At 39.2% G+C, this 50,844-nt stretch overlaps 3 protein-coding genes and 1 pseudogene across 4 annotated transcripts; all 4 read right to left on the bottom strand.

Annotated features, from left to right (window-relative positions):
- Positions 1-387: 387 nt before the first annotated feature.
- Positions 388-12,671, bottom strand: LOC146677587 (junctional adhesion molecule A-like). Its single transcript, XM_085379763.1, has 5 exons — positions 12,657-12,671; positions 10,889-11,057; positions 2,348-2,662; positions 1,974-2,231; positions 388-569 (listed from the first exon to the last, which is right to left on the bottom strand). The coding sequence occupies exons 1-5, from the start codon at positions 12,669-12,671 to the stop codon at positions 388-390; spliced, it is 939 nt and encodes a 312-aa protein (XP_085235889.1).
- A 4,896-nt stretch (positions 12,672-17,567) lies between these two features.
- On the bottom strand, positions 17,568-21,958 carry LOC146677588 (uncharacterized). The gene is made up of 6 exons (XM_085424072.1): positions 21,848-21,958; positions 21,061-21,378; positions 20,618-20,875; positions 19,113-19,433; positions 18,330-18,587; positions 17,568-17,749 (listed from the first exon to the last, which is right to left on the bottom strand). The coding sequence occupies exons 1-6, from the start codon at positions 21,894-21,896 to the stop codon at positions 17,568-17,570; spliced, it is 1,386 nt and encodes a 461-aa protein (XP_085280198.1). The 5' UTR covers positions 21,897-21,958.
- A 2,449-nt stretch (positions 21,959-24,407) lies between these two features.
- On the bottom strand, positions 24,408-25,565 carry LOC146677589 (zinc finger BED domain-containing protein 4-like; annotated as a pseudogene). The gene is made up of 2 exons (XR_014913861.1): positions 25,102-25,565; positions 24,408-24,854 (listed from the first exon to the last, which is right to left on the bottom strand). The product of XR_014913861.1 is annotated as a zinc finger BED domain-containing protein 4-like (transcript).
- Positions 25,566-43,534: 17,969 nt separating this feature from the next.
- LOC146677590 (HEPACAM family member 2-like) lies at positions 43,535-46,596 on the bottom strand. The gene is made up of 5 exons (XM_085424175.1): positions 46,450-46,596; positions 45,062-45,382; positions 44,262-44,513; positions 44,053-44,172; positions 43,535-43,838 (listed from the first exon to the last, which is right to left on the bottom strand). The coding sequence occupies exons 1-5, from the start codon at positions 46,496-46,498 to the stop codon at positions 43,657-43,659; spliced, it is 924 nt and encodes a 307-aa protein (XP_085280301.1). The 5' UTR covers positions 46,499-46,596; the 3' UTR covers positions 43,535-43,656.
- Positions 46,597-50,844: the final 4,248 nt, after the last annotated feature.

Here is a 50,844-nt window from a genome sequence, read left to right on the forward strand (position 1 = left end):
ACATCGTATTTCGATATAGGATTTTCACTTCAGTAAGAGAAGAGTATTTACATCTTTATTTATTTGTCAATACACTGGCAAAAACATATTTAACTCTTCAAAATGCTGAATAAATTTTTTCAACAAATTCCCAAATAAAAGGCGGAAAGCATCATAAAAAAAAACAGGTTTAAGATTCCTGAAATAAAATTTCGTATAAACAGCAGTTACAAGTGGGCTGATTCTTTTTGTTTATAGCATTATCTAATTTCAGCTTTACCTAGAAAAAAAAGTGGCAAATGACTATAGACTACTTTTCTTACATATTTTTTTCTATTAGTTTCCACAGAATCCAAATCCAAAAATACTCATCGCTTCACCAGATGAAATTTGTAACTTAGTGTTGGCCTAAGTTGCAGAACTTCTCATTTCGACCATCAAAACAGAGTTTTCTGGGAATCCTGTTTGTGGGACAGCAGAGGCTTCAACTTTTTCATTTTTCTTTTTCTTCCAAGTAAAGTAAATGGAAATCCCAATTAATAAGACAATTACCACAACTGCTCTCAAACCACATATAGGCAAGGAAATATCTGTTCAGAGACACAAAAATCACAAGCAAAGTTAATGATGTGACAGAAGAGTTATCTGTTATATACTGTGGTTCATATCTACTTTTTGCTGACTCTTTATTTACAACGACTCATCACACCAGGTAGCGGCATGTTTGATTTGTAAGATTTTCTTTTTTACATATATCATTCCAGATACCATTTGTGAAGCAACCCAAGGGGATTTTTGTTTCCTCCAAAGAGCTTTTGGTCATTAGGCAAATGTGCAAACCACTACACTATTCAGCCACTACTATGGTTCACATTAGTTAAATTCTTTTCCAGTTGTCAAAGGCTAATCACATTCACAAATGAATGTGCTTAGTCAAGAATGGTGAAATAGATAACATAGATGTGTCTACTAGGAGGATGAGGGGTATCACTGGTGGATGCCACTATTTTTTGTTGATTGTGATCTTTAAGACTTGCAGGCACACAGTCTAGTGTTGGGGTCGTGAACGAAACGGCTCGTAGGGCTGACTCTTTGAAGTGAATGACACTGAGCAGAGGGAGAAAGGGCGGTAGTTACACTTGCAGCAGCAGTAGCACACGAACAGAGCAGGAGGGAGAAAGAGAAAGAGAGCCAGGGGCAACAACAAGAGACAACATCGACACATTAGAAAGTTATAGTGAAGAAAATGAGTGACACCAAGAAAAGATGCAAAATCTGGAACCATTTCAATTTTATTGACAATACAAAGGTAGAGTGTAGAGTCTGCAAGAAAAGAATATCATGTAGAGCCGGCTCCACAAACAACCTGCACAGGCACCTGAGAACTGTCCACCAATCAGTGCAATGAGAAGATAAAACACAGTTAGATAGATGAGTGTAATATTACTGAAGATGCTTTATTTTTCTTTTTGTTTTGCATATTTGAATCTATATTTTATTGTGTTGTGGTTTGCAGTGTTTTGTGTTGTTTCACTTTAAATTTGTTTAAAAGGAAAAAAACAGAAAATTTAAAGAGTTAAAAGTTCAATTGTAAATAGTCGTTTTTTGTATTTTATAATTTATTTGATATTTAACATTTATCATTTATAATTTATGTGGCATGAATAAATAAAAGCATATGTAAATAATAAACATACATAAATAATAAACACTTTTTTCCATTAGTAATTTATTTTGTGTATAATTTTATATTGTTGTTGATAATAAATTAATTAAAGCAACAAAACAAACCAAAGAGCTGCTTGGGAGCTGAAAGAGTCAGCTCTTTTTAGTGAGCCGAGCCAAAAGAGCCGGTTCTCTGAAAAGAGGAATTGCCATCAAAACCACTGTCTGTTGTTGGTTTAAGACAGACTGTTTATGGCTGCAAGTGCACAGACAATATATTACAGATAATATAATCATTCAGTTATTTTTTTCATCGTGTTCTCACTCACCACAAGTACATATGCTCTGTTCTTTGGAGACGTCACTGACATTGTTCCTGACTGAGCAGACCAGATCTCCTGAGATGTGCTGTTTCAGAGTGATGACGTTTGTCTTAATATTTCCAGAAAGGAGCTCAGCATCTGTCAGTGTGCGTCCATCCAGAGTCCAGCTGTACTGAGGACTGTCCCCTCCCTCAGAGGAGCAGGACACCCTCCTCTGTCCCAGGAATAGACACTCAGAAACCATCAGGACAGAGGTCACAGGAGCTGAGAGAAACACATACAGATGAGTTAAGTCTTTAAGTTGGCCTTTAATGAAAAACAGCAAAAGCAGAAAATTCTAAAGCTTACTAAAGCAATATTAATTAATTAAAAGGAATTACCTTGAATAAACAACTGTAAAGTCCACTCGCCTGATGCTCTTCCATCTGAATCAAAGGTTTGAAGGGTATAATTACCACTGTCATTCCTGCTCATGTTAGGAATCCTATATGTTCCATTACTGGGAGAAAAGACAAATCTTTGTCCTTCAGCATTAGGAAGAACTTTATTATTTCTGACATTTAGTATTTTTAATGAATTTTTCAGCAATTGGTATTTTGATGTCGTATTGTCCATCAGTTGAATGTCCACATTTCCACTTAAAGATCCATAACACTGAGCTCCATGCTGTTTAATGTCACAGCAAGTTTCCAAACCTGCAAATAAAAAAAGTAAACAAAAGCAAAACTGTAAACTTTTGGAGTATTCAGTCCCTACCAGAAGGATTGCAGCAGCTTTTGCAAATGTTTACCTAAAACAATCGTCGATGTTTTGTGCCTACTGTCTGTCTCACTTCACACTATGTGAAGAAATATTTAGTGCTCATGCCGATGAGTACATCTTTTTCAGTGAGATTTGCTTTTTAAAGGTTTCCAATTTATTATTGTTCTCATCTGTTATTCTTTCCAACCCTATTTTGTGAACCCAGTTATTGAGAACTTCAGCTTTGTTTCTTCTTTGCTTTTTAATGGTTTCTGATTTACTTGTGTTCTTATCATCTGCTACAGTGCTTCTTTTTCCAACCTTAATGTTTAAATTTAATGCAACTAATAATAATCAATGACCAAGTGGAAAGTTTCAGTGTGCCTTTTAAGTTTACGTGGTAGTTACTGGGAAATAAAAGATGATTAATTTATGAATATGAGTAGTGGTCCACATGTTGCAAAAGTAACTGGAAACATCAATAGATAGACAAATAATATATCAGCAAATGTTCTGTTCTATTCTGTTCACTGTACATTTGCTCTGTGCATATGCTTATTTTTTGTCATTTCATCTTCTATCATTTTGTTGCCCAAGTGATGGATACTGATTAACAGTTCTACTGCCACATAATGTTTACATGTCTGATTATCTTTATAATAACATCAAAACTATGCAATAAAGAATAAGTTATATAACTTGCCTTCAACTTTGCCATTTTCTTTAACATCCAGGGTGAAAACAATGTTTTTCTCTTGGACTCCATTTGAATTAAAGACCTCAATGCTGTATTAACCTGAATCATTCCTCTTCACGTTTGTGATCTTGAGTGTCCCGTTCATGAATTGTAGTCTGTTGTTAAATTCCTTGTCTATCATTATTTTTTCTTTCTTGAGATTAAACACAGTTATGTTCACCCTGGGAAGCACCTTCAAACACTTCACATTACGGCCACTAGCATTAGCCATCACATCACACTGGATATACACAGTTCCTTTAAGAAGAGGAGAGCATGGACATCTGTTTGCATTGAGATCACATGTAGTTTCATCAACTGGAAAGAAAGCTGAAAAAGATGCATTCAAAAGAACATGAGCTTATAAGAATCACACTACAAATGTGAATGTTTGGTGTTTTTTATGAAGACAATCTTACCATGAGTTCCTCCTGCTAATAACACAACAATAAGAAACTGTTCCATCCTCTTCATATATCAACACTGTGGATTTAATCTTAAAAGAATAAAGATAATAGAAAAATATTAACAAATGCTGAACCTCCTGTCAACCTCAGGCAAACTGACAACAAACAGTAGATGATACAGACAGGGTGTTTTCACAAGAGCAGGAAATAAAGTGACTCACTTCCACTTGCCCACACAAATAGAAGTGACATAGAGAGAAGTGAGGCAGGCTTTTGCTTGTGTGCTGTAATGAACTGATCTCAAGAAGTATCCTCAAATGTTAATGAATCTTTTTCCCTCAACTGGTGTAGTTTGGGGGAATTACCTATGCAATCTATAGACAATCTAGGCAATACTCTTTACTGGGGTAAAACTTTCAAGTGTCAATAAAGCCTTCGCATATGGTCTTAATATATAAATTTTAAGGAAAAAAACAGGAAGTAATTCAAAATAGACCAGAGGTTTCTGTGGGGAGAGCTTTGTTGTTTCATGGTCTTTACAATGTGTGCAGGAGAGACATCATTTTATGTTTGCAGGTTTGCGTAAGTTTGCTTTTTGAAAGAAAGAGAAATAAACAATAAAGAAAGAGTGTAAACTGTAAATACTAAATGGATGCAAATCACTGCCACAACATGAAACTGTGAAACAATGTCCTCTAGACAAAAACAAAAAAAAATATTTTTTTTTACCCATCGAATAAATTCTTTACAAATCCTACCATGTGAATTCATGGATTTTTTTTTCACATTCTGTCTCTCACAGTTGACGTGTACCTCTGGTGCAAATTACTGACCTCTGTCATCATTTTAAGTGGGGGAACTTGCACAATCGGTGGCTGACTAAATACTTTTTTGCCCCACTGTACTGTTGAAGGACAGGACACCTGCCAATAAAAGTTGGATTTTTTTCCACCTGCTTAGGGATCATCAGATCACAGGTCAGGTACAGGCTAAGCAGGCTCATGATTGAGAAACTGATCAGAGCTGTAATGCCATGGTTCCTGTGATGCTTTAAACCACTTAAACTTGCTTGTATTCAGCATACTGTCTCTAAATCAGTGTGCAGTGAGACTCAGAGTGGTAAATCCCCTCATAAGATGTTGCAAATGGCCCCTTGTGCACTTAATTGGCAGGTTAAGGAACCTAAAAAACTAAAAAAAAAGCTACACCTCCATCCTCGCTGAGGCTCCAAACTGCCTGCGTCATTTGTGCTGTTGTAGTGTAGATCAGATTTGTTTTAGCTTTAAACCTTGAATCTTTTGAATAATTCAAGGCCATTAAGGTCAAACATGGCTAGATGACAAAAAGCGAACAACAAAATGTCACAGTTTTGAGTGTTCAGTTCTTACCAGAATGACTGTGGTAACAGATGCAAATGTTGACCTAAAACAGAAATAGTGGTTTTGTGGCTCCCATCTGTCTCAGTTTAGACCATACAAACAAGTATTTATTGCCATACAGACACACACAGGTCTTGCTGTCTTATTTAATGAATCATTTCAATGTAAGCAGCTATCTCCTGGAAGTTTTCAGTCTTTTGAATATGTGGCTTTACAGCTGAAGGCCCTATCCAAAGTTGTGTTTCTTAATGTTTACAGGCCTCCCAAATACTGCACAGACTTTTTAATGACCTCAGTGAACTGCTGTCTGTGATCTGTGTTGATTTTGACTGTGTAATTAGTGTTGGGGATTTTAACATTCATGTGGACAACCCTCAGGACAAAGGGACTAAAGACCTGAGTAACACTCTGGGCAACTTTGGGCTGACTCAGCATGTAACAGAGGCCACACATAATAGAGGACACACTCTTGACCTACTGATCTCCAAAGGCCTGAGCATTTCAAAGGTTACTGTGTCTGATGTGGGCCTGTCTGATCATTACTGTGTTTTCTTTGAAAGTAAAATCTCAGCCCACACAAATATATCAACAACAGTGATCACAAAACGGTGTATAACTGAACACAGTAGTGCAATTTTTAACCAGGTCTTCCCATTAACACCTGACCTGTCCAGAGGGTCAGTCAATGAGCTCGTCAATAGCTTCAATGCTAACATGTTAAATGTAATGGACACTATTGCTCCCATTAAGGTGAAGGTTATCTCTGGAAGGAAAAAGTCTCCATGGAGAAACTCCACACTGGTGAAAAATGAAAAAAGAGAGTGTAGGAAAGCTGAGCGCAGATGGAGAAAAACAAACCTCCAGGTTCATTATGACATTTATAAAGAGAAACTTCACAATTATAATTTACAACTGAGGAGTGCAAGGAGGTCCTACTTCTCTGACATCATCACTAAAAACAGCCATAATGCTCGGGTCTTATTTTCTACAGTTGACAGGCTAACAAACCCTCCTGTGTCAGTGGCAGCTGAACTTCATTCGACCATGGCCTGCAATGACTTTGCCAAATTCTTCACAGAAAAAATCCAAAAAATTAGACAAGCAATTGGTACATCAACAGCAGATCCAGGATATGTACTGTGTCCACCAAAAAACTGTTTAAACACCATGAAACAGTTTCAACCTATTAACAGCAAAGACCTGGAGGACATCTTAGGTCAACTGAACAACTCCTCCTGCTGTTTAGATGTCCTGCCAACAAGTTTTTTCAAAAAGGTCTCAAAGACTTTAGAGTCAGACCTGTTACAGATCGTCAACTTTTCTTTATTATCAGGTGTGTTTCCAGAATCACTAAAAACTGCTGTAATCAAACCTATACTGAAAAAGGACAATCTTGACAAGACACAAATGAACAACTACAGGCCGATCTCAAATCTCCCATTTTTAAGTAAGATCATTGAAAAAGCAGTTTCTCAACAGCTCAGTTACTTCTTAAAACAGAATAATTGCTACGATGCCTTCCAGTCAGGTTTTAGACAGAACCACAGCACTGAAACCGCTCTGACCAAAGTGTTTAATGACATATGTCTGAATACAGACAGTGGAAAAATGTCAGTCTTAGTTTTACTGGATCTCAGTGCAGCATTTGATACAGTTGACCACAACATATTACTCAAACGACTGGAGAACTGGACAGGTCTTTCAGGAACTGTACTAAACTGGTTCAAAACATACTTAGAAAACAGGAAATACTTTGTATCAATAGGTAACTTCACATCTGAGCAGACAAGTATCACATGTGGAGTTCCCCAAGGTTCCATCTTGGGACCCCTTCTGTTTAACATTTACATGCTCCCACTGGCACAGATTATAAACAACAACAAAATAAACTATCACAGCTATGCAGATGACACACAAATATATATCACAATGTCACCAGGAGACCAAAGCCCTGTGCAGGCTCTTGGTAAATGCATTGAGGAAATCAATGACTGGTTGTGCCACAATTTTCTCCAGCTAAACAAAAACAAAACTGAGGTAATAGTCTTTGGCGCCAAAGAAAAACGATTACAGGTCACCAGAGAACTTCAATCTATACATCTAAAAACCACAAACCAGGCGAGAAATTTGGGTGTAGTGATGGATGCAGACCTAAACTTAGAAAAACACATTAAGACAATAACAAATTCAGCTTACTATCACCTCAAGAATATTTCAAGGATAAAAGATCTGATGTCTCAACAAGACCTGGAAAAACTAGTCCATGCATTCATCTTTAGTAGGCTTGATTACTGTAACAGCATCTTTACAGGTCTACCTAAAAAATCAGTCAGACAACTACAGCTCATTCAGAACTGCTGCTCGAGTCCTCACTAAGACCAAAAAAGTGGACCACATCAGTCCAGCTCTGAGGTCCTTACACTGGCTGCCTGTCCGTCAGAGGATAGACTTTAAAGTTCTGATGCTGGTCTATAAAGCTCTGAATGGTTTAGGACCAAAATACATCAATGACCTCCTGACCCAGTATGAACCTTCCAGATCCCTCAGGTCATCTGGATCCAGTCTTTTATCAGTTCCCAGAGTCAGAACCAGACACGGAGAAGCTGCATTCAGCTTTTATGCTCCTTATATCTGGAACAAACTCCCAGAAAGCCTCAGATCAGCTGAAACACTCAGTTTATTTAAATCCAGGTTGAAGACTCACCTGTTCTCAGCTGCATTTGAATAAAGCACCAAATCCACACTTTTAAGCTTAAATTTCAAAACTTACATTTAACTACTGATTTTATCTACTGTTCTGATTTTATCTGTTTTGATTTTATATACTGTTTTGTTTGTTTGTTTGCTTGTTTGTTTGTTAATTAGTTAGTTAGTTTATTTGTTTGTTTTAATCAATTTTAAATCATGCTTTTTATTTGTTTTTGTTTCTAATGTCTCTGTAAAGCACTTTGAATCACCTTGTTGTTGAATTGTGCTATACAAATAAACTTGCCTTGCCTTGCCTTGCCTTAAAAACTTTCTCTCTCCTTCTCGCCACCCATTTTGGTAATAAAGGCTTATAATCATCTAAAACACTCTTAGTTCAATCTAAGAAATGCAGTGAAGCTTGACTGAAATGTGTTACCATCACTTCCACACTCATCGCAATGTGAAGCCATGTCCTTATTTAAACATTGTTTTTGAGATGTTTTGTTTTTGGAGTTGTGGATTCCTTGGATCCCTCCCTGGAGCACTGTTTCACATGCTACTTTGTTAATGTTAAATATATATTTTTCCAGTGTAAATAAAATGCACTGAAGTGTGATCTCCTGAGTCCCTCTTCCCATTAGCCTTGACAGATTCAGATCATATGAGCAAAGTACATATACAAAATAAAAGTAAATACTGTGATGGCCCACCAGAGGGCTCCACTCACACCCAGGTCGGGAGGAGGGGTTTCAGTTCATGTTTGGTGGTGAATAAAGTCAGAGGAAAAAACTAGAGCACCCGTGTCGTCTGTGCCTTCACCCCACAATACAGCCAAACTGTGCTGCCATTTCACACTTGTCTAAATGTCATGCTTTGTCTCTGTAATGTTCCTGTTGTGAAGCTCCCCTCACTTGCTCTCCTCTGGTTAAATCATCCGATACTATTTATATGATTTAGAGAAACATGATGCTTTGCATGTAGGTTTTGTGAAGCTTTGCCCTGCAAGCACTGTTTTCATAATAATAAGTACACGTTTTTTTTTAATAAGAAAGAATAAAAGAAAGAAAAATAAGAGTTTCTCTGACTCACTCACTGAACTTATTTGTAAGCAAATGCAATACCTCTGTAAACCAGTAGAGGGAAACCTGACACCAAAAAGTCTTACAGTTCAACAGTTCAAATGACACATTAAATGACAATTTTCTGAACGGTTTCTAAATACAAAAACAACAGGAAACAACTATATTAAAGCTCCTGTTTTTAATACATCTCTTCTCACTGGTCGGTGTGTGCTGATGCAGTCAGCAGTGTCAGAGTGCTTCCTCACTGGTGACAGTTTAAGGAGAAAGAGTGATTATTCATAAACAGTTAAAATTACACCAAAAAAACATCCTCTTCCTTTGTACGTCAAACTAAAAATTATAATGAATTGTTAATGCAGGGAGTAATCAAGTAATGCAGCATTATTTTTAAGGAAAATAGCGAGTAAAGTGTAATATATTACTTTTTTGACTTATGACTCTAACAGTCTACATCAAAATCTATACAGGGGCTGTTTCTAATACCACTGGGGTAATTAAAGGACTCCTAATAGCATCAACTACAGTCCAAACACAGGTTCCTTCAGACAAACTCTCCTTTACACAGATGCAAACAGGCGCACCCTACACTGACCACGTTTCCTGTTCGTGACCAGTTTCACATCAAAACATGCAAATTTAGATCTGGTAGGATGTGACTACTTTCACAGTATTTCAGTACTAACTGAAAGCATTTGTCATTATTGCCATTTCTTGTTATTACTAATCATCTTCAGATAAGAATGTGTGAACTCAGACCAGGCAGGATGTGACTAGAATAGAAATGCAGAGAAAGAAGCAATAAATATTTAATTATTTTAAAACCTTTTTTTTTTTTATCAATTATGTTGATAAACAATTGAAGTGAAAAAGACTCCAAAGAGATGAGAAACAACTAATTAATGGCATCATTCAACCATAGCAAAGTCATCAGTATTTATAAATATATGTCTGTGCAAAAGCAAACTGTATTAATATATAGTAAATTAAAATTCAGCAAATATAAAACAGAAGCTTTATTTTTAATGTCATAAAGAGATTTTAACACCAAGAATAATGGCACTGTCACCAGATTTATGCTTAAATGTGTCTTTGGTTGTTTATCTAACATATGAACTGAACAAAGAAAAATCTGCAACATGATTACAGACACGGGACTGGGCTCCATAAATGTTGTTCTGCCTTTGAACATTTCTTTGATATTTGTACTGATGCTGATTTAAAAAACACTAGCACCTCTGAACAACAACAAAACTGTGTTAAACTTGCCCCAGGGGTATTGTAAGTCCAAATAAACTACAACAGTGTTGAACCTGTGCTGCCCCAGTGATCCCAGCCTGATGACCAAGTATCATAAATGCTGTTGGTATTATTATCTCTATAACAGATAGTTTGACAGTGCTCAAATTTAATATACTCTAATGTTGTACTGTGTGATATTACTTGAGATGCTATGATTTGGTGCTACATAGTGACATCTGATCTGAACTGTATTTAAATTATGAAGCAAAAAGTGTTATGCAGCAATGAAACTAAATAACATGAAACAAAATGTACTTTGTTACGTCAAGTTCAAATTAAAAGAGAATCTGCCATTACAATCATAAACTTTGTTCTAGCAGAGGTTCATAGCAGGAACATAAGACTGGATGCATTAAAGCAGAATTCAAAATGTGGAAGAACAGTGAAATGTATGAAATTTAATATTTATGAGCTTTGATGATTTGTCTGATAGGAAATCTCATTATTTAATAGACCTTTCAGTATCTCGACATCACCTCTGTGGACCTTCAGTGGTGTAGTCTGTGTAAAAATGCTGATCACTTTAATCACCTGATTTTATGCATGCTGACATACAAACAATCGTCTCCTGTTAGTTCCTACCTCCTACCACAGGTAGATATCCTCTGCTCTATGTAGACATTACTGACATTGTTCCTGACTGAGCAGACCAGATGAGATGAGACGTGCTGTTTCAGAGTGATGTTGTTAGTCTCATTATTTCCAGAAAGGAGCTGAGCCTCTGTCAGTGTGCAAAGTTCACCACAAAGAACTTCACACTATATGGCCCCACAATATAAGAAAAGACCCACCAGTAACAGCTCTCCTTACTAAATAGTGACTGAGAAAGAAGAGCATTTTTTATTACTTTAAATGAAAACAGCGCAAATCATGATGTATGTACAAAGGAAAGTATAGCATTAAATATTGTAATTATAATAAGCCCTAAGAGTATGTTTGGGGAGTGTGATTGTGTGTACATGTCCATTTATGTCAATCCTTACGTTGGGTGAGTGCTGAGTGTTTGTATATGTGTGCATGAGGGTAGGAATGCATGTTTGTGTCTGTGTGTGCCTGTTTGTCTGTGTCTATATGTCAGGTCGGGTCTTAGACTCCACCTCTCTGGGAACTCCCAGGCCCTCCAAGGCCTATCTCCCCTCACCACACTCCCTGCCGGTGACTGATGCCCTCAGGGGTCGGTGCATTGGTGGTTCTTGGTGTCCGGGGCTGGGCGCTCAGGTATGTACCAGCTCACTCCCGGTGGCTACTTGGCGGGGCCTGGTGCCTGTTGGTCGGTCAGGCCTCCTCCGGGGTGCGGGGGGCCCTCAGGCCTCTGGGCCTGTGGCTCGGTTCACTCTGGCACAGCTGGCTGCCGGCAGAGCCGGTGGGCACGCCGGTGCAACCCACTCTAGCTTCTGCTCCGTGGCTACTGGGTGACGCCTCGTCTGGGGATCCTCAGCCCTTCCCATGAGGGTGGCACGGATGCCCCTCCGGTGGACCTCCTTGGGCTCTCGCACTCTGGGGCCTCTGGATGTCTGGGGCCTGGATCTCCTCCATGCCTGCTTCATGCCCTGGGGGACGGGGCTATGGCTCGCTACATCCTCTTGCAGACCATTACATGTGGAAACCATTTGAATACAAGCGCGCTGATTCACACAGGTGTGCACACGCGTGTTCACTGTTCGTAGACTTAAATTACACCTTTCTTGGCTGCTACTTCAAAGCACATTGTGCGCTGTCTGTCCTGCGTGCTGCACAACAACATTGAATATTTAGTATTTACTGCTGTTTACACTTAGCTAGATTAATGCGATGGTGTTGTGTTTAGTATGTTGCTTTGGTTTTTTTTGCTTGTTTTCTATTCTTTCTCTCTCAACAGGTGATCCAGGAGATTTTATTTTAATTTCCCCCCCCCCCCCCTTCTCACTGTCCCTCTCCCCTTTTGTTTTTCTTTCCCTTCCTCTTTCTTTCTCCCTTTCCTATCCCTCACTCATGTCTGTCCCGTCTGTAACAACTGAAAATAAAATAAAATAAAATAAATAATAAAAACAAAGGTCAATCAAATGGACCAATACGGCAATGCCACAATGATCCATTTGGCAAAATAAATCCATTGGGTATTGGTCTTCAGACAACAGTTCTGACGGCTAAAGAACCAAATGGGACAGGCAAAAAAAGAAAATAAATAAATATATATATATATATATATATATATATATATATATATAAAATAAGCCCTAATTATGTAGATATGCGTGTTCGATTTTGTTTTTTTGTGAAATAGAAGCCCTTCAGAAAGGCAGGGAAAAGCCCTGTAACTTACTTTAAAGCCGTTCCCTAAAATGGTAGGCAGAGCTACAGACCTCTGAGAGCCTTACCCAGTTAGCTAGCATCCAATGACCAGCACTACTTCTGCACTTAATAGAAGGACAGATAATGTTTTTTGCGCTGTTTCATACACAGCACACTCATTTGTTTTCAATTCGTCAGTTGCCACAAGACAGCTTACCAACATGTAAATAATAACCTAATACTCCTGTGTGCTGTAGACTATAGTGCACACTAAAGACCCACGTGTACCCTAAACTCATCACATTAAAAAAGGAAGCAAAACTAACATTCATTACTTAGCAGAAATAAGAGGAACCTTATAGACCTTCCACAGACCATTTTATTATTAATCACAGTGTCACTTGATAATTTTTTTACATCTGTGACAAAATAACACTATCCTTCCCATGAAGGCAGTAGACCAATTTAGTGCAGTTTTATATTGTTTCAGTATCTAATACATCACATACAGCAGACACATTTGAACATACAAAAAGGACTTTGGTGTTTAGGATGATTGTTGATTTGACTGGTTGCTGTTACCAATATTATTTGCAATGAGAGAAACATCTAATCACTCATCCAAGTGACTTCTTCATTTTCAGCTGACAGAAGGTTTTCCCAGTCTTATAAATAGTACGGTTACATGATGACAGAAACTAGCAGCATTGCCTAAAGCCACAAGCTCAGTTTCATGATCATTAACATGCAGATTTTCATGAGCACTGATCAACAGCCATGAGATCTATTCACAGAAAGTCAGGAATCGTTGCAATCATCACAGCATTGTAAGATGATGAAAGATGTACTCTTAGAAATGCTGGTTTCGGGGGGGGGGGGAGTCAAAGAGGCCATTTAGGAACAACTGAGGGGAAATTAAGGCTACGTTCACACTGCAGGCGAAAGCACATCAAATCCGACTTTTTGACCCTATGCGACCCATATCCAATCATGGTTTGACAGTGTGAACACCACAAATCTGATATTTTCAAATCCAAATCCACTGAATCCAACACATATCTGATGTTTTAGAAAGCGACTGCTGTTTGAATGGTCATGTTGCATTAAATCCGTCTTTTACGTCACTGACACAAGACAGACGCCAATTTTCAGCGCCCGAGAAGACATCATGAATGCCTCCTGGCCATCCAGTACAACTGTTGGGAAGACAATGTTGGAGAAACGTGAACATTTTATTTCTACTGTATAATCTGCAGATTCTGACAGAAATCTGCAACTATGCTTTGAAGTACCGCTCTTTCTAAAACAGCAATAAGGATCATTATTAGGCCATGTGTAGATAACAAAATAACTTTGGGAAACGTAAAGTCTGAAACAAGTCTTTATATTAAGGGCCATCAGTCAAACACTGTTTGGTCTGGGTCTACACAGAGCACGTTGTGTGTGACGTCTTCTTTTGCACATGCGGGCCGCTTTGAGAGTTCATAGAACGCATTTGCTGTCACATTTTATTTGTAGTGTGAACAAGCAGACAAAAAAATCAGATTTGATCAAAAAATCTGAATTGAGCATTAAGACCTGCAGCGTAAACGTAGCCTAAGACTGTCTTTCATTGTCTTACAGTTCTGTGATTACAGCCATCCCCCAACACTCTGCAAATGTTCCTTCACTATTTAGCCTCTCCCCAGTCAAAGCAGCAGGCAGATTTTATCCAAACTCCTCTACTCAAATTAAATGCAAACAGCATGCACAACACACATTGACCATGATTCCTGTAAGTGATCAGACCTAGTTAGTTCATTTTAAAAAAAATTACATTTATTTTATTTTTTTTTTAAAAAACCTGATTCATTTTCAGAGGAGAGGAGTCTCTCTTTGGTGCTGTTTACATGTTTGCCTCATCATCACCTACTACACAATGGAACAACAGGGGAAAAAAGGAAACTTTCCCCAGGCTGGAATCACTTTGATCTCATAATGCCAAATAAGGTATATATTCTGTACATGTAGATGTTCTAAAACTAAAACTTAACTGATGATGAGGCATTTATTAAGGCAGACAGAACAGTACAAAATAAAAGGGCAAACTAAGCAATAACCTAAACTGGGTAAACTAGAAAGGAAACACGAACTATGAAAAACCCTGGCAAACAGAAAAACAAACAAAACTCTAAACATGGCAATGAAGAAGAGGATATATGAAAACCTGAACGCAGGACATGGCATGGGAACAATACAGCCGATCCAACAAAGACTGAATGAGAAGGCACAGACTAAATACACACAGGAGGCTAATGGGAGAAGTGGGAACACATGGGGAACAGCTGACACACATGACCATAACGACGTCACAGTGGAAGAGTAAAACTAAACACGATGAACACAGGAACACAAGATCTCTTCAAAATAAAACAGGAAACATAAGTCGCAGACATGACAACCTGAACTTGACAACGTAATACACAGACATGAAACACATGAAGGGCATGGGAGACTTAACAGGGATGGAAGACACAAGGGGAATCTAATAACAAACAACTATAACAACCTAGGCATGATTAAAAAAAATGAACTTAGAAAACCTGAAGGGCTTAAACATAAACCATAAACTAAAACTCAAGACGCTGGGTCAAAAGGCCCAGGATCGTGACAGGATCATGTATGTAAATTACCTAATGCAGGGCTCTAGACTAACCTTTTGCCACGGTTGCACTGGCTAACTTTAAAAAGTTAGGCGCACCGGCACAAAAGTTAGGCACACTCAAATTTTTCAACCACATCGCTTAACACCGTTTTACATGTGAGAGGGTAGTGACAATATTGATTTGTAAATGATTAACTAACAATCTTGCACTCTTTGGTAATATTGTAGAAAATGTTAAACTTAATCGTCATCTCGGCCTCCTCTGACGACCTGTTTGCTGTTGCCTGCTGCTGAAAGGCAGTGGGGAGAGGGGACACTTGGGCAGTGCATTTATTGCAGCATATAATGTGTTTTCTGGATACACTGTGCTTTTTCAGCATTCAAAGATTGATGGCATTGTGTCAGAGCACTGGCTATGAATTTCAGACGGATCAGGCCTTAACTTAACAAAAAAGTTATCAATAGTTCTTTTTTTTTTATCTTTTCTTATTACCCACAGCTACATCCTCTTCTGTCGGGCCTAGGCTACTCACTAGGGCTGGGTATCATCACTGATTTCTATTGTGATATTATTCTGTTATCATATGTTACCTTATATATGTAATCAAAGTAGTTGAATTAGAATACTGCTGTAGATCATATTATACCCTTTAATATAGAGTGTGTGAGCTGTATGTAGTTTAGTTCTCATTATACTTTTGAGTTAAAAGAACATATTCACTTATTAGTTTATTAGACAAGTGTGCATCACTCTGTATCCTTGATCTGCTGTGAATGTGTTACATGCTTAATTGTTGAATCATGAAGAGAAGATTGTAAGCAGGAGACTCTGTGTCTAAGACAGGGGAGATAGACAGACCACATTCCATACCCCCACCTTACAGAAAGCAGAGAAACAACTGCCGAGGTCATAACTTAGGCGCTGTAACAGAGAAAGAATGTGATGTTTTGGCTTTTACGACTAGATGGGGGCCACTAGAGACTATAAAAAGCTGAGCAACCCGTCACCATTTTGAGACTTGCTGTGACCCTCTGCATGCAGCTCTCCCCATCATGATGGCTTAAATGCTCATAAGTGTTGAATTCTATGGAAATAAATGATTGTTGATTGAGCATTTATACACCGAGTATTGTCCTTCCTTCAGCCCAAAGATTCAAAGAATTGGGAGATTTCAACACTATAATCCATTCGATTTCGGTTCTTAACCTCTTAAGCCGCAAGCCTAACTGATCTCCTGCCTATTTCCCCCGTATCAGCGGGCGTTGGGGCTTAAGAGGTTAAAGTTCCTGATTCCATTCAGTTTTGCCTCAGACAGTCAGAAATATTAAAATTCTGATCATTTATCAGTACTGATACATGTGAGACTCCATCAGAATTGTAAAGATCACAGCAGATGCCTTTGTGTCAACGTAAGAATAAAACACAGAAAAACATGAAGGAGATTTTCCTGTCCTGGCTTTTTATAGCAGATAACCTTAAAAATATTCTGCAATTTTGCATAATTTTCAAAAGTTAAAATTTCTTCTGTATTGAACAGCAGAAATTAGGCTTTGTTGTCCGAGGTCATTTAAGTAAAAGAAAAGAAAAAAGGAAAAAGACAGTGTCCGACAGAGCTGTAAACAATGGTAGACTGGTGGGAGAAAGAGAAAGTTGATGATGCGTTGGGTCCGTGCTCTGTATTATGTCTTTGTGCGGAGTCAGTTTACCTGCTCTAATCTGAGAATCTGGCGTTTCTGGCAACATACATTTATATTTAAAAGTCGATTCAGGATATCGCTTTAATCAAGCTACTCACCTCTCTCTATCCACCTGCACTTTCAACAGGACCACGGCCAATCAGAGAGGTCCCGCCCCTGACTATCTCTCATTGGTTTAGTCCACGATAGGGGCATAATGTGTGTCTGTTGTTGACCACACGGAGAGTTGCAGAGATTTTTTTGTTGAGATGTAAACTTATTTATAACATCATATTTTGATAAAGGATTTTCACTTCAGGAAGTGGACAATATTTACATATGTATTTTTTGTCAATGCACTGGGAAAAAGATATTCCAATCTCAAAGACGCTGAATACATGTCTTCAACAAATGCCCAAATAAAAGACAGAAAGCATGATTAAAAACAAACAGTTTAAGAGTGCTGAAATAAAATTTAGCATAAAATGCAGTTACAAGTGGGTTGATAATTTTTGTTTAGAGCGTGATCTAATTTCACATTTACCTAGAAAAAAGTGACAATTTAAAAGACCCGGAATACTTTTCTTACATCTTTTTTTTCTATTAGTTTCCACAGAATCCAAATGTTAAAAACACACAGAGCTTCACCAGATGAAAGCTGAAACTTGGTGTTGGCCTAAGTTGCTGAACCTCTCATTTCAACCATCAAAACAGAGTTTTCTGGGAATTCTGCTTGTAGGGCAGCAGAGGCTTCAGCTTTTTCATTTTTCTTTTTCTTCCAAGTAAAGTAGATGGAAATCCCAATTAGTAAGACAATTACCACAACTGCTCTCAAACCACATATAGGCAAGGAAATATCTGTACAGAGACACAAAAAACACAAGCAAAGTTAAAGATGTGACAGAAGAGTTATCTGTTATATACTGTGGTTCATATCAGGTAAAATCAACTTTTTGCTGACTCCTTATTTACAAAGACTCACCACACCAGGTAGTGGCATGTATTTGATTTGTAAGATTTTTTATCATTCCAGATGCCCTTCCTAAAACAACCCTAAAGGAGTTTTGTTTCTTCTCAGGAGCCAAAGGTCTTTTGGTCATTAGAAAAATGTGCAAACTATTACACTAATCAGCCACTACCATTGTTCACATTAGTTAAATCCTTTTCTACCACATCAGTTGTGAAAGAGGTATTGTCCTCACCCTGCAAGGTGGGCTGCACAAATTAATGCGATTATATGAGAACGGTGAAACAGATAACATAGGTGCGGCTACTGGGAGGATGAGGGGTTCTGGTGGTTGCCAGTATGTTTTATTATTTGGGATCTTGAAGATTTGCAGACACACAGTCTGTTGTTAGTTTAAGACAGTCTGTTTATGGCTGCAGGTGCAACACAATAAATTACACATAATATAATCATTAAGTTTTTCTCACTCACCACAAGTACATTTGCTTTGTTCTTTGTAGACTTCACTGACATTGTTCCTGACTGAGCAGGTCAGACGTCCTGAGACGTGCTGTTTCAGAGTGATGTTGTTACTCTCATTATTTCCAGAAGAGAGCTCAGCATCTGTCAGTGTGCGTCCATCCAGAGTCCAGCTGTACTGAGGACTGTCCCCTCCCTCAGGGGAGCAGGACACCCTCATCTGTCCGAGGAATAGACACTCAGAGACGATCAGGACAGAGGTCACAGGAGCTGAGAGAAACACACAAATATGACTTTTGATACATCAAATGATACACTTTCATGCACTATGCACCTCAGCACTTGATGTCCCTACTGTGTGACTTCACATTGTCTGCCACTTAGTACTGAGTTTCTGTAGTTCCTGAAATCTTCCGCTCTCTTACAGTTGATTATGGAATATGTGGGAGGGAAGAAATATCTCAAAATAACTTGCTGAAAAGGTAGCATCCATGTTACACTAACATACACAACTTCAGTGTAATCTTTAGTACACTTGAGTACACATGTTCGCAAATGTTTGTAGAGGCAGACTGCATGGGTTTCACACATCTGTGGCAATGGAAGTGAAAACATCTGAATTTTAAGATTAAGAGATGTGGCCCAATACGTTGGTGTATGAAGTGCACATCATGTAGATTATATTTATTTCATGCACAAAATATATGTATCTTAAAATATGTGCTCTATATTATAAAGATTACCAAAACAATATTGCATTTACATGAATTAAAGGCTGCATTTCCCAACATTTACCTTGAATGAACAACTGTAAAGTCTTCTCGCCTAATGATCTTCCATCTGAATCAAAGGGTTGAAGGGAGTAATTACCACTGTCATTCCTGCTCAGGTTATTGATCCTAAATTTTCCATTACTGGGAAAAAATAGAGATCTATGTGCTATAGTATTATGAAGAAACCTGTTCTTTATGACATCTAATATTCTTAATGAATTCTTAAACAGTTGGTATCTAGATATTTCTGCAGTGGTGTCCATCAGCTGGATGTCCACAGTTCCTCCCAAAGCTCCATAACACTGAGCTCCATCCTGTCTGCCATCACAGTAAGTTTCCACACCTGCAAAATTTGAAACATTAAAAAGAAAAACATTTGTGATTCATTAGTTTCTAGCAAACAAATCACAATAAAAATTACATTAACATTGTCAGCAATCCAAAATTTACTGATGTGAGGACTTCTACTTGTTAAAAATATTTTTAGTATTACCATGTTTAAACCTAATTATGTTTTGGATAACCCAGTGCTTTGATTGATTGGTATCACATACTGTAAGTTGTAGTAGCACCACTACCGTAAATCTGTCAGCTCTTACTGTTTTACTCAGAGTAGGTAGCAGTTTTGCAAATTGTAGGTAATAGAGGCTGAAGAACAAAATGCTGCATCCATAATTTCAAACACGAATGTGTCCAACATTTATTAATATATTAAGAACTAAGAAACACAGGTAGATACATTCTCCACATTTTAGACGAATGCAAACACTACATTCTTTTCATGAAAAAAAAGAAATGGGTGTTCATCAAACAGAAAAAAGGAAGCTATATTTCAGAAAAAAGAATCCTCAAACAAGCAGGATGGAGATGTTTATTTATGAAGGTAGCATTAAAATTGAAAGAGGAATGCAACCGAAACATTGTTCAGCATATCTGTAGTGACTGCATGACTTAAATAACTTAAGATGTGGATTCATAGTTACAGCCAAGCAAAAAGTTGAGACAGTTTCTTGAAAATTAGGCAGTCCATCAAAGTGAAAAATAAGCTTGATTTCTCTGATAAGGAGGGAAGAATAAAGTCCTCTAAAATGTCAGAACTCACTTAAACACACTGCAACAAGACTGCCAAGGTGCATAGTGATCTAAGATTTTACCACTGTTACTTAAACTGATAAAAAGAAAAAAAAGGAACTGAAGCTCTTCTCAAATTGTCACGTACTGCAATTGAAGCCAATAGATTCTTACATTAATTTATTAAAAGCAATCAAAGTACACATATATTAGCTTTTAAATTCTCTGATGATGATGTCAGATATTTTGTAAGGGTTAAAAAATAGATTCACTTGTTGGTTTAATAAACAAAGTCTTGTTGGTTTCATACTGACACCTGTGTCCTAAAGATTGAGGTGCAGTTGATAAAAATGAAGCCTATGCGTAAAAACAAATACTTCATGAATGAATGTACAGAATGACCGTAATGAACAAAGTCATGATTATTATTTTTAAATCAAAAATGTTCTCACTCACCACAGGTAGATATCCTCTCCTCTTTGTAGACATAACTGACATTGTTCCTGACTGAGCAGGTCAGACGTCCTGAGATGTGCTGTTTCAGAATAATGTTTTTACTCTCATTGTTTCCAGAAAGGAGCTCAGCATCTGTCAGTGTGCGTCCATCCAGAGTCCAGCTGTACTGAGGACTGTCCCCTCCCTCAGAGGAGCAGGATACCCTCATCTCTCCCTGGGACAGACACGCAGAGACCAGCAGGACAGAGGACACAGGAGCTGAGAGAAACACGCACAGATGACTTTGATAATATAATGAGATGCACTTTCATGCACTATGCTTCCTTCTGTGTAACTTTACATGGTCTGTAACTTAATGGCTGATTTTCCATAGTTCCTAAATTCGTCCGCTCTGCAATAATATCACTTTACATCAATTAAAGGCTGCATTTCCCAACATTTACCTTGAATGAACAGCTGTAAAGTCTGCACGCCTGATGTTGTTCCATCTGAATCAAAGGTTCGAAGGGTATATATACCACTGTCTGTCCTGCTCAGATTATTGATCCTAAATGTTCCATTACTGGGAAAATAAGCTCTCTCTCCTATGGTATTAGAAATAACCTCATTCTTTCTCACATCTAGTATTTTTATTGAGTTCTTCAACAAGTAGTATCTATATATTTCTGAGGTGCTCCCCATCAGATGAATGTCCACAGTTCCTCCCAAAGCTCTATAACACTGAGCTCCATCCTGTCTGTCATGACAGTAAGTTTCCACACCTGCCAATTTTGAAACATTAAAAAGACAAACATTTGTGATTCGTTAGTTTCTGGCAAATAAATCACAATAAAAATTAAATTATGAGGACTTTTACTTGTTAAAAAGTATTTTAGTATTACCATGTTTATACCTAATTGATCCTAACCGATCATCACGATTAACGCGATTAAAATTCTTCTCACACTCATCCCGTCTGGAGCGTAGAAAGAACAGCCTTCGTACAAACTGCTTGAAATGCGTTGACAGAGACATTCCAGGGATTTTGAGTCAGTCTGAGCTCCAGGTGAGTTAAATGTTAATCGCGTTAGTCGCGATGATGGCGTTACCGTGCTTAATCAAAGTACACATATTGGAACTTTGTGTAAGTATTTGTCCTGCTTTAACATCCCTGAGTATGATGTCAGATATTTTGTACAGGTTAAAAAAAATATTAAGCGATAAGTGCCACATTTAAGAAGAACAGCTCACCATGAGACAGTCCCAGAAGAATCACCATCAATCCCAGCACAGCTTTCATGTCTCCTCACTGTTCAGTGTGTGTTGACACAGAGTATGTTAAAAAATGACATGCAAATATGTCCAGCAGTTAACAGTCAGAAATGGGTCCTGCTACTGATCTGTCTGTTTTAAAAAGCTCATCACATTAAAAAAGGAAGCAAAACCAACATACTTAAAGAACCAATAGAAAGACTGTTCTTGCTCTGTGTGTGAATATGTGAAAAAGGAAGTGCAACTAGCATTTTCATTACTTAGCAGAATTTATTTTTTATTGTTATTATTACTCACTGTCAATTGACTATTTTTACATCTGTAACAAACTAACACTATCCTGCCCATCACTCAGATCTACCTCAATTTCATGTATTTTAATGCAATTCAACAGCAGCCCCATTTATATTTCATCTTAAGTAATTTTGGTTCTGATCCAAAGTATATGATGTGCACATCTATGAAGAAAAAAGAAACACTTTCAAGCAACTTAAAGAAGTCCAGACGCTTTTCTTTGCAAGCTCCTTTGACTAAAAGACAGGAAGTGATTAGAACAGAGCTAAAGAGAGAGAAAAGAGAGAAGTTGTTTTTCAGTTTAGAGCAGTGATGTGCGGATCGATGCTGAAATATCAATTCCTCCGATACCAATCATTTATGTTCTAGAATTGATTCTCACATTAAAATATCGATATTTTAGTAATTTAGGTTAAATTTGTAGTTTATCATTAACAGGAACACAGTGGAAAGAAACTATAACATTCGGATTGTCTACATTCAAAGGAACTACTTCCTCTTCCGCCTTTCATAGTCATGTGCGAAATACGGCTGTATAAATATTTCGCAGCCCCTTGGCATGCACACTCACAACAATGGCTGACCGTAATTGTGCAGAGGTATTTTGCCTCCACAAACAGCTGAGACGTGGTTTGCGATACATGTGGCAAAAAAGTGAGGTGTTGTGGCCATACTTGCCAACATTGTGACCTCAGAATTAGGGAGAAATTCAAAAGGGCTGTTGTGGGGGGGGTAGAAATACATTTTATAGTGTTTATTTATCGGATAAAATACGCTAAATGTCACCGTTATTATTGGCTGGCCCGGAAACAGCGGGGGTGTCCAAATTCAGAGGGTGCTTCCACCTGAGGACCCGGCCTTCGCGGTCTAAAGAAAGCCGGGTAGTACGTCATGAGCTCCCTCGGTGGAGTGAAACTCTGCCGTCTGCTCCTTGCTATCTAAAATATAACTGGGCGCTGACTTAAACTCTCGACTTTGTTCTTTGTTCATTTGTCTCTTTTAATTCTATTTTGTTGTACTTTTTCAACATGTTCAAAATAAAGATTCAATCAATCAATCAATCGACCGTCTCACACTTTGTTTAATTAGTTTTCTGTTTGATGTTTATTCAGCTGTGTGAAAACCCTGGAGGAACCCTCCCGAGGGATTAATAAAGTTAAATTTGATCTAATCTAATAACTTTAATCTCAGCCAAACCGATTTACTCACGAACAAATAAAACACTGAAAAAGCCAAACAATAACATTTAACATTAAGTTATCAAAGTGACTTATATATCATGTTTAACCCGAGTAGTGAAAGACCGCTGGGGTTTGAAAACGATGTGTCGGTTGGCTCAGATATTTGAAGTTTACACAGCTACATTCTCACCTGAAAATATGTTAAAAGTTTTTTTGCGACCCAGAAAGAAAAATAAGAGTAATATTAAAACTAAGTAGCTGCCGCCATTGTTGGAAACTGGAATTGGCTGCTCCTCTCTAAAACAGCAATAAGGATCATTATTAGGCCATATGTAAATAACAAAATAACTTTATAACTTAAAGCAAAATTGGGAAATGTAAAGTCTGAAACAAGTCTTTATATTAAGGGCCATCAGTCAAACAATACTGTTTGGTCTGGGTCTAAACAGAGCGCGTTGTGTGTGACGTCTTCTGCGGGCTGCTTTGAGGGTTCACACTAGAGCGCGTTTGCTGTCACATTCTATTTGTAGTGTGAACAAGCAGACAAAAAAATCGAATTTGGTCAAAAAAAAGGAATTGAGCATTAAGACCTGCAGTGTGAACGTAGCCTAAGTCTCAACATACAAACCACAAGTGTGCATGCCACTATAGGGATGCACCGATACCACTTTTTTGGAAACGAGTACGAGTACTTGCATTTCAGTACTCACCGATACCGAGTACTTAATAAAAACATGATTTAAATTTACAGGTAACAGCTTTAGTCCTATAATTTAACAAAAGAAAAAAAAAAAAAAACAAGGGACTGGTTTGGAATTAAGAACATTTATTTAAAATGAAAAGCATGTTGTATGCAACATATTACAGAATAAATAATTATGAAAAAAAAATTTAAACAGTGACAGTGCAACTCAAGTATTTTTTTCAGTTTATTGTAAACTCTGCCGCTTTGGACAACACAAGGGGTATTAATAAACATCTTTGTCATTTAGTGCACAATATTTGAATAAACTAACAACATCGACCGACATAAAACTGTGGCAGTCAGTGCAATTGAAGTAGGTATTAACATCAAGTCTAAGATGACTCACTTAATGGAGAGAAAAAGTGAGTGGCAGGGGTTTTTTTTAAGAAAAGTAGCTTTTCTGCATTATCAGCAGTCAGACTGTTTCTGTTTTCATCTATAATGTGTGACACTGAGCTAAAAAGCCTTTCACTTTCCACACTGCTACATGGGGCTGAGAGTTATTTACGGGCTATTTTAGCCAAAGTGGGGAACCTGATTTTGTTGACACCCCAGTACTTCAGAGGACTGTCTTCACGAGGGCTTGGGGCCTCTCCGAGGTATGTGTCGAGCCTGGGTCTGGGCCTTGAGGAACAGTTTAGCAGGAGGTTCTGCAGCTTCTGCCCAACTCCCCTCTGCCTCAGCTCTGGACATCATCTGCAGCTCCTGCTTCAGGTGCAGCTTGGCCTCTGGAGCAGTGTTGTTGGAGAAGAAGCAATCTTTATACCTGCACAAAATTCATAAATGTATTAATATGTGGGAAAAAAGGACTGATTTTAGTTTCCCCTAAACCACTGTGACAAATGCCAGCCATTTGACTTTCTGGTAATAATAAGGGAAATGTATTTCATATTGTATATATTGTATACATTTGTATTTGTGTATTTTAGTTACAAATATATAATATTTCAGATGTAAAATAATCTTACATTTAGTACTGTAGCTATACTCATTGAATACCACACAGACTTTACCTTGGGTCGAGTATGGTGGAGATGAAGTACAGTGGGTTGGTCTCGACGTCACTGAAGCGCTTCTTGACAGCTGCCAGTAAGGTTGCTTTCATTGCCTTGACGCCATGGTCCTCGTCTGTTTCTCTGTTTAGAAGTCTCACTAGCACAGTCACAGCTGGAATGACATCAGAGGCTAGTGCGTCGTAGCTGCTCACTTTTTTAGTTAGTTCCTCAAAGGGGGCGAGGATGGCAACAGTCTTCTCCATAAGAGCCCATTGGTAAGCGGTGAGATAGTCAGGGAGTTCATACTCGGACACATACACGCCCAGCACTCGCTTTTGCTCAATGAGGGACTGGAGCATGTAATACGTGCTGTTCCAGCGCGTCTGTACATCCTGCTGCAGTCTCTTTATTGGCTGGTTGAGCTGTCCCTGAATGTCCTCGAGGCGGGAGTAGGCTAAGGTGGAATGTTTAAAATGCCCAACTATTTTCCGTCCCACTGCATCAGCTATGCTCCTCTGTGCTAATAAGCATGGGTAAATAAGCGTGGGTAAACTCTTTGTACTCGTTGTCGTGTTGGGATTTTAGGTGCTTGATTAAATTACTTGTGTTAAATGCGCTACCTTTTGAGCCTCCTCTAGACAATTTCGCTGAGCACAATTTGCAGTCCGCCTTTGTTTTCGCGTCTTCGTTCACTTTGAAATAGTTCCACACGGCTGATATGTCTCGCCTCGCCTTCTCCCAGCTCTGAGATGCAGCCGGGGCCTGGGGGTGGGCACTCGGGGCCTGGGGGCGGGCACTCGGTGCCTGTGATTAACCCCTTACATGCCGCTCAAACATAGACAGGTCTCAGACCGTGGTATCGGTCCTCGGTATCGGGGGACTTTTAACGAGTACGAGTACTTTAGAAAATGTGGTATCGAGGCCGATACCGGTATCTGTATCGGTGCATCCCTACATGCCACCTTTACCATGCAGAGCCTCTCTATGATTGTTCTTGGTTATATTCTGCTCCATGCCAAAACCTAGACTTGTCACAGCCAGCTTGGAGCTAGGAGCAAAGGAAGGATGACCTAAATTTCATTGTCAACCCCCAGCTCACAATAAAAACTGCTGGCTGGGTTCGTCTGAGCCTCCAGCTGGCCCAGATACGTGCTGTGCGAGTTCATGTGAGACCATAGTGGGAGCTGAAAGACTGAAAGACAATCTTAGTAATTCTGTTAGGTATACCTGGGTACATCATTTTGGATGTGTTGATGTTAGAGCCATTGTGCTGCAACAAAAATATGTTATTGTTGTTGATGTAAAAGAAATTCATTTTATTTATGTGTTATTCACATTATTTATTGTATAATGTTTTGGTGCCGCTGGTTTTTATCATGTCTCAGTGTCTCACACAATCAGGCTACGTCCACACCAGCTGGATAGATTGTTTTTCGTTTGAAAACGCATTAGTGTGGACGTAGCCTCATGCTGTTAACAGATAGTATCTCCGGAAGTTGTGGGGGAAGCATTCACACACAAAGACTCTAGAGTGGGGGGAAGAGTCTTTTGGTTTCAACTACTGTAAGAAGTAGCAAGGGAGTGTGAACTTTCTTTTTGGGGAAGACCAAAGGTGTGAAAACAGCTGTGTACAGCCTATTATTCCTGTAGGAAGTATTTAACCCAGGACTGTTCTGGGTTCAGGAGAGACTGCTGATCATTTGCCCTGTGCGATGGCTGCTCCCACCAAGCTTGGGTTTTTGTTTTTTTTTTGGTTAAGGGATGTTAGCTGCCGCTCACCGTTTGTCTGCAGGCTTTATTAAATAAAAACTTCCAACACTGATGTCACAACATACGACTTATTTTGACAATTTATTGAAGTGAGAAGGAGTAATGGGAGGAGAATAATTGCATTTTTGTTCAGCGGTGTTTGTAAATTAAGAATTTTCCCAACTACATGTGCTGCTAGCCTGTGACCTTCTTTTTATGTGCACAGAGCCCAGAGGAGTCTGTGGAAACATGCAGAATTGAGGCAGTGCAAGGAGCTACAGATGGTACGTCTTCAGATAAAGTAGTGTATTATCCATCTATTATGTACATTACATCTAATATTCTGATCCAACAACCGCACTTTTTGTGTGTTTTAGAGGCCTCTTACTTTTGCTGCATCTGTCATGCTCATTTCAACGACAAGAGGAAGAACTCTATGAAAAATGGTGCGAGTGGTGTCAGTGTAGTGCATGTCAGCTGTGGTCACACATGGCATGTGGTTTTAAAAAGAACGTGTATTCATTGCCAGCATTAGACACCTTAATGTGCACTTGTAATTATGAAGACTCACAGTTGTCTTGCAGCTCTAATTTGCTTTAAGAAAATGTACTGCCAGGATGTGACTTTCCTAAATGTCTTCTCAAATTGTTCTAAATTATAACACATAACAAATTTTGTCTGCACAACACACAAACACCCTCTGTCCTTTCATTATGTGTAAAAACATGTTAAGTGAATTACAGTTTGAAGTTCATTTAAACCCAGTACATATGAACATGTTAATCCAAAAAAGTTTTAGACAACAGGAAGAAGCATGTCATTAGGGGAACATGTAACATTTAAAATATGTTACTATAACAACTGCACAAATGAAGGAAACCGGACTATCACTTTAATATTGACATGTACATGTCTGTATATGTATATATATATATGGTTCCTCGGAGGAAGGCGAGGACCCATCATGGAAGGACAGGCCCCTGCACGGTATGTACCACCGGCAGATAGAGAAGGTGGCTGATATCCAGAAATCCTACCAGTGGCTGGACAAAGCTGGACTTAAAGACAGCACAGAGGCACTAATCATGGCAGCACAAGAACAAGCGCTGAGCACAAGATCCATTGAGGCTGGGGTCTATCACACCAGGCAAGACCCCAGGTGCAGGCTGTGTAAAGAGACAATCCAGCACATAACAACATGAGAGGTTTTTGGACCAATTTTGTGTTCTCCATTCTTTAAGCACCGGTTTGAGCACCGTTTGAGCACCGGCACAGTTTCAAAAGTACCGATTTGGCACCGGTATCGGATAAAACCTAAACGATACCCATCCCTATTTATTATATTTCACTACAGAAAGTAATTTAATCTCAAATGTAAGGGTTTATTTTGAAAAACTGAGTGGTGATGATCAGCACTCTCAACTGGTTTAGGATACATTCCAGTTCTGTTTGTAAAACCCAACAACTGTGATCTGTTTACAACTTCTCCAAAAAAGTTACTGTAAAATCAATATTTTTGTCTTTTGAAATATCAGTTTGATTGTGATTGATTAATCTATCATGATCAACTGTAATCTAAAGAAGAAAATCATATTTTTATTAGCTAAAAAGTTACATATCTTCTTAGTTTGAATTTTAAAAAGGGAAAAACATTATGAACTAAAACACAAAGTGTTTTGACCCAAACTCTTAACAGTCTGCTTTTTAAATAGCAGAGGTACAGTGGTGTCTAACACCACACTTTGGAAGGCAAATCTGTTCTTGACTAAAGATTCTTTAACACATTGTAGATTTGATTTTTTTTGGACACTTCCCCCCTTCTTTTCTCTTCAGGTGCACAGAGTGCTGAGGAGCACAGGTGGTACTGTAGTAATGCCGGCAGAGGGTATGTCTTCAGATTGAGTAATCTATAATGTTTGACATGTTTTACATTTAAATCTTAAGTAATTCTGTTAGTTATACCTGGTACAAAATTCTGGACGTGTTGAGCCATTGTGCTCCAAAAAAATATGTTATTGTTAGCTTAAGATTCTCTGCTCACATTGCAGGTTTTCTGTTTGATTTACTAAGTTGGCATTTTTTTTTAGTATCTGTCAATTAAATATGCCATATTTTCATTGTATAGGAACTTATAAAAAAAATGTGTGATACTTTCATTAAGCCTCCACAATTACACATATTGGTTAATTGGTTAAACATTCTGTAAGGAGAGACATTGAAAACAATGTCAACAACATATTGTAATTTTGTGTTTTATTTGGATCAGGCAGGGAGAGTGGACTTCGGACAGAAATTGTGGAAGATATTTTAGAGGCAGTGTTTGGAAACAAGTTTCTTGTATGTTTGTTTATTACTACCTTACATGTGGAAAAACAACAAATGACACGGTGGACCAACTGGCACCCATTTTAAGTTTCTTGTGACAGCACGTTATAAAATTAGAATTGTTCTAACAGCATTTTTAGTAGGAAAGGTTACTATTTAATCACCAGCTCAGCTGATCTACACATTGACATCTATCAGCAATTTCATGAGATGAAGTCATCAGTAGAAATTTGTTATATTCTCTAAATTTGTGATAAATTTCATAACGTTAGGGCACTGGTTTAGCTCACTACTTGACAAGATGACCATATGCCACATGGTTGAATGTAGTGGCCCAGGTTTGAGTCTGACCTCAGACCCTTCATCATTTAGAACACTAAGTAGTATACGGGCAGTATAGTACAATATGTGTTACTTCCTTACCTTATTGGCTCTCTGTGTTAGGTTAGTGAAGGAAACAACACATTTTACTCAAGTGAGTGACTCAATATGCAATTAGTAAGTAGTTGCTGATGTCACAACATACTACTTATTTTCACAACATACTTACCTGTGAATCATACTGGGCAATTTCTTGAAGTGAAAAGTACTAATGGGAAGAAAATAATTATATATTTTGTGCAACTGCTGTTTGTAAATTAAGAATTTAGAGGAGTCTGTGGAAACATCCAGAATTGAGGCAGTGCTAGCAGCTAGGGATGGTATGTCTTCAGATAAAGTAGCGTGTTATCTGTCTTTAATATTCATTACAGCTAATATCCTGATCCAACAGCTCCACTTTTTGTGTATTTTAGAGGCCTCTTACATTTGCTGCTTCTGGCACGCTCATTTCAATAACAAGAGGAAAAACTCTGAACTATGAAGAAATGGCGCGAGTGGCATCAGTGTAGCGCATGTCAGCTGTGGTCACATATGGCATGTGGTTTTAAAAAGAACATGTGTATTCATTACCAGCATTAGACACCTTCAGCTGCACTTGTAATTATGAAGACTCACAGTCGTCTAGCAGCTCTAATTTGCTTTAAGAAAATGTACTGCCAGGATGTGACTTTCCTAAATGTCTTCTCAAACTGTTGCTACTTTGTTCTAAGTAGTTCTTAATTATGAAAGATATAACATTCATTACAATGGGAAGTAAAATCTTGTCTGCACACCACACAAACACCCTCTGTCCTTTCATCCTGTGTAAAAACGTGTTGAGAAGATATATAAAATGTACCATGAAAGGATACAAGTGTGAATTGTTCTAATAAAATGAGACAGTTTTGTAAGTGGATTACAGTTTGCAGTTCATTTAAACCTAGTGCATATGCGTGTTGCTAGGACTGATCAGAAGCAAATTTCATTTCAAATGACCACCCAACAGAAGCCTTGATAAAAGTGTGGTTTTGTGCAAACTGTGCAAAAAGGAGTTGGCATACCATCGAAGCACTTCAACCTTACGGTACCATCTACCATCTAGACCACTATTAGTGGTAGAAGACAGGGGTTAAAAAACGTGCTAGGTGATCCAACTTTCCAACTGCTGTGCCGAAAGACTATTTCAAGTAAAATCAACAGGAGGGCAGGGGTGAGCCTCTGCCTGCATCTGTGAGTATTGCTTTCCCACTGTTGTGCGTCAGGTGCAGCTTTGCCGGGGGAGGGTCGCTGCGGCCGGGCCAACAACGTTGCTGACCCATGTCTGTCTGTTTCAGGGCGGTGCTACGAGGGAGGCAACATTTGCAGTAATCGAGGGCCCAAGTGTGGAGTGTGGCTGGACTGCGTGGCGATGCACCGTCAGGAAAAGACAGCTCCGTGATGGTAGCGTCGTCCTTTGTTTTCTGGCTGGCGTGGTCCCCATCTCAGAAGTGGAGTTCCTCTTCTGGTTTTAAACATAAGGAACATTTGCCCGAGTGTGGCTGGACAGAGGGATGACGGGACTGTGTGGGGAATTTTAGATAGTGTATATTCATTTCTGCCGACAGGGTTTGTAGCATATTGAGAAAGTTGTTTTTATTGTATAAGGGTATTTTAACATTTTATCTGTAATTGTATTTGTGTTCTGGTTTTTCTTCCTCCGCTGGAATAAATGGTGTGTCTAAGACCTGTTTAGTCTCTGTGCCCTGAGCGCTGATTCGCTTGCTCCTCTTGTCCCTGTATGCGAAAGAACGTTCAGGTGGGATATTACATACCCCTCCTCTTTGTGGTGCTCCGACATGTTTTCGATTCTCCACCCCAAAGCAGTCGGTTTTCCTCCCCAGGTTCCCTAACCCAATTTGATCTCCCACACTAAACAGCGTTCTTCCATGTGTCCTCCCCCTCCTCCTTCCACTGTGGTTTTCTCTCCTCCCCACTTTGGACTAGTCCAGTTGCAGTCAGTTCTCTTCAGCTTTGTCCTGTGTAATCCAGCTGTCTTTTCCATTGCCATTTCACTCCAAATATGGCAATTATGAAACTCAGACAGTCTTCCCAAGGTCCATTCATGCACAGTGAAGTTGCCGCTTGTTGGAAATGCATCTCCATCCATCCAGTCCTGATGATGGGGTTTTCTCCATGCTGATGCCGTTTGCACATACTGCTGGTGCTGGACCTCTCACTGCTCAGGATACTGCTGTTTTCTCTTGACCTGCTGTCAGCTCTTGATGTCCGAAAACTGCATTACTTGTCTTTTCCTTTCTCTCCAACTGCTCTTCTACTTTTCAGCTGGTTGATGCTGAGTGATCCCTTTCCCACACAACCATTCAACCTTCTCTGCCATCTTACAACATACTTTTACCTACAGTTCTTACCATACAGTTACAACTGCCCAGAGCTTCTCATCTGGCTGAAGTGTAGTGCCTGCCCACAGCTGCCTCTTTAGCCCGCTAAGTTGGCTCAGCTACTTACTGGATCCAACTTCCCTTTACATTCAGAGCGTCCTCTGCAATGGCCTTCTTCCCTTCCCTATGTTCCCTTCTGCAGAAAAGTGATAAAATACCATCACTCCACGCACTGTAGTACGCAGAAATGATTCCCGACACTGGACTCGAACTATCATCCCTGCGATGGACCTGAACAGGTAAATAAAACTATTTTTAACTTATTTTTACTGTTTCTTCAAAAAGCTCTATAGTTGACAGTTACTGTGTAGATCTATAATGACTTTCCTGAATTGTCTACTACGGGTTTGTGACTGAGCTTCTTGGAGGTGAGACATATGTCTCACCTTGAGATTAGAGCTGCTGCCCACAAATGCAATGATTGCATTTAGACGGGCAGCAGGTGAGTAAGTGACGGAAGTGACGGACAAGGTAAGCGACTCATGTTGTAACTGACGTCAGACGCCGGAGATTTTGGCAGAAAATTAAAGCAAATGGTAGTTTAGATTTGAACAAATTCATTTAAGCTTCAGCATTACCAAATACACTTATCAATTGTCTTATAACTGTTAGGTATTTTAGTACCATGGGAGCATTTACTGGATATTGTTTTATAGTGACATTATGCAGGAAAACTCTGTCATTCAATAAGGCCCTTTTGTTTTAGTTATTTTTCTCTTTGACCCAAGAATTGATGTGTGAGAATCACAGGCTGGTACAAGGTTGAAATACCACAGAGATCACTCCCTCAGCTACATTAGTTTCTTAATCTTTTAGACGCCTGTTGAAGGCCAAATGGTTTGTTTCAGATTTCACTAATGAAAGAACTCTTCGTTTTGTGCCTTGAAAATATGTCGCTGAGATAATCACAATTGTAGCTGAACTGATACACTACACAAAGGATGCTTCTTCACCCAAGGGCAGGAAGACGCTCCCTTATCTTGGTCTGTACTGGTTTAAACTGATAAATCTGCTGTCTCATGAATTTTACCCTCTATATAAACTGTTGTACTTGTGAATAAAGTTGAGTCACTTTGGGAAGACAATCTAAAGCAGTCTCTGTTTTCTTGTTCTCCCAAGCTGCTCCCGAGCTGCTCGTACTAACACGCTGAATGGCATGCTTGAATATTACTTGAGAATATATTTGACTGTGTTACAGACTAAAGGACATTCTCTGCTGATAGGTGAAGGTACATTCTCTGCTGATAGACGTCCACGCCTCGGAGGAAGCCGATCCACGGAGTAGGCCCTGGAAACAGTTTCCTTCAATAACTAACACTATTTGTCTAAATAATCTCCAACACCCTGGAGAACAACGAGGAGAGTTTAGAGACTCTCCAAGATTACATCGATCAGTGCTTTCAGGATCTCGTGATGAAGAAGACCCCGTGTGCAGCTTCCCCGGCCAAAGCTGAGACGCCGTCGTCGAAAAGACAACGCCCGGCAGATTCCCCCGGCTCAACATCGCCAGCCGGCAAAGATATTGCCGACATATTGGAGTCAATCGACAAGCGATTGTCCAGTTTCGACGCAAGGCTGTCCTTGGTGGAGATTCTTCACCGAGAATTTAAATGCTTGCGAGAATCCCTGGAGTACAGCCAGCAGCAGGTGGAAATGCTTGCTGCTGAAAATGCCACGCTAAGGGAGTCGGTGAAATGTCTCACAGATAATGTTACCCAGCTCAATAGAGAAAATAAAAAAATAAAAGAAACAGTTATCGATCTACAAGCTCGTAGCATGCGTGATAATCTGGTATTTTCTGGTATTCCAGAAGCCGCTGGAGAGGACGCGGAGACCACGGTAAAAAGCTTCATCAAAACCCACCTGAAGCTGCCGGAGGACACTGTGAAAAACATCGTCTTCGATCGGGTACATCGCCTCGGCCCCATTCGGGCTACGGCCGGGAGACCACGTCCTATCGTGGCCAAATTCGGCCACTTCAAACAAAAGCAACATGTGAAAAGCCGCGGCAGGGAATTAAAAGGAACGGACTTCAGCGTGAACGACCAGTTCCCCAAAGAGATCTTGGAACGACGCAGGGTCCTCTTCCCAATCCGACGCGGCTTCATCCAGAAGGGCTCCCGCGCTGTCATCGCTGTGGACCGGCTGTACGTGGACGGACAGCTCCACCGGGACCCCAACATCACTCCGTGGCTGTATTAACCTCACACCAGATAAGAATCAGCTACACCATTTCCCTATCCACTCACACTAACTTGCATTAACATCTGTTTAACTTACCAGTATCAAATCGCATCTTAAAGTGTGATTTCATAGCAGAATTAACACCGTCACTCTCCGTCAGTGATTTAATTGGAATGTTTACGTTTTGTTTCTGTTTTTTTTTTTTCTCGTTTTTTTTTATTTTTTTTTTTTTTTTTTTTCTTTATTTTTTTTTCCTCCTCTCTTTTCCCCCTCTTGGTTTTATGCTGCTCACCCCTGTCCTTGGTTTCTTTCTTTATTCCTTTCACTGCCTCGATCACCTGCTTCGACACTCATCCACAAACATCCTTTATTTCGACACATACGCACCATGCGCTCAACGGCAGCACATTTACATCAGTCAGACAGCGCACACAGTCATATAAGATACACACACACTTAAGCTAAGCCTACTCATATTAGTAACTATGCATACACAAAGTCAGACTCAGGGAGCATCTCGCCACACATTTTTTCTCTCTCTCCTTCTCTTTATTTATGAACAAGTGACGTATTCTCTCCACCTGTCTAAGCGACGCACACAGCATACATCCCTAGTTATACACAAACATCTATGGGTACACTGAGGTTCATTACATGGAATATAAATGGAGCTGGCTCCAGAGAAAAGAGGTTAAAAATATTTAACCAACTCAAAAAACTACAGGCAGATGTTGTCCTATTACAAGAGACCCACAGACCTCTTAGAGGTTCGAATGAACTTAAAACACCTGAGTTTCCTAATGTGTTCTCAGCTTGTTATAATTCTAGACAAAGGGGAGCAGCAATTTTAATACATAAAAATATTAATTTCACAGTACTCGATACAGTTATAGATCCAGAGGGCAGATTCTTAATAATTAAACTATCTATACGTGATAAAAAGCTATGTATTGCAAGTGTATATGGTCCAAATGTTGATGATCCCTCATTCTTTCACGGTTTTTTCAGTGCACTCTCTGAACACTTAGATGGCACACTTGTTCTTGGAGGTGACCTCAACCTTGGACTAAATGAAGACATGGATAGGCTCAATACAGCGGGAACTCAGCGTAATTGGCAGTCCACAAATATAATCAAACAGTATATGAGCGACTTTGGTCTTTGCGATGCATGGCGCTCCCTTCACCCCACCAGTAAGGAATATACTTTTTTCTCACATGTCCATCACTCCTACTCTCGTCTGGATTATTTTTTGGTCAGCAGCTCACTGCTGAACGACATTTCAGACACTGAGATTCACCCTATAGCTGTCAGCGATCATGGTCCTGTATCTTTAACACTAATGCACAAGAATAATACTACGCCAAGAAAAAACTGGAGATTTAATATATCACTACTTAAAGATGAAGACTTTATTAAATATTTTAAAAAAGAGTGGACTTCATATTTGGACTATAATGACACTCCCGAAACATCAGCTTCTGTTCTATGGGAAGCAGGGAAAGCTGTGATGAGAGGTAAAATAATTTCTTTCTCATCACATAAAAAGAAAAAAGAAAACAAAAATATTCAGGAATTAGAAAAAAACATCAAATCACTAGAAGAAGCCTACGCGTCCCACCAAGATCAGGAAACATTGAACAAAATACGCAAAACAAAACTAGAATTAAATGAGATAATTGATAAAAAAACAAAATTCTTAGTACAAAGACTACGCCTACAAAATTATGAACATGGTAATAAATCCGGTCAATTTCTAGCAAACCAGCTAAAAATAAATAAAGAAAAAACAACTATATGTGCTGTTTAAGATTCATCTGGGAACACATTATATGAACCGATACAAATAAACAACATTTTCAGGGATTTCTATAAAACGTTGTATTCACCACAAATAAACCCATCTAAAAAAGAAATTGATCAGTTTTTGGACAACATAACTCTTCCAAAATTATTGGACACTCAAGTAATGGCACTGGATTCACCACTGACACCAGGTGAACTCCAGGAAGCCCTGATAAGTATGCACAATAATAAGGCTCCAGGTCCAGATGGCTTTCCTGCAGAATTCTACAAAGAATTCTGGTCGATTCTAGCACCAGTTTTCTACAGAACGTTGTTGGAAATTAAAGAAAAGGGCAGACTTCCATCAAATATGAATTCTGCAAACATTAATCTCCTGCTAAAACCAGGCAAAGACCCTGTATATCCCTCAAGCTATCGTCCAATATCCCTTATAAATGTAGACCTTAAAATAATCTGCAAAGCTCTCTCAAAGAGACTGGAGAAAATAACCCCCCTCTTAATTCATCCTGACCAAACTGGTTTCATAAAAGGTAGGCACTCATCAACAAATACACGTAGATTACTTAATTTGATAGACTACTCATACAGTAAAAACCTAGAAACTACAATATTCTCTTTAGACGCAGAAAAAGCATTTGACAGAGTTAACTGGAAATTTCTATTTGCAACTTTACACAAATTTGGTTTTGGATCCTCTTTCATAAACTGGTTAAAAATATTATATAATTCCCCAACAGCTTGTGTTAGAACAAATGACCAGACATCCTCCAGCTTCTGTCTCTTGAGGGGCACCAGGCAGGGATGCCCACTCTCCCCTTCACTATTTGCAATTTTTATTGAACCACTAGCAGCAGCAATTAGACAGAATTCAGTAATTAAGGGCATAAAATGCAAGAACGTGGAACATAAAATCAGCCTTTATGCGGATGATGTGTTACTCTTTCTCCAAAATTCACAAACCAATATCTCTGGGGTGATTGAATTGATAAACTCTTTTGCAAGAATATCAGATTACTCAATTAACTGGTCAAAATCTACAGTCCTACCGACTAATTGCTCCTTCCATAATTCCTCTTCTACACCACTGCAATCGGGAAATATAAAATATTTAGGTATTAATGTTTCTCCCAAGCTTGCAGATCTAACTAAATTAAACCATATCCCACTTTTAAAGAAGGTAGAAGATGATCTGGCTAGATGGAAATGTCTACCCATATCACTCATGGGAAGGGTTGCCGCTATAAAAATGATGGTCTTACCAAAAATAAATTATTTATTCTCAATGATCCCAACTAAACCGCCACAAGATTGGTTCAGATCTCTAGATTCATGTATGTCCAAATTCCTTTGGAAAAATAAACCCCCACGTATAAGCTTAAAAACACTACAAAAGACCAAGGATAAAGGAGGACTAGAACTGCCTAACTTTCAGCACTACTTCTTAGCCAACAGGCTTCAGTTTATCTCAGGATGGCTAAAACACACCCTCTTAGATGAACCTTGGCTAGATGTAGAACAAGCACTCTGCAATAATCTAGAGATCTCAGACCTACCATTTATCAGCTCAAACATCCAACGACATGAATGCTTTAAAAGCATCAACATCAGCTCTTCTCTGACAGCATGGTGGGAGTTTCTAAAATTGACGGCGTCTTCATTAATCCCATGCAAACGTACACCTATCTGGAACAACCCTGACATATTACAAAACAATAATATGATAAACTTTTCAGATTGGAGTGATAAAGGAATCAAATATTTAGAACATATACTAGAAGGAACAGAATTTATTTCATTTGACGGACTAGTTACACAATATGGGATCAACAAGAAAAGATTTTTAGAATATCAACAAATTAAATCCATAGTAAAAAAGAAATTTAAACCGGGTCAAGTTGAACTACAAACACCACCAAGTGTGGTTCAATTTCTTACTCTTAAACCCCCCAAATTACTATCCAAAATATACAGAATGCTTTCTAAATCAGATGAATCAATATCACTTCCTATTGCAAAATGGGAAGCGGATTTATCAGTTAACTTAGACCTAAACTTCTGGTCTCAGATTTGCTTAAAAACCTTTCATCTAATTAGAAATCCCAGTCTTCAATTAATTCAATACAAAATATTACATAGAGTGCACTATACAGGTCATCGGATGTTCAAGATGGGCTTTACGTCTACCAACAACTGCTCACACTGCCAAACCAATTCACCGGACAATTATATCCACGCTCTTTGGTTCTGTCCACCAGTTCAGAAGTTTTGGCGCGAGATATGTGAAGACTTATCGAAGTGTCTGAAATGTAACATTCCAACTTCCCCCTTAGTGTGTTTGTTGGGCAGCTTAGATAATGTCACTTCAGAAAAGAATATCGCCCATATGGTTTTCACTGCCCTATGCATAGCCAAGAAAACAGTCCTCATGAACTGGAAAAATAAAAATAATCTTAATTCTAACCAATATAGAAATTATCTATTAGATTACATTAGTCTTGATACAGCCTCTGCCACCACATCAGATCAATTGCTCTGGGCTCCTTTGATCAGCTCCATCACCTAGTGGGGGTGGGGGGTCATAGTTTGGTCCCGCCTTCACTGTTGTGATTGGTGTGGGGGTAGGGACAGGCTTAGGGCGTCGGGGGGTTCCCCGGAGGCATCTTCCTTGGGGGGCTCAACCCGGGGTAGCGGTCATGTCCGGTTAGGGGCTCTGTTGGCTCTCCGGTGACTGTTTCCTCGCGGCTGCGCGCAGCGGGGCTAGGGGAGGGTCTGTGCTGACGGACGTGGGTTACTGACCTGGTAGCCTGGCTGCCCCTGGGTGGGTCCGGGATGGGCGTGAGGTTCTGGGGGCGCTCCGTCTCTGGGCTGGGACCCGGACCGGGCCTCGGGGGCTTGGGTCCTGGTTGGTGTGTTGCCGGGGTTGTGGGCGGGTGGGTGCATGGGGGCCCAGCCCTGGAGCAGGGTGCCGCCGGTGCGTCGAGCCACCTGGGGGGCTCTTCAACTGGTGGGGGAGATTGTCACATCTTGCAGGAGCTTTCCTCTCCTCAGGAGCTCCCTCTGCAGGAGGGGGAGATACAGGAGAGGTGGAGGAAGATCTCAGCCTGGGTGTTTGTCTTATGTAGTCTGGAAGATGAGTGGATGGTGGGGTGGGTGCAGTTTTCTCTGTGGTGGGGTTGGGTGGACTGTCCCGGGCTCTGTGGGGCCGGGCGGCGCTGCTGCACTGGGCCCGGTCTGGATGGGCCTGGGCCCCCCTTCCCTGGCGGGTCGCAGAGTATGGGGGTGCCTACTGGGGTCAGCGGGGGAGCTGGCCCCAGGGAGGGGTCACTTGCCCCTCCCTTCCTTCCCTCCCCATCTCCAGCTGCCTCCCTCTTCCCGCTCCACCACAACCACCCACACATGCAGGGCCTTGGAGTAGGGGTATGTCACCAGGGTGCAGAGGAGGCTACCCCCCCCTCTGTCCCCTTCTGGCTGCCTCTGCCTCAATTTTATCCCACAACTTAGACATTCACATTACTCACACTCTCATTACACATACATATAGGATCTTGGGGGTGGGCACGATAAACGGAGTCCAAAGTACCATCAGGGTGTACACCCCACCCCTGGCATCGTTACCCACCTCTCAATTTTAAATACACGTAGACATTGAGGGCTAGCAGGAGGGACCATGCGCTTACCTGCTGCTCTCTGGCAGGTAGCTCCAAGCCCTCCTGGGTTTTAAATGCACCTTAGAACACACATGCATCAACATTACAATGAGCGGGTGGAGGGAGGTTTGGAGTCTTCTCTCACCCCCATTCTCTGCGACCTGCTGGAGCAGGGGGGCTAGGACTAGGAGGAGGAGTTGGCCGTCCGACTGCGGTCTGGAGTGTGGAGCCTTCCTGCTGCTGCGGAGTCGGGGCGGTCTGCCTCCCCCCCACCGCAGGGAAAAGGGAAACACCACCTGGGTCTGGGTGCAGTTCCCCCCTCCAGGGGCGGGGGCACCTAGACCCGGTTTGTAGAGTACGCTTGGGGAGTGTGATCGTGTGTACAGCGTCTCTTTATGTCTGTCTCCACGTTGGTTGAGTGTGGAGTAAGTGCACATGAGAGCATGAGGGTGGGAATGGATGTTTGTATCTGTGTGTGCCTGTATGTCTGTGTCTATATGTCAGGTTGGGTGTCAGGCGCCGCCTCTCTGGGGACATCTCAGGCCCTCCAAGGTTTGGAGGCCTATCTCCCCCTACCACCACTTCCCCTGCCAGTGGCGGACCCCCTCAGACATCGGTGCGTTGGTGGTTCTTTGTGTCTGGGGATGGGCGTCCAGGTACACACCGGCTCACTCCTTGGCGGCCGCTTATCGGGGCCTGGAGCCTGGGGCTCGCTCGGGCCACTTCGGAGGTGGGGTGCCCCCGGCCTCTCGGCCTGGGGCTCGGTCACTCAGGCGCAGCTGGCTGCCGGCGGAGCTCACGGGCGCGTCACTGCAACTCCCCCTGGCTTCTGCTCCGCGGCTGCTGAGTGAGCCCTCATCTGGGACTCTCCTCAGCTCTTTCCGGGACAGTGGCGCAGCTGCCCCTCTGTTGGTCTTCCTTGGTCTCTTGTGTTCTGGGGGCCTCTGGATGTCTGGAGTTTTGATCTCCTCCACACCTGCTTCACGCCCTGGAGGACGGGGCTGTGGCCCCCCCACACTCCCTAGCAGATTATTACATGAAGGAACCTTTTAAAAAACAAAAAACAAGCGCGTCCATGCTCACAGGTGTACACACGGGTGATCACACCCACAAACTACACCCTTTTTGGCTCCTACCTCAAAGCACACTGTGTTCTGTTGATCTTATGTGCTGCACAATAATGTTTAACATTTAGTATTTACTGTCATATTCCCATATATCATTGTGATGTTGTTTATTCTATTACTCTTGTTCTCTTCTGCTTGCTTTCTTTTTTCTTTCTCAGCAGGTGATCCAGGTGATTGATATATGCATTTTTTTTTCTCTGCCCGTTCTGTTGGTTTTTGTCTTTTGCCCTTCTCCCCCGTCCCTCTTCTCAGCTGTTTCTCTTTCCCTCTTTCTTTCTCCCCTTCTTTCCCCCAGTCAAGTCTGTCCCGTATTCAGTAAGTGAAAATAAAATAAACAATAAAAGGTGAATCAAATGGACCATTACGGCAAGGCTGGGATGGTCAGTTTGGTAAAGTAAATCCGTTGGGCATCTTTCTTTGCCTTTAGACAACAATTCTGATGGCAAAAGAGCCAAACGGGACAGGCCAAAAAAAAAAAAAAAAGAGACATATGTCTCATGTTCAGTGGTTTTACCTGCTTCTAACACCTGCATCACCCCACGGAGATCTCTGATGATGACTCAAACTACATGGTAAAATTTAATACTGCCTTCACAAAGGACCAATCTCACCGTGTAGCTATACTCAACCATCAATGGCTCAAGATAGCTACTGTGCTTGACCCATGCTTTAAGGATTTAAAGTGTCTTGTGAGGGGAGAGCGAGAAGAGGTTTGGACCGGCCTTGAGGCCCTGCTGCAGGAACAGTGTAGATACAAAGGAGCCAGCAAAGACAAAGAACCTTCTCCTCTTTTGATTGTCATCAGATTCTGATTCAAATGGACAGTAAATAAGAATGGAGATATTGTGAGTCCAATAGTTTTTTTGGGGGGGTTTTTTGTTTTGTTTTTTGCACTAAAATGTTCGATAATCAAACTGTTTTAGCCTAATGTACAAAATAATTTTGGTTAAGGTCACTCAGAGTTTAAAGGTGAAGCTGGTCAAATAACCTGTTATGATTCTGTCTTATTTTTTTAGGAAGAAAAATGGCACTTTATGTTGAAAATTGTATTATTATTATTTAAAGACAATACCATTTTGAAAATGTACTTAAAATAGCACTTTATTTTTAAGACTGTCCAATTTTGGCAAGGAATAATTTTTTTTGTTTCTCTGTTTTGAATTGAAATGCAGTTTAAATGTTTGTTTGTTTTTGCAGAAATTAAAAGAGCTTGAGTTTACAGTATTCATGTCCATGTCTATTATTTGATTTTGTCGCCCACTAAAACCCTTTTAAATTAAAAAAAAAAAAACATTTGTATTTTGGGGCAAATTTTCTTGTGCGATTAAATGCGAATAATTGAGATTAATTAAAAAGCCTATTATTACTTTAATTTTTTTTAATCGAGTCCCACTCCTAATCTGCTGTAAAAGTACGTGATATCAACATATGTGCAGATTAGGAGGATTTTCTTAATATTTATTTTTTATTACAGATTTTTTGTTCTGTAATAGGACTAACTAATATCTTTAAATGACAAGTTATGAAAATAAAAAGTCAGACTTTCAAAGGCCATTAGAATTGGTGTGTATCTCTATAGAAAGACTTGCAGTGATGCTTGGTGTATAATTCTTTCTAATCTATTAACATGGAAATCTTCCTAAAAATCTTGTTTACTGTTGCATCAGAAGGGGTCAAGCAGACCACTTGTTGTTGTCTACTGAATCATGAATTCTACTTTATCATTTTCTTCAAATGTGATGCTAGCTTCCAAGCTACAACACACCTTTACATCTAGTGACGGCAGAATAGCTACTCCGTAAGATAAGAATCATAAGCCTCACAGGATCAGAGATTAAAACATTTTCAACAAAGAGCCGAACCAGACTTTCTGTATAGGCGAACTGGGCCTGCAAATTGACAATATTGCTTTTAAAAAAAATGTGCAAAGATATGAATTTCTCAATCCACCACATCCCAAAAATAGTGGTGGAGAAACTGAGATCTGGTGACGGCCTTAACAGTCACCAGATCTTCAGTATTTTCATGAGCCCTTCCAGTTCTTGTCTTCAGTTTCCTGTTCTTAGCTTACAGGAGGAGCATCGCAGCGACAACAGGTGTAGCAGAGTGGCTCCAGCAGAGTCCACAGGCAGGATTTTTAGCGCATGTTCTTATGAAGCTGAATATGCAATGGATAACAGAAAAATATCTTTTACTTAATTCCACCATAAGATATAAAAAAAAAAAAAGATTTTCTGCCAATTGTCAGTTATCAAATCTGTATCTGATCTCTTCTCACACTTTAACAAGGTTAAAGTTTTGTTGGCATCAATTTCCCAAAAATTAACTTCTATTGTCCGACACTACACCATTTGTGAAGCACTTTGTGATTTATATCTGTGAAAAGCGCTAAATAAGTTAATTTTACTTAATTACCACAAAGAGAAAAAGATATTCACTTTTAACTTCAATGTTTAAGTTTAACTTTTGTTCTTTTTTTCTCTTTTCATCTAAAGCACCAAGTTCTTACTTCTGTGTTCTCCATGGTCTCTTTTCTTTGACTCTTCCTGCATAGTTACCAGAAATAAACTCTTTTATTGGCACTTTATTCACACACTGACATCACATTGTCAGCTATATGGTTGATTATTTTAAAATGCAGCAACAAACAACAAATGGTGAAAACATCTGTACACAAATGTGTCCTTCAGCACTACAGATGAAATGTAAACACAAAATAAAAACTATGAAGGACAGAGAGTTTTTCCCACTTTGATTATATTTAACAGGACCTAAATATAAAATTACAGAAAGAACCACTATTTATGGAAAATTTATACACACTTGTTATCTTGTGAAAAAAAATGTGGAATGAATGAAAAGGAAAGGATAAACTCTAATCCTTATTTCCACACCTACACGGATATGTGACAAATGTACAGCAGGTGAAAGGTGACACTAGGTGTTGGAGCAAGGACTCGTTTCAATCATTAAAACAGAGTTATCTGGAGATTCCACCTTTTCTGGGACAGCAGGGCCTTCCAATATTGTTTTTTTCTTCCAAGTGAACCAGATCCAAATCCCACTTAATGACAGAATTACCACAGCGGCTTTCAAACCAAATATGAACCAGGAAGTACCTGTGTTAGACACAAAAATGTTTATGACAAGTTAGAGCTGTGAGAGAAGAGTCACAGTAGAGTTTTCACTCATGTACCATAGTTTATAGAAAGGGGAAAAAATACGTGAATGCATCCCCTTCATCAGAGTTCATTTTTATTCATTTATATACCATGTGTCATCACTGATGGCAGTTTGATTAAAGAGGCTTATTTGACATGTTAGTCTCCTTACCCACTGCAGTTGGTGTGACTGGTGTAGGTTCAGTTGTTGGTTCAATACACAGGCTGTTACTGTCTGCATGCACCCACCCTAATATCTGTGTCCCATTGATTGAGGTACAGTTAATGAAGCCTGTGAGCAAAAAACAGATCATTCATGAAAGACCTTCAAAAGTGAATTAGTCGTTATTATCGACTTTTATTCAAAATGTTGTCACTCACTACAGGTCTTCTGTTCTTTGGAGACACTATTGACATGATTTCTCACTGAGCAGACCAGATGTCCTGAGACTTGCTGTTTCAGAATAATGTTGTTACTCTTATTATTTCCAGAAAGGAGCTCAGCATCTGTCAGTGTGCGTCCATCCAGAGCCCAGCTATACTGAGGACTGTCCCCTCCTTCAGAGGAGCAGGACACCCTCATCTCTCCCTGGGACAGACACTCAGAGACCAGCAGGACAGAGGACACAGGAGCTGAGAGAAACACACACAGATGACTTTTGGTACTATAACAAGATGCACTTTCATGCACTGTGCTTCCTTCTGTGTAACTTGGTCATGGTCTGAAACTTGGTAGCTGATTTTCCATAGTTCCTAAAATCTACTACTTTGCAACACTATCAGTTGGTTATGGAATATCTAGGAGGGAAGAAATGTCTCAAAATTATTTGCTGCAAAGGTAGCATCCTGTTACAGTAACATACAGAATTTCAGTGAGCTCTTTACAATTATTCATTAATTCACAAATGTTTGTAGAGGAAGACTGCATGGCTAGCTGCTTGGTTTTCATACATCTGTGCCAGTGGAACTATAAACATCAGAATTCAAAGATTAAGAGATGTGGCCCAATACTTTAGTGAATGTAGTGTGCATCATGTAGATTATCATTATTTATGGTTTGCTAATTCAAAACAGGGGATGCACAAAGTGTACTTATTTGAAATTCTGTGCTGTATGTTATAAAGATTACCAAAACAATACTGCATTTACATAAATTAAAGTCTGCATTTCCCAACATTTACCTTGAATGAACAACTGTAAAGTCCGCTCGCCTGATGTTGTTCCATCTGAATCAAAGATTTTAAGGGTATATTTACCACTGTCATTCCTACTCAGGTTATTGATCCTAAATGTTCCATTACTGGGGAAAAAGCTAGATCTATGTGCCATGGTATTAGAAGTAACCTTATTATTTAACCCATTTAGTATTTTTAATGAATTCTTTAACAGTTGGTATCGAGGTATTTCTGAGGTGCTGTCCATCAGCTGGATGTCCACAGTTCCTCCCAAAGCTCCATAACACTGAGCTCCATCCTGTCTGCCATCACAGTGAGTTTCCACACCTGCAAATTTTGAAACATTAAAAAGAAAAGCATTTGTGATTTGTTAGTTTCTACCTAATAAATTACAACAACAATTTGATTAACATGGTCAGCAATCTAAAATTTACTGATGCGAGGACTTTTACTTGTTAAAAAGTAGTTTTTGTATTACCATGTTTATACCTAATGCCTAATTATGTTTTGGATAACCCAGTGTTTTGATTGAATGGTATCAAAGTATTTGAAGTAGCACTACTGCCATAAATCTGTCAGCTCTTAATATCTAACTCAGAGTAGGTAGTAGTTTTGACAATTGTAGGTAATAGAGCCTCAAGAACAAACATACTGCATCCATAATCCCAAAGTTATCACACGAATCTGTCCAACATTTACTAATATATTAATAATTAAGAAATACAGGTAGACACATTCTCCACATTTTAGCCGAGTACAAAAACTAAAGTATTTTCATGTAACCAAAATAAAATAAATGTCAAACAGAAAACAGGAAGCAATATTTCAGAAAAAAGAATCTGCACACAAACAGGACAGAGATGTTCATTTCTGAAGGTGGCATTAAAAATGATAAAGTAATGCAACCTATACATTCTTCAGCATATCTGTAGTGACTGCATGACTTAAATAACTTAACTGGATTCCTAGTTACAGCCAACCGATAAGTTGAGACAGATTCTTCAAAATCAGGCAGTTTATCACAGTAACAAATAAGCTTGACGTCTCTGATAAGGATGGAAAGAATAAAGTCCTTTAAAAAGTCAGTTTAAAACTCACTTAAACACACTGCAACAAGGCTCCCAAGGTGCATAGTGGGCTAAGAATTTACCACTGCTACTAAAACTGGTAAAAAGACAAAAAAAAGGAACTAAAGCTCTGCTCAAATGTCATGTACTGCAGATGTAGCCAATAGATTCTAACATTTAATTAAATAAAATAAATCAAAGTGCACATATTGTAACTTTGGGTAAGTATTTGTGCAGCTTTAACATCTCTGATGACGATGTCAGATATTTTGTACAGGTTAAAAAGGTATTAAATGATAAGTGTCACATGTAAAAAGAATATCTCACCATGAGACACTCCCAGTAGGATCACCATCAATCCCAGCACAGCTTCCATGTCTCCTCAATGTTCAGTGTGTGTTGACACAGTCGGCAGCCGTCAGAGTACTTTATTAAATAATATGCACATTTGTCCAACAGGTAACAGTCAGAAATGGCTCCTGCTACTGATCAGCCTCGTTTGAAATGCTGTTCTCATTCTGTGTGTGGAAATTTGAAAAAGGAAGTACAACTAGCATATTCATTACTTTGCAGAAATAAAAGGAACCTCACAGATCTTCCACAGACTTTGTTTAATTATTACTCACACTGTCACTGGACTATTTTTAGATCGGTAACAAACTAACCATATCCTGCCCATCACTCAGTGTCTACAACATTCATGCAGTTTAATGCAATTCAACAGCAGCCCCATTTATATTCCACCTTAAGTCCATATTTTGTTGCTGATACAAAGTACCTTGTATACACATCCATGAAGAAAAAAGAAACACTTTTAAAACATTATAAAATGTACACTCTGCCCATATGGAAAACATATATATAAATCTTATAAAGTTTGTATCTGTCTTGTGTGAAACTTGTATGAAAAGCATACAAGAGTGAAAAAAAATAAGATCCCTAGAAAAAATATATAAATGAAACTTGTATGTTTTGGATACTTACTAAAACAATATATGAAAGTGGCCACTTTCATGAGTAAATCATATAAGCCTTATATGATTCACTATATGAAGTAGGCCACATCTGATGCAAGTCTTTTATAAGTTTTTTCTATTTCTTTTCTATATGGGTGACTTTAGGGATTGTGGTATTTAGGCTAATTGGTGGTTTGAGTGGTTGTTTTAACCAATGCTCATTCAAACCAGTACAAGTTCTGAAAAGTGACACTATTATTCAAAAGTATGTTTTAAATACTGCATTCTCAATAATCCAGATATAAACATTTAAGAAAATTGTCTTAATCTGCACAAAGCATTTTCAGTGAGCGAAACATTTTGTTGCTCATCTAAGTGTTCATCTGAATCATAGGCCTGCTCAGATTGTCTGCCTGCGCAGGCTACTGATCTTAAATGTGAATCCCAACCTCAAAGGACAGTGTGTGAATACTTTGACGAAAAGCATTGGTATACTCATCTTATTATTCTTTGAAATTCGTAAAATAAAAGTACTCTGCATATTTGTTTCTTTCTTTTTTGCTTTGTTTCATTTTTTGTTTGATTTTTTTTATTTCTGTAACTGCAGAGCTTCAGTGAAATAACAGGGCAAATCATCACACCTATGATGTCAGACGAAGTCGTTATTAAAATTATAAAATTATTTAAATCTAAAACTCTTGGGTTTGAAAGCTAGCTCACTAAAACTAAAAACAACTAGCTGTTTCTCTTCATCATCATTATTTTTTTCCACAAGGAGGAACCTGAATTAACATGATCAATAATTAACTATTTAAAATAGGACTACACTACTGATGATTATGAGCATGACAGTATGACAGAGTTTTATAGGAGCTCCCGCGTTCTGGCAACCTTCAGATAAACTACTCTAGTCTAACTACTGAAAGCAGCTGTCATTAGTGATCAGTTTCAGATAAGAATGTGTGAACTCAGAAAGAACGGAAGTGTTTAGAATGGAACTCAAGAGAGAGAAAAGACAGAAGTTGTCTTTCAGTTTAGAGATACTAATACTTTGAAACCAAATGTGTAATTTTCTTGTTCAGCTAATCATGCAGTTTCACTGACATTGTAATATTTAAAATTTAAAATAAATGCAATAACTAAAAAAAATTTAAATTAAAACAAGTAAGAGGTTTATATGTATTTTCAAGCCAGTTCAACACATACATGATAAAAATTCCAATTTATGTTCAAGTTTAAATTACAGATTATTTCAAATCTCAAAACACTTTCATAGACATCAATGATTGTTCTGTTGTTCACTGGTTTTAAAGTGTTTTCTGAAGTTATGTATGTTGAGGTTACATGTTAGTTAGTTTCACCATAGAAGATATTTTGCACAGAAGGAAGTGAAATTGACTAGACTAAACCCTAACCCTAAAATTAACTCATTCACTGCCATTGACGTCTATAGCCGTCAATTGCAAAAAGATCCTTCTTTGACAGTTGACTTGAAATTCTCCACAAATTCCTCTTCTCTGAAACTAACACTACATGTCTGCAACTTCCGCTTCAACCACTGAAACATTTCTCTTGTGAACTCAAGACAGACAGTAAAGTGGTGCTGAGCACCCCAATACAGGAAGTAGGGATTGGCTGTCTGTTTAAAGAGTCCAAATCTCTGATCCTATCGATCTTACCCAGCAAACAGTGCAAAGCTTTGATGAAACCGATGTGTGAGGGGACTCACCCAGCTGTAACTGCCTCAGAAACCCAAGTTGCCCTGCTGTTGCCCTGCTGTCATCTGTTCTTGTAAAGTATAACCAAACTTTTGAGCGTTTGTGCCACTTAGTCGTTATGTTTCCTGTCGGCTAAATGACGCTATGCAACGTGGCGACGTCATTCAAAGGGACTGGAATCGATAGGGGAATCGTTTGCAAAAATGGCAAACAATTCCAATTAATTGAAACAGTGGGAACCGGTTCTCAACAAGAACCATCCGTACCTAAGGGTCTGTTAGTTTGGCTGGAGTAACCTGTAACATGGATAACAACACTCTGCTGGGTGCTTGGAATATTGTACTCAAAGGATGAAACACTGAAGAACTAGAACATAATTACAGTAAATATATAAAACCAAAGTAAATCATGAACCCACATAACTCAAAACACTTAGTCGGCGACCCAGGAACCATGACAGTTAATTCTAAATAGTATAAATAGCTCTTACATGTTACTCCAGCCCTTTGAAACTAACAGACTGTTAGTGCTGTTTTCCAATGCAGTGCATGGGGGTAAGTAACAGTTAACTTACCCCCATAATTATGACAAGTTGTTGTTTATGTCAAATCTTTTCACATATACCGTAGTTGTAGTTGACACCCAAAATAAATAATATATTCCAATAAACAGTGTTTGAATTACACTGATAGTGTCTGAAAACTGCATTTAAAATAAACTTACATTGTAGATAACTGAGTGCTTTTCCAAAATCTAAATAGATTAAATAAATACAAATGGTAAAAATGATACATCTTCCAAATAGAAATAGGTCACTCCGGATGTTGACCAATAACTATTTACAAACACTGTGTACTAAAATGATTGCTTTCATGTTTAAAAACTGAGGTTTTGTGAGAATATATACAAAAATATAATTAAAATAGTTACAGTTCATCTTTAAAATTTTAATAGTACAAATCTTGAAGACCTCTTCTTTACAATAAAGTCAGATAAGTAACTAAAAGACAGTTAAAACAGTAACAGAATACTGCATAATAGCACCATCTCGTGGGAATAAATAATAATACTGCTTCAGACTGATTTGTTGACCAGATACACCTTTTTCCCCTTTTTTGGACTATCATAAATTGTTTCAATAGGCTTTTGTTTTATGTATATAGTTCAAAGATATGCCACCTCAAAAGATAGCATCAGGTCTCCTTTTAAAGCGTCTTATGAGTCACTACCTGAGGTACTCAGTCACCGCTGGATCATTGAGGAACTTCAGTTAGTGTAACTCCGGGTCTTGTGCTGGTTTGTTGTGCTTCTTGTCATCTTGTGAAGAAACGTACCTGTCTCCTCTTGTGCACAGAAACCAGTGGAGAGCAGCCTGTTGAAGAGAATCACTAGCATCATGGAATCTGGATCATCGAAGCTGTGTATCGAGTTTTGGGATTGTTTGTTGCACATTTTGAAGCTTCTAAATAAATTAATTGTCCATCAAGTCCATCCAAGTCCTGCTTTGCCATATAGCAAACCTCACAGTCTCTTTCAAGTGATTCTCCAAATGGCAGCAAATACAAAGATGGTGACTCACACACCTTTCCCTTGAGATGTCTGGAGTTTTGATCTCCTCCATACCTGCTTCATGCCCTGGAGGACGGGGCTGTGGCCCCCCCACACCTTCGAGCAGATTATTACATGAAGGAACCTTTTAAAAAAAACAAAAAAACAAGCGCGTCCATGCTCACAGGTGTACACACGGGTGATCACACCCACAAACTACACCCTTTTTGGCTCCTACCTCAAAGCACACTGTGTTCTGTTGATCTTATGTGCTGCACAATAATGTTTAATATTTAGTATTTACTGTCATATTCCCATATATCATTGTGATGTTGTTTATTCTATTACTCTTGTTCTCTTCTGCTTGTTTTCTTTTTTCTTTCTCAGCAGGTGATCCAGGTGATTGATATATGCATTTTTTTTTCTCTGCCCGTTCTGTTGGTTTATGTTTTTTGCCCTTGTCCCCCGTCCCTCTTCTCAGCTGTTTCTCTTTCCCTCTT

Source organism: Rhamphochromis longiceps, linkage group LG2 (assembly GCF_057381845.1).
Source record: "Rhamphochromis longiceps isolate RC_006_pf linkage group LG2, R_longiceps_female_GT1.1, whole genome shotgun sequence".
NCBI lineage: Eukaryota > Metazoa > Chordata > Actinopteri > Cichliformes > Cichlidae > Rhamphochromis > Rhamphochromis longiceps.

Coding starts and splice junctions, on each gene's coding strand:
- LOC146677590 (XM_085424175.1), bottom strand. CDS start 46,498: ATGGAAGCTGTGCTGGGATTGATGGTGATCCTACTGGGAGTGTCTCAT. Junction 44,173..44,261: donor CAAAGAACAGAAGACCTGTA/GTGAGTGACAAC, acceptor TTTTGCTCACAG/GCTTCATTAACTGTACCTCA. Junction 43,839..44,052: donor AGTCACACCAACTGCAGTGG/GTAAGGAGACTA, acceptor TGTCTAACACAG/GTACTTCCTGGTTCATATTT.
- LOC146677588 (XM_085424072.1), bottom strand. CDS start 21,896: ATGAAAGCTGTGCTGGGATTGATGGTGATTCTTCTGGGACTGTCTCAT. Junction 21,379..21,847: donor TCTTCTGGGACTGTCTCATG/GTGAGCTGTTCT, acceptor CAAAATTGGCAG/GTGTGGAAACTTACTGTCAT. Junction 17,750..18,329: donor ACAAAGCAAATGTACTTGTG/GTGAGTGAGAAA, acceptor GTCTCTGTACAG/ATATTTCCTTGCCTATATGT.
- LOC146677587 (XM_085379763.1), bottom strand. Junction 2,663..10,888: donor GCAGAGGATATCTACCTGTG/GTAGGAGGTAGG, acceptor TTTTATTTGCAG/GTTTGGAAACTTGCTGTGAC. Junction 570..1,973: donor ACAGAGCATATGTACTTGTG/GTGAGTGAGAAC, acceptor GTCTCTGAACAG/ATATTTCCTTGCCTATATGT.